This window comes from Pavona decussata, unplaced genomic scaffold (genome assembly GCF_977016875.1).
Source record: "Pavona decussata unplaced genomic scaffold, jaPavDecu1.1 SCAFFOLD_29, whole genome shotgun sequence".
NCBI lineage: Eukaryota > Metazoa > Cnidaria > Anthozoa > Scleractinia > Agariciidae > Pavona > Pavona decussata.
This window is the reverse complement of record NW_028145452.1, coordinates 1518742-1590358: the sequence shown is the minus strand read 5'-3', so window position 1 is coordinate 1590358 and position 71617 is coordinate 1518742. Positions and strand designations below refer to the sequence as shown.

General features: G+C 37.8%; 3 protein-coding genes across 8 annotated transcripts in view; 2 read left to right on the top strand and 1 right to left on the bottom strand.

Moving 5' to 3' along the window:
- Positions 1–10257, top strand: part of LOC146484869 (PHD finger protein 10-like) — a 16802-nt gene extending 6545 nt beyond the window's left edge. Inside the window, exons 7-16 of the mRNA XM_085104339.1 lie at positions 607–716; positions 1358–1496; positions 3131–3217; positions 4042–4150; positions 4662–4774; positions 6322–6397; positions 7602–7690; positions 8163–8227; positions 8918–9027; positions 10010–10257. Coding sequence (XP_084960465.1) covers positions 607–716; positions 1358–1496; positions 3131–3217; positions 4042–4150; positions 4662–4774; positions 6322–6397; positions 7602–7690; positions 8163–8227; positions 8918–9027; positions 10010–10146 — 1035 coding nt within the window. The 3' untranslated portion in view covers positions 10147–10257. The remainder of the gene's footprint in view (positions 1–606; positions 717–1357; positions 1497–3130; positions 3218–4041; positions 4151–4661; positions 4775–6321; positions 6398–7601; positions 7691–8162; positions 8228–8917; positions 9028–10009) is intronic.
- Positions 10258–15588: 5331 nt separating this feature from the next.
- LOC146484868 (uncharacterized) lies at positions 15589–45155 on the bottom strand. Of its 4 annotated transcripts, XM_085104347.1 has the most exons (5): positions 45049–45155; positions 44848–44965; positions 37047–37191; positions 28542–28693; positions 15589–17140 (listed from the first exon to the last, which is right to left on the bottom strand). In XM_085104347.1, the coding sequence occupies exons 3-5, from the start codon at positions 37165–37167 to the stop codon at positions 16733–16735; spliced, it is 681 nt and encodes a 226-aa protein (XP_084960473.1). In that variant the 5' UTR covers positions 37168–37191; positions 44848–44965; positions 45049–45155; the 3' UTR covers positions 15589–16732. The 4 variants fall into 4 exon arrangements, with proteins under 4 accessions (XP_084960473.1, XP_084960474.1, XP_084960475.1 ...); XM_085104348.1 differs by lacking the exon at positions 45049–45155 and having other exon boundaries at positions 44848–44984; XM_085104349.1 differs by lacking the exons at positions 44848–44965; positions 45049–45155 and adding an exon at positions 38875–39046.
- A 7641-nt stretch (positions 45156–52796) lies between these two features.
- Positions 52797–67991, top strand: LOC146484867 (homeobox protein otx5-B-like). 3 transcript variants are annotated; one of them, XM_085104352.1, is made up of 5 exons: positions 52797–53037; positions 55092–55211; positions 61707–61854; positions 63047–63198; positions 65845–67991. In XM_085104352.1, exons 3-5 carry the CDS (start codon positions 61752–61754, stop codon positions 66196–66198), a joined length of 609 nt encoding a protein of 202 aa, XP_084960478.1. In that variant the 5' UTR covers positions 52797–53037; positions 55092–55211; positions 61707–61751; the 3' UTR covers positions 66199–67991. The 3 variants fall into 3 exon arrangements, with proteins under 3 accessions (XP_084960478.1, XP_084960477.1, XP_084960479.1); XM_085104351.1 differs by lacking the exon at positions 52797–53037 and adding an exon at positions 53418–53588; XM_085104353.1 differs by lacking the exons at positions 52797–53037; positions 55092–55211 and having other exon boundaries at positions 61656–61854.
- Positions 67992–71617: the final 3626 nt, after the last annotated feature.

The following is a 71617-nucleotide window of genomic DNA, read 5'->3' as shown; positions in this document are numbered from 1 at the left end:
CAGATCTAGAGATTTGCTTAGTTTATGCTCACATACATAATATTCCCTCCTCTGCAAAGTCAACTTTGCCTGCCATGGGTAATTTTCTCTTTTCATTTGATGTTCTCATAATCAAGCAGAACCCCCCCCCCCCCCCCCCCTTCCCACCCCCTCAGTTGTTTTGGTTGTAATCCAGCACCAACCATTATTTAGAATACAGGAATAATTGGATAGACACACTGAGAACTGATGGTAATATATTTAACCAAGTTTTGGTGTGTAACAAGATAGCAATGTTCTGCACAATACAGTATTTTGGCTCTATTACAGAGTATGAATTAATGCATCGATATTAGGCAAGTGCTGTAAGCTACACATACGTAGTTGCTCTTGTTGTGTGCCTTTAGTAATGGAGACTTTGTGAAGGTGAGAGTTCCTTCTGTACATATACATGTACATTATTGTACAAGATGTCCAGGGTATTTTCAGTGTTCCTGTTTTGACTGTTCAAAGAGGGTTCTTTGTTTCAGTGACATCTGTTCTGTAGTTACCACTGAATAATCATATTACTAGAACAGTCTGTTGTACACTTAATAATTATTTACAATAAATCCTGTATCATTGCAGATAATCCATGTTCCTACAAATAAGACCACAAGGTTAACAAAGCACAGTACTAAGCCAAGTTTGTATCCAGTTGCTCTTCTTCCAGGACAATTCCAGGAATACTACAAATGGTAAATAAATTATTGTACACTGTAACAGGGATATTGTGCTGAAATTGTGGAATAAATTGGTGAAATATATACATAAAAATGTATAAAAAACATGTATACAGACTTAACAATAAATTTAAACTTTTAGTCAAGGAAACCAAAATACAGTGGAACCCCATTAATAGGACCACCTTTGGGCTGTGGAAAATTGGTCGTAATAACAGGGTGGTTGGATTAACGAGGTTGTAACACTAAGGAAATAATTGGAATTTCAATTCGTTGTGGCCAGCCAGTTGTAAAAACGAGGTGGTTGTATTAATGAGGTGGTCTTAAGGCAGGGTTCCACTGTATGTGAAAGGATCCCTTGCAGAATAAGGCAAAGAGGACATCAAGATTTGCACCTCACACACCCGAGTAAAGAATAACTGATATCAATACACCTACATGTACAGGATGTATGCATACAGCTCATGCGTCTCCTCGATTTTCAGTCAACAAATTGGTGGCAGTTTTCTATTGTCTACATGTATACTCTTATAGATGATAAAATTACTTCATAAAAAAATGTTCGAAACTCAAGTGGAACGTTTCAGTGCTAAGTGTCTTTCTCACAGCTTAGCAGAAAGTCTACTTTGATCCTTATTCCTTTGTATTAATTAAAGGTATGCTGCAGAAGAACTGAAGAACTTTCCACTCGGCACAGTGCTGGAGATGCCAAAACCCCCGCTCCCTCCAGCTCCTTACATCCCCCCACAAAAAGAAAATGAAGAATCAGAGGAATCAGATGACATTTCCTTGCCAGTAAGTTTAGTAACTGTTGTTTTTATCCTTTACCTCCAGTTGTACTAACATTGTTGCAGTTTACAAAAACATGATGATAATAATTTGGTAGAATTTTCACTTGAGAAAAGGAAATAAGAAATGTTTAAGCAATTGCAGCACCATTGCCGAGGAGGCACTACTCAGTAGGTTCCATTAGAATGTTCTCATCTACGGATTCAAAAGTTACATGTAGAATCACCTTACGCTGTTAGAGATTTACATGTACAGTGTATGATTGTACATTGTGTATGTGATTTTACATGAGTTATATAGGGTTAAATGTAATTTAACTTAGTTAACGACTTGGAGCAAGTTTGCTCCTTAGTGGCGTAGCGAGGCGTTAGCGTTTATTGGCGTATAGTTTGAGCACGGGTGGCACATTAGCATTTGGGCGTTTGTTGTTACATTACTGTTTGGGCCTGGTTCTGGTCTGCAGGCAGTTGCTTGGCCAGTGGTATTCTCTTGCAGTTTAGGTGTGCTCCTTTGCACGTGCTCGGAAATTTACTCTACTCAGCGTTATTCGTGGCGTGGCTAGTTTATCGCATTTTGTTGGGCTTTTGTTTCCCTCCCTTCCCTCCCAGTAGTGTTACCTTGTTATTGTTTGGGATTGGTGTTGGGGTTGGTTAGGGTTAGGGTTAGTTTGTTGTCTTATGTACTTATTATTTTTCCACTGAGCTTCTAGTCTCAGTGTGACGGGTGCTAGGGTTGGGGCTGGGTTGCGGGCGGGGCTCGTGGCTGGGTTGTGGGTAGGGCAGGCTTATGGGGTGTTCTACCTACCTGGGTTTGGGTTGGCGGTACCAGCCCCTGGCTCTTGGGCACCCAACCTCCATTTGCGACATAGGCGTTAACGTCTGTTTAAAAAACTTGAGCTGAATGCTGTCTGGCATTGTAAAAATTTTTTGTACATGTAGCTAATAGCCAGTGAAACTGAAGGAATAGTCTGTAAAGGTTGGGTCTGCTTTCCTGCAAAGAAAGACTCCAGCAAAAGTTGAGTGTGAAGAAATGGGGATGCAATAAATGGACTGAAAAATGCATGGTTACCCCAATTTTTGTTTCCAATAGACCTTGCTAAGATCTTCTTTTCCTGGACAAATTGCACGGACATAACTTTTGACTTAGTAGGCACCGTCCTTAAGGGGGAAGTATCACGAAAATTTGATGTCATTTCAAAACCCACAAATGTTTATTTGACAACAGAAAAAAATGTAATTGTCTTTTTTTGCTATAGATTATCTCCCCAGTGCAATAAAACTGTCAATTAGTGCCTCTGGCCAGAGACAGAGTAGGCCGGTATGGATTGAAACTTGAAAAATGTTAGGCTAATGTTTTTCGTATTTTTGTTTCCAAAATGTGCTAGAACAGTGTACGAGTTGTTCCTGTCAAGAATTGTGTTGATTTCTCTCCTATCGTTGTTCTAGAATTATTTTGTAGCAAAGTGTAGGTGTTATTTCACCATTTTTAATAAAAGAGGTCAAAAACCCCATGATACTTCCCCTTTAATATATCAGAGTTTCTGGGATCATCCCGAGATGCACAGAACATATGCGCAATAGCAGAAGGAGGCACCATACTTAAATCTGTTAAGAGATAAATTATGATCTGTTGTTTATCAGGAATCCACTGCAGATGAGTCTGGTGCTGAGAGTTCAGAGGAAGAAGTGGAAGAACCACCTGCTAAGAAAACACCTGGCAAATATAAAGTAAGTTCATGCCGAAAATTAATTCCGTCGTTCTACGGTAAGTTTGTATTTTTTTTTCAAAGGTGCTGATCATTGCAGACAAAATTTGAGTATTTTTTTGTTTCAATTTTGTTTTATTTAATTATTGTGTTATTTATTCATGTATAATTATAAGCATGTGCTAATAATCATAGTTGTCAGTTTGACTAACTTTGGTTGGAGTTGCCCCTCCCATCCATCCCCTTTCTGCTTACTCTATTAGCACCTTCGTGTCGTCCCCAACAAGCTTGCTTGTCTGTGGTGACTTTCCCATGACTAAATGCTAATGATAGGGTTCGTATGGGTCATGGAAAACCTAGAAAGTCATGGAATTTGGTAATTTTGTTTTTCAGGCCTGGAAAGTCGTGGAATTTGTGTAATTTTTATTTTTCCAGGCCTGGAAAGTCATAGATCTGTTTAGTAATGGGTCATGGAAAGTCATTGAAAATTATGTTTATGGAGAAAAAATCACTAAGAAAGCATTATTGAGGAAAAAAGGACGAAGATAAACAATTTAAATCGGAAAAGGAACCAAGAAACAGACTTTCACTCAGTAGAAATAAACACTGCACATTTTGACGGTGTAAAATGCGAAAGCTTTGTCATGAAAAACTTGAAAAGGTCATGGTAAAGGTTATGGAAAGTCATGGATTTTCAAAAGCCCAAAAGAGTACGAACCCTGAATGAGTATGCAAGATGGATAATGGACTGCCGTATTTATTTTGTTGTGTTTTTGCCTAAAAAACGCATTTCAGAAATGTAATTATTGAGCCATATTTTCATATTAATCAATTTTCTTTCCTCAGCCTCCAAAACGCCCCAATGCATTGTGTGGAATTTGCCTGAAGGGTTCCGACTCAAACAAGAAGGGATTGCCTGAGGAACTGATCCACTGTTCCCAATGTGAAAATAGTGGTAAGTCTCAGTTCAGTACCATTCGCTCCAAGCTTAATTTTTTTTAGGCTATTTAAATTAGCAACCTCCACCAAACAAACAACAACAACAACAAAAAAAAAACAGATGTAGAGTTTTAGTCATAAATGTAAAAAAATATATATATATTTTTTCCTTGTGGTCAATAAACTCAACCCACATGACACCGAGCCGGGAATCGAACCCGGGCCAAATTGGTGGGAAGCGAGTGCTCTCACCACTGCGCCATTCCTGCTCCTCTACCCCCAGCAGTATGTCACTGTTTCCATTTATACACCTGGGTGAAGAGAGACAATGTGAAGTAAAGTTTCTTGTCTAAGGAGACAATACTGCAATGAAGAGACCAACCAAGCCTCGAACCACTGACCCTCCGATCGACCGAAAGTCTGACGCGCTGCTAACCACTAAACCACCGCACCTTCAATTGTACGTGTAAAAAACTATTGATGTATTTCTACCTATTTTCAGTTATTTTTCATCGTCCTCTCTGTAGGTCATCCTACTTGTCTGGACATGAACATGCAGCTGGTAGCAGTGATCCAGTCTTACCCCTGGCAATGCATGGAATGCAAGACTTGCATCATCTGTAGGGACCCATTTGATGAGGTAACAATGATTGAGCTCTTGTGATCTTGTTTCTGTTTTGATACAAAGTGGGTTCAAATGTACCTTAAAGAATGAGTATACATTAATTTTGTGCGTATTGGATACGAGTCTAACTATTTGTGTAACTTGAAGTGAAGTCCATGAGAAACATGCATTATTGCAAGTACATGTACATGCATTACTGCAAGTAAGGAGGTGACATGGCCTTCTTGTTAGGGTGCCTGACTTGTAATCCGGAGGTCCCGGGTTCAAGTTCCGCTCAGGGACCCGTTTCTCGAAAGTCCCGTAACTTATCGGGCCCGTTAAGTATATTTTTAAATGTTTTTTCGCCGATTACACAGTGATAAGAGACATGGTACCTGGCCAATGTTTTCATAGAATTATAAATTTTAAAATTTAGTATTCAAAGCTAGCAAAAATTGACTTCTGTTAAGAAACATTTATCACTAAAGACACTTTCCGGGCCCGATAAGTTACCAGGACTTTCGAGAAACAGGCCCGATCACTTAGATGAGCCTGCGAGAAAGCTCTCTTTCAGGTCTGCCGCGGAAGATAGCGCGAGCGGCGAGCGAAGCGAACCGCGAGAGGATTGGGGTGGTGCTCTCGCGGCTGACCTAAAAGAGAGCTTGCTCGTAGGCTACACTTAGATTTGTTTCACGGTAGCCCCGTTTTCAAATCCAAGGCCACGCTTTGTAAATAGCCAACTGGTTTGTCTCCCTCCAGCTGGGATTTTTAACAAATGTTATGTTCAGTGTGTGTATTTATTTCACTGATTTATGTTGTCTTCCAATTAGCACTACAGTGTTAAATACTTCAACATTTAAATAAAGTCGTTTATTTGCGTTGTTAACTTGCACCGAGGGAGTGAATGAGGTTGTTTAAACTCTTTGAAAGTGCTTGAAAATGATAGGCTAAATTGGAGCGACCATTTGAACTCGGTCTATTGAACTTTAATGACATCTTGAACGGATTCAAACTATTGAAGAGCACAGAGTAGTTGACCAGGCTACTTGGGAGTTTAATACAAAATGAGAGCGAGAGTGAGTTCTTTTTAGGAATTTTGTTTTTTCTCCGGGCCTTTACGCACCTATAAGCACTGCTGTCCCTTGTCCCACTCGGACCACTACCGTACTTTCATCGATGTATATACCGGGCCAGCTTCTCTCGCTCATTCTTGAGTTGACTCCAAAACAGTCCGTATTTTTTGCGTTGATCGGTCATACTAACGCGCGCGAAAAGTACAGTATCGAGCGAGCGAGAAAATGGAAGAGACACTAGGGAGAGACGCTGGCTCACGCGCGCGGGTCCACGCTTTCGGCGCTGTGCGCCTCGTGCGTGGAGTTCGCGCTTTTGGTAGTTTGCGTCTACCTTCATGAATTTCAAGAGACAAAAGCGACTTAGTCTCGTTTCTGTTAACTGGCTGCCTGGCATTTTTAACTCTTGGGTTCCCCCATTATTTGTGTGTTACATTGTAAATGCTTTTTGTAGACTCTGGGGTAAATAAAGTATGTTGTTGTTAATGAGTCGATTTATGTGTTTGTTGACAGGACAAGATGTTGTTCTGCGATGAGTGTGATCGTGGTTACCATAGCTTCTGCGTTGGACTCAAACAGATTCCTGTTGGTAAGGATGAAATATAAGTTAATAGGCCATTTTCTAGCTGCTGTGAGCCTCATTGCGAAAGCGAGGCTAAGTGCAAAGCTTTTCATATGATAATTAGTTTTGTTCGCACATGAATGAAAACTAATTTGCAGAACAAAAACTTTGCACTTAGCCTCAAAACAACTCAGAAAAGGCCTATTAAAATATAACTTGTTTGCCAAGTGTTCACAAGTGCTAGGCTTTTATTTGTGTGATCACAATTATTTCCTCCAAAGTTAGATCCTTCTTGTATAGCATGGTAAACGGTTTTCATCTTGGTGCCGCTCAGTGGCTTGCATTTGAATGACATACTTTTGAATGTTCAGACTTAAACTCAAGTTTTGAAATGCTCACTTGAGCTAGGACAGTCAAATGGACTGACAATAGAGATGACAAGTTGCCCGTTCCGGAGTCCATAAAGGGACTGGGCCCTAGTTTACAAATATTCAAATTACGTCGTATGTAGAAATGAACCCCCTGGTCAGAAAGATCACATAAAAATTAGTAAGTTTACACAAGTTTGGTTATGTTTCATTCCATAAAAATGTCTTTAATTCTGCGATGGCGTCCCCCAAATCCATACAAAACAATAATTTTTCCGATTTTTGAAAGCCTTCTACATGAACCTCAAACTTGATAAACTGACTAACTTTAATGTGATTTTTCTGGTGATGGAGTCCAATTTCTGATTAAAGGAAAATTGAAAACTCGTCCCCAGTCTCTCTTTGAAATTCGGAATGGGCAATAGTCTCATAGCTCTTACAGTATTACTCTCAGGGATAGCTGGGATAGGGAACCCGTCGAAACTTCAGTGCGCGCGCTTGAGAATCGAGTGTCACGAGGAGACACAACCTGCGGGAGTTGATTTTCCTTCTTGTATTTCTGAAAAAAGTAAGAAAGTACTCATAGTCTACTGGCCAGTGGTTGAATCGCAACAGTTTAAACATTGCGTGGTTTCTGGGGACGAAAATAATGCTATCTCGTCAAACGTTTACTGGAATAGAAACTTGACTGGGCTTGATCAAAGTGCATGAACGCAGGTATTTAGAAGTCATCCCAAGCACTTGAAAGCCTAGACCAAACCGGGGAAATTATAACTCAATACATAATTATAGGAAACTAGCGTCTATTTGATTCGTCTGCATTGGTTCGGGGCTTAATTGTTGCATGTTGTTTTATTCGTCAGGTCGTTGGACATGTGACAAGTGTGGTATGTGTGCATCCTGCTTAAAACGATCACCAGGCGAAGGATCCGCGTCGAGATGGAAACATGAGGTTTGTGCTGCAAGCTGTTCAGTCTTGTGTGTGTACAGTGTTCTCACGGCGGCCATATTCTAGGAGCGAAACAATAGAATGATTTTCCTTTGGGAAATATATTTTTATTTTTATGCAAATATCTTTTATTGTTTCGCTTTTCCAACATGGCCGCTATGAACACACTCTATCCAGCAATAAAAAATGACAATGACATTCAAACCTCACTTTTTCTTGTTTATCTAGCAATGCTGACTCTTGCTAGCTGAATATTTCTGCATCAAGTCAAATTTTAAAGCAAATAAAATTTTATCGGTGATGCTCATGAGATAGGTGTTGACTTCAATAACCCTCCTACCCCAGACAAAGTGGGTCCTCTTCCAACAAGCTTGTTATGACCATTCCCTTAGTATCATAAGGTATGAGGGCTTTATGCAGCCTGGCTGTGTCTGTTTGTTGAGTGTTGATGTGTGTTTTTTCTGCTCTGCCGTAGTACACCAAGCCGCGTGACGGAGTAGAAGCACAGTTCCTACAAACTCTGTGCACTGCGTGTTCAAGGTACGAACACTTTTCTACTTTCTTTACAATAACCACAAAAATGTAACTCGATTAGTTATATTTTATGTTATATTCAGGGATTCCCACCGTACAATCCTGTACAGTGAGAATTGAATTTCTTGGGATCACTCAAATTATCAGTGTAATGTAATAGCTCAAAGTTTACTATCTTTTCTTTGTCCTTAAATTTACTAGTATTTACAATTTAAGTTATATTTCACATCTTATTTTGCTTCCATAATCTTAAATATTTAAGTTACCCTTCTTATTTCAGCTAGTGTTGCAGTTACAGTGCGACGCGCCTAACGGTGACCACCCAACAAACTTTTTTTTACAAGTTAGCCAATCAGGATACGCGAATTTGATTAACGGTCACGCCTCCTTGCAAAGTACAACGGGCAAGTGATGCAACAACGAATTATTGAAAACATGTCGTTTTGTATTTTATGACTAACTTGTAAAAAACAGTTTGTTTGGTGGCCACGGTAAGGCGCGTCGCACTGTAAGTTGAAATCTTGTTTTTAGTATACCGTAATATTTGTAATTTCTTTGTTTCTTCTCCCCCCTCATTGGTTAGTTTACTTCTTGTGGGTGGAAGTAGTTTTGTATTAATTTACTTGCTTTGTAATATAATAAAGCTTTGTTGTTGCTGTTGTTGTTGTAATTTTTGCCGATTTTGCCTTGTCGCAGGTTGTTCAGAGCGGGAAACTTTTGTCCAGTTTGTTTAAAAGTTTATCGCAACGACGAGTCTGACTTGCCAATGGTTTGCTGTGACATGTGCGACCGCTGGATTCACACAGGTTTGTCGGACTTTTGTTTGTTTGTTGTTGTTGCTGTTGTTGTTGTTGTTGTTGTTTTAACCTTCACTCTCCTCTTAACCGCATTTTGCAGGGTAATTAACAGTCCAAGAGAAAAGAAATACATAGTAATTAGGTGTTTGTTAATTACAACGTAGCCTTCTCTTAAGTTTTCGTTCACAGACGCAAAGTTGGAACCACTTTGTATAGCATAATAAACAGCACCACAGGAAAGTACTGCTCAGTAGCTTTCATTTGAATGGTCACACTTTACGACACGATCCATAGACTCAAAAAAGCTACTGAGCAGTACTTTCCTGTGGTGCTGTTTATTATGCTATACAACATGGTTCTAACTTTTGAGTCTGTGGATGAAATCCTAAAGTGTGACCATTCAAATGAAAGCTACTGAGCAGTACTTTCCTGTGTTGCTGTTTATTATGCTGTACAAGATGGTTCGACTTTTTTGAGTCTGAGCATGAAATCATAAAGTGTGACCATTCATATGAAAGCTACTGAGCAGTACTTTCTTGTGATGCTGTTTATTATGCTGTACAAGATGGTTCGAGCTTTTGAAACAAGACGCTGTCACAGACTAAGGAATGTACAACTCAATATCCTTATTTTGAAATGTCGCACCTTGGAATTTCATCCACAGTCTTGAAAGTTAGAAAACACCTTATACAGGAAAATAAGACGATAAATCAGAGGAGATTTCCGCTCACAGATTGGATTTTGAAATAAATGTGATGGTATATTTCAAGCCTGGTGAATGAATGAGAATGATGTATTATTCTAGAAAGTGACACAGGTATACTCGAAAAAAGGAAATCCGAGTGCTCCTATTAGGAGTTGAACCTAAGTATATTAATCAGAAGGTCTTAGGTCCGACTCCTAATAGGAGCACTCGGATTTCCTTTTTCCGAGTATGGCTGTCACTTTCTAGAATAATACATCATTCTCAGGTTGGATTTTGTGTCCCCAGATTGTGATGGCATCAACGAGAGGGAGTATGCACAACTCGCCAAGACGAAAAGCAAGTACAGCTGTGTGTTGTGTCGAGGAGAAAAAGAAGAAAGAATGGATTCCTTTCACAGAAAGAATAGAAACAAGACTAGTTAAACTATTAGTATAGTTACATATTTATTTATAAAACATTTAGCTTCCTTACTTGCTAAGTTCGAAACAAGTTGGTGTCTTTGACGGCGTAATAAACAAATTATTTAGCAGAAAGGTGTGTAACACGTCCCGACTAACTTTGCTTGTCCCGTTATAATTTTTCACGCCTGTGAAAATAAAGTCTGATTCCGGTACCCGTACCCATATTAGAGAACTTTCCGCTGAATAAGCTTTTCCTATATCATTGAAAATTCTCTATATTACGTGTGTACGCAAAAGAAACGCCTTTATATTATTAGAGACGAGCACGACTATGAGTTTGCCAATAGAGGGCGCGCGCGTGAACCAGTGTCATTTTGGCGGGAAAAAGAGACAGCCGTCGTTAGTTTACTACGAGTTTTTGTGAGAACGGCGTGGTGGCGAAAACAAGTCCTCGAAACGTAGGGGGTCTTCGTCATTTTGGAATCACGAAAGGGCTTAGTTATCATCATTCAAAACAAATGCGTCAAGTTCGTCGCTCACAATATATATCTCTTCTTAATACTTCGCCAAAAACAAATCTTGTATTCGAAGTCATATTTCTTACTAGAATCTAAAGGTCTTAAATATGAGCGTGGACGAATCATCAACCTGTCATTGATATTTCTTCGTTGGTTTTGACTTCTGCCCTTGGATATCCAAGGATAACTGACAACTGCCAAAGGTATTGGTTGCTAATCCTTGGATGGTTAATAGAAGAGCACTACAATCCTCGATCATTTCCTTCCGTTTGAATGGTTATGGCACCATCCATCACAGACTCAAAAGTTAGAAACACCTTGTACAGCATAATAAACAGCAACACAGGAAAGTACTGCTTAGTAGCTTTCATTTGATTGGTCACACTTTAGGCTTTCAACCACAGACTCAAAAGTTAGAATCACCTTGTACAGCATAATAAACAGTACCACAGGAAAGTACTGTTCAGTAGCTTTCATTTGAATGGTCACATTTGAGGATTTTATCCACAAACTCAAAAAGTAGAACCACCTAGTTTAATGGTCTAAGCTCCCACGAGTCTCCTGTAGCTCAGTGGTAGAGCATCCGAACTAGTAATCGGAAGGTCATAGGTTCGACTCCTGATAGGAGCACTCGGATTTCCTTTTTCTGAGTAGGCCTGTGTCACTCACTGAACAATGCAACATTCTCATTCTTAGAACCACCTTGTACAGCATAGTAAACAGCACTACGGGAAAGCAATGCTCAGTAACTTTCAATTGAATGGTCATACACTCACAGGAATCAACTCATTTACATGTCTGAAATGGCCATCTTAGGTACTAAAGAATCCCGCGAACCAAGAAACGAATGCGTCGTTCCCTTCGCATCAACTCCGAGTTTTGTTGAAACATCAGTAAAACACTCAAATCAGAGCTCAGTTATCTCGGAAGTCTGGGTGTCTTAAAGAATTTTCCGTTTCCCGTTGAGATAAAGATATTACGATAGACTGAATGACTCCGCAAAAACAATGGCCGGTAAACCAAACACTCAGAGAACAGGAAGGAAGGTTTTGTGGTGAAAACACCCCCACCCAAAATTTGGAGACTGAAATGCGCGTTTTTATCGTCTGGTGCAGTCGGTCCGTTTAAAAGGAGAATCGGTTTCACTACAGTTATCGCGTTTTTGAAGTACAAGACAAACAATGCTTCAAAACGCCCATTTCAAAAGAGGCGGTATTCAGTTACTTGCAATTGATCCATTTGATTTCAACGGACACCCGGAAACAGTTCAGACGTAATATGTACAAGTAAGTGAACAGCACGACAATAGTTTGGTCTTATATTTATGTCGCTTGGCTCGATTTATTTTCTTATCTGCACACGTTTTCCAAAGGTGAAATTTATCCGAGTTTATGTTCCTTTTTCCCGATGAAACATGCCTCATTTCAAAAAGGGCTGAAAATAGTCTGAATAGTACATATGATCTAGGCGAATTGAGGAAATCAGTCGTTATTATCTCCCTCAGATTTTTTTACAGACGATTCAAATGGATCAAAACGACGATGGTAGCGTGTTAGAAGTAAGAAAAGGACAAAAAATGAATCAGGATCTACATGACTTCGTTTTCAGATGAGGTATATGTAATGAAGACGGAGTAAAAGCTAAAAATCAGGCAAGAATCGCCGGTAGATCACAAACAAGGCCCTCATAGAGTTAATTATATTGTAACCTAACTAGCGAGAAACCTAATCGAGAAACTTTTTCCAACTTTCATCGTTAATGATACTGAATTCCCTTAAACAATCGGGTACCTCTTCAAAGCAGGACAAGAATTGAAATAGGTAGAAATATTTTCCATTTTCTTATGACGAACTACGTCTGTTTCTAGTGTCTGAGAGAGGGTGTAGACACCAACTAGACTGAAATGAGGGTGCTAACGGAGGGTGGGTTGGTGGGGGTCTTGATTACTTTTGTGCAAAAATAAAATTATCCGTTGCATATCAAATTTTTATATTTCACGGAGAACAAATGGACGTTTTACACGTCACGAGAAAAAAAAGACATTTATTATTTGGCTATTTTAGAACTAAATCCAAAGTCTGTCTTGTTTTTCGTCTTCAATTTCCGCAACTTTAATTACCGGGGCTTTTAGGTGTGTCTTTGCCATTACCTTATACCAGAGGTCGTGACTGAAGGCTGACTGAAGGCTGGCAGGATTATTAGCGTTGAAAGGAAGGGTTTTTAAAAAACTGCCATAACTACATTTTAATTTTGCCTTAAAATCCAAATTTCTCCAAATAAGCCCTATTTTGCACAGAGACCACCTATCATGTATGAAACTTACTTGATTATTGCATTAACATAATTCTTGAGAGGAATGCTACATAAACAAGATTGAAATAACTTAATACTACTTTTCTTGAAAATACAAGCAAGTCCTACACAAAAAAGAAACCAATGCCAGACTGAATTACTTTGTTTAAAAGACTGAACCAAGTCAAGCGAGGCAGTTAGTCTTTGCTTGAAAACTAAATATGCAACAAGGCTTTTTACATGATAACTAGTACGGCTTTTAGGTGTGTCTTTGCCATTTCCTTATACCAGAGGTCGTGACTGAAGGTGATTGAAGGCTCAGACACCGCAAAAATGATTAATTTTCGTAGACCTACACCTTTCAAAAGCTCTATTTTCACTGGACCCTGATAACCTGCAGCTGCATTGTTTTTTAGGATTAGGAACATTGTTATGTTGTTCGTTCTTTTGTCCTCTCGACCAACCATGTAGGACGTTATCAATGGTACACGTCTTCCCCCTCCCCACCACCCCTTATTTTCGTTACGAAAAACCTACATGTATCAGGGCTTCCGCCGAATAACACTGAGGCAAAGCAAAATCGCGGTTCATAGTGAAGCAAACCCTTTATTTCCCTTCGTGAATAGTTATTGTGGAAATTCACGGGTCATGGGTATTGACCTACAGTCAAGACTGCATGCAGGAGAAAAAAACAAGTTCCATATTTCACGGGAAAAAATAAAGGGCTTCCAATTGATCAAGAAAATATCCTTTATCTGTAAGAAACACAAAATAGAATTCCTTTTTTTTGGCAGTTAGATAATTTTTAAAGCAGGTGAGATCTGAAATATAATAATGGAAATTATAAATTTTAGTCTAAAATCGTGTCAAGGTCGACCCCTGAAGGTGCATACCCTAGGCTGAAATAATATAATGTTAATTATCTGGCCCCAGTTGTTCAAAGAGCGGATAACTTTATCCAGTGGATAAGTCACTATCCAGCGGAGCAATTCTACTCCAACCCAAACTTTTGTCAAGTTTTTCACACAATCCTATTCCAGATATGCTTCTAATCTATTCACAAACTATAGGACTATCGAGAAAATCTTGCACACATTTTATCTGCCGGATAGCGAACTATTCAGTGGATAAAATTATCCAACCTTTGAACAACTGGGGCCAGGAACGCAAAACAGGCGTAATAAAAAATATAACTAGAGCCCTTTCTTTAGAATTCTGACTACAATTCTCTCACTTTATGCTTAGGTTTCATAGCGTCGCAAGCTGCGGACAAAAAAAATATTGACTGAACACATGGAGCTGAGAAGGTTAACCTTAGGGCAAAATGGCCGGTCTTGTAACGCTAGTAAGTACCAATTATTGTTCCCTCGACTCGAGGCTTTGGGAAGACCAGTAATTGTTCTCCTAGATTAAATAAAATAATAACTTAAGCACGCTTAGATAAGATTTTTGAAATGTAACTCGTTTAAAAAGTACTCAAGAGAAAGAATGATATATTTTTTTAAATTTTGTGTCACAAGTCGCACAGTGAGATTGTGTGACGCTTTTAGCGTGACAATCCAACGACATACGGGCATGCGCATCCCCAGAACTCCACGTGCACGCGGAAATGTTGGAAACTCTCAACACATTTCATTTTGCCAAGGTTTGTAGTTACGGGATTGTTGAAGTGACATCCTTCGCTGTCCTGAAAGTCTGCTAATCACTGCACAGAAACACAGGAAGAAACGCTTATTCATTGAGTTACAAACGGCCTGAAGAGCAGTTCGGAATCCTAACAAACTGGTTACCGTAAGATGGCGGTTAAGGACATCAAAGCAAGGTTTACATCGATTCGATCTACTGTCTTGTTTTCCAAGGGATAGGTAAGTTTTAAGTTTTCCTTTACGGAATTTGATTTTGAGATTAGTTTTAAATCAAATAAGCTTCTAAGCTCACAATCTCGATATTCACTGCTCTCGCTGCGAAATCGAGAATGGCTGAATGAAAGAATAAATTTAACGATTTGTTTGTTCTGTGAATTAATGTTTCCCGCAAAAGAACCGCGGATATATATATTTCAATTTAATACGCGGAAAAAAGAATTCAGCGAAAAATATGAACGTGCGGGGCGTCTGAGACGCTTTTGCGATACACGGCTGTAGATAGTGTAATCTTCTATTTTTGGTCAGTTTTAAAACTCGTTTTCGGTTAAGTATCCTAACCTTGGAATTTGAATTCGCCCACGAACACCTCCATACTTTCCCCCCACCCCCCCCCCCCCCCGATTAGTAAAGCTGAGGTTGTAAACAAAATTGTCCACGATTGGAGTATGATGGTCTCTTTTAGAGTATTCAACGGGAAAATATAAAAGGAACTATTTGTTATTCAACTGATTTGGTACCTCTTAGGGGGTGACAATGAATTTGAACACCACCAACGAAACAAGATTCTTGTGTTCTAGGACCATCCCTATAATTTTTACACAAGAACCCCCCTCTCCCCTCCCCAGGCCTAAGTTCAACTGTAACAAGAAGAGGAGAGCCCATTGCGCTTGCAGTTGATTGTTTGTAATGGCGTTTACTTGTTAAAACACCGATAATCATTGTTTTAGTAAGTGTATGTTCCAGTTAAAGCTAGTTAATAACCATTGACACATCGCATATCAAAGAAATATCGCAATAAATTATTTTATTTGGAATGATCTGTAATTATTTATTAAAATGCAACTAGCGTCATAAGTGCAATGAAGGAATTCCTCACATGCATGTGTTAAAATGAACGGGCAAAAATGTGTCTAAAATAATAAAAAAAGAGTTGGGAGATGAAACAGCACTGCAGTCATCTTGTTATTGTTGTTTTACGCAATCATGTCAGTACCAACACCGAAAAAACTCTTTTCACGCATTTTTCTGCACTTAGCAGTTGTTGTTGCTAGGGGTTTCCTTTTTTTGTTTATTGGTTGGTTTGGTTTATTTTGACTTAAGCAAGAACTTCAGGAACACAATTAAAACCAGTGGTACTTTGTTTCCGCAGGCTTGGCACATTTTCCCGCGCTTGGCAACATTTGCCTGAATTTGTGCACTTCGCGCAATTTTCATGTTTTCCCGCGCTTGGTAGCGGTTCAATATTTTCCTGCGCTTTGCACCAGTTGCATGTTTTTGCTTTTTTGCGCTTATTGTGATTGGTCAGATGTCAATTGTTTGGTTTTGGTGTCCTCATCAAAAGTGAGATGTTTTCCAATTACGATAGAGTGCTTTCATATCTCTATTCAATGACTTCCAGTTTCTTAGCAGTAAAACTCTAAAATAATGAACTCTAAACGTGCGATAATTTTTGTTTTGGACGGTGAGGGTTGTTCAATGTAGGAAGAAGTTACCCCAGGATTACTAAATGTGAATTCCTGCTAATTATCTTGGCCTAACGTTATGGCTTCGGCTGCGTTTATGTCTGAACCTCAATGAGCAGTTAAAACGATTTTGAACAAGAAAATAACCTGGGTTTACGTTTAATCCTGGGTTAACTTTAATCCTCCAATCGAGCAACCGTGCCCTGATCTAGAACCCAGTAAGGCGATGATTCTTATGCTTATTATTACATAATTTGTCGTATGTACAATATTTTATCTAAGTAAAAACTCTTTGCGCTTGTCAGCGAAGAAACATTATGTCTAAGGGCTTGGCTGAATCGACTCAGACGTCGGCTTCGTGATATTCGAGCGTCTTCGGCAATCTTCGCCAGATACTCGGTGTTTTTCTGTCATCATGATCGAGCGCTTCGGCAAAATATACATCGCTTGTCCTTAAACAGGTCATTCATTACATATGTGTCGGAGGATACGTCTGCTCGCCAGGTCTGTTCATATGCATGTAAGGCGATGACATGTAGGAACATTCCGCGTTTTGTCTATAGTACGGTGGGGGTGCGGGCGCAGGGGGAGGGTGTGGGGGAGGCATAAATACCGGACCTGAATTGTTTGTCAGCACGGGAGGGGTGGAAAAGTTTTGACTGTGCGTCAGAGGAGTCGAGGAGGAACCGTTCCACATGTTATTCATGTTTGCACTGCAGCTGGGCAGCTGGTACGGAGAAGGGCTGGATTTCTTCGGTTCGCTGAGTTTTGATGGTGAAGGAACCGTTCCTGGCGGGGATCTCTTCTCGAGTTTTCGTTTGTTTTCCGCTGCTTTGTCCAGCTGTCGACATTTGGCTCTTCGATTTTTGAACCAAACCTAAAACAAAACATAACCAAAAGAATGTCACTACCGTTGCTTTCAATTCAGTCACACCTCCCCCTCCCAGACAACCCGGCAATACAAGTGACAAAGATAACGGGGTTGGTTTCTAAGGAAACTGTGGTGCTGTGTCGGTTGGGGGAGGGGGGGAGGGGAGGAAAAACGAATGTTTGGTTTTATCAACAGAGTTCATGAAGTAATTTGGCCGCCCTTAAGAGATTCAAGTGCTGACGTTTCGAGCGCTAGCCCTTCGTCAGAGCGAAGGTAGCCGCTTGCTAACAGATAGCTAAAGATAGAAGCTTGTTAAGGGAAAGAGTCCTCTCTAGAAATATAGAAACTTTCTTGAGTAATTGCACGATTTGTACCGCAACCTCAGCTTTGTAAAAGAGACTAAATAAAATGCAATTCTGTCATTGGCTTATAGCTAATCACAGAGGACAAATATGTCTCAGTAAAGTGAGAAAGTAAAAAAAAGTAATTAAAAATTAAATCCAAAATCGAAACTGCACGAGGTGCAAAAGCAAAAGATTTTTGCTGTTGTTGTTGACAATTTTCACGTTTCGGGGTTCAAGCTTCTCATTGTTCTACAGTAAAAACCTGCATGTAAGAACCTAGAAAATTAAGAACCTCCTGGCAGAAATTTGCTACTTTAATACCCCAAAATATAAGAACCTGTTTAGCCAAAAAAATTCCAAGAGGTTCTTATATGCGGGGTTAAACTATTTTATTTATAATATTTTACCAAAAAGGTTGTCTTTAGAGATCAAAAAATTGCACAGTGAAACTAAAAATGCACAATGTATGTTAAATGTGAACTGTTATAAAACAATTCGGCTACAATTAAAAAAATGTATCATTTGTACGTAACCTTGGTCTTGGTTTAAGTGTTCCATGCCTGTATCATCTTGCAGCTCATTTTTATATAAACCAGTACAGAAGACACAAAGCCATTTCTTGTTGCAAGTTTAGATCTGGCATTTTCTGATATTTGAAATATCAAGATGACAAGTTGGTTCCCCTTTCTTTAGACTTGTTACCAGTTTCTCCAAGTAGTTTGAATTTCCTGTCAGTCTATAGTCCACTGTAATCTCAATCTCAAGCTGGTTTTATTTTTTTGAAACTGGTTTGTTCTTGATTATAAGCATTTATTCTATAAAATACTGTAACAGTTTATAATGAAGAACAAACCATATATTATACTACAGTATTTTCTACTCCGTAAAAATTAAGAACCTAATTAAGAACCTACTTAGCCTAAAATGCCAGTAAGTACCCCAAAATATAAGAACCTGTTTTGCCAAACTCTAAAATAGTAGGTTCTTACACGCGGGTTTTTACTGTATCAAATATTAGGCGTTGCGTCTACGTTTTTAAGAATGTTAAAACTTGGATGAACTTTAATTGCGTCTTCACTTTTTATTTTGCCATCCCTAACATTTCTATTCAATCTATATTTTTTAAATCAGTTTAGTTTGTCTATTGGTGTTCCCTCTTCTGCTTCTTTTATTTTTGTTTGTAAGTGCTATGAATGATCTTGCACACATCGGTCGGATGCTCAAACCGCAGCGCTACAGGGAACTGGTGACGACCTAAGCCATTTACCGGGTTGACATGTGACATGCGTCCTTTAAACTTCATATATGTATAACCGATGTTCGATACATGAACTGAAAAGCATGCGATTGCGTTTAAATTAAATGTTTCACCGCATTTCTCTGTAAATTGTCTTCGCGTAACTCAGCAACACCATTCCTTGGTGTCCTAACGTTATTGACTTCATAATTTCTTTAAATTAAATATTACAGAAACTATTTGACATCGCAACTTTTATGGAAACTCGGCCGGTCTTTCGCGCCGCCATGTTGGTTCCCAGACATCAGGTTCTACCGTGAGAAGGTCTATCTTTGGACCCCAGCTGTCATCTTTTTTTATCCCTTATACCCTAATCGCATTTACTCTGGAATATGTCTTCGTTCCTTGGTGGATAATCCTCAGAAACAGTCTCCTTTGTAGAGCCCGGTGATATGGGAATTATCCAACGTCACAGTCGGGATTACAACACTATTGAAACATTATTTTTGTCTGGTATTGAGCAATGGATGATTCCTTTGCCGTGGTTATCGCTTTCATGTCGTTCTTTACGCGGGATAGATAACAGGTGTTTAAAATTATTCCTATTTCAAGTAATTTATGGCTGATTTTGTTCCAAACGCTTTTAAGAATACAATACCTCTACATCGGAAGATAAGGGGTAGATTGATTTTTTTATTTAACCCGTCGAAATAAACAACGCGGTTCTTGTGATCGTGTTTATCTATAGTCTAAACTACTTTGCACTACATAGCAAAGAGTAGGTTTCATTTGGATGGTGACATTTTAGAATTTCATCTATGGTCTCAAAGTTGATAAAACACCTTCCAGTGACAAAATCGACAAAACCACACGGAAGAGCTTTCATTTGAGTACTGGCGACTTTTAGATTTAATCCATCTTTAGAGTGAAAATCGCTCCACAATTCAAATTGAGTATTCCGGCCAACCACTTAGCGTCATACAATAAACTACACCACAGGAAACTAACTAACCGCAAAAACATTTCATTTGAATGCATGGCCTTCATTTTGGTTTTATATTTACAGACACAAAGTAAGGAATTGCCTTCTGTACTCATTCACACAGTTCAAGTCGATTCTTCTTTAGAATACCCTTTTGCAATACATAATAAAGTAGCTACAAAAAAACTAATCGGAACCTTGTGGTCGAATCTTCATAATTTAGAATTCCTTTCTGGGCCTTGAGGTTAGTACTATTCTACTATGGAATTGTCACCAAATGTAAACACTGTGTTTTTAAACAGACTGAGTACTTATCACTTTTTTTTTTAAATGTAACAAAAACAGAACCGTATGATTCACATTAGTATGTCTAGAAGTGGTGCAACATATTCTTCATCCTCAGAGAACACTGAAAAATCACTGAGCGTCTCAATTTCTCCTAAGCGGCTTCACTATTCAAAATGCTGCCTTTTCTCTTCTTGTACCTTTTAATCTAGCTGCGGTATATGAGGAGCGCTTGCGTATGTTGTCTTTTCATGTTTTAGCTCGTGATTTTGTTGTGAAGTTTGCAATAATTACCCCAGTCTGAAAAAAGATAACGGATCTTCTAGCTAGGCTATAGTTCTCGAGGCAAAACAAACAACGGGACAAGTGTATTCGGAGTAAAAGATAATATAGCCAAATTGCTCTCATGTAAATGCAGACTGCTGTTTCTTTTTGTCCTAGGTATCCAGTATTTTGAGTCTTGAGTTCTTCTCGGTTTTTAATTTTAATTTTTACTGTCTCGTTAAAACTTTTGTTGTTGTCAGACAATCACTTTCTTGTGAGATGGAATCTAACTGAGGCATTGTTGAAAACGTTTTCCTTAATCAAGGGAACATCGGTAGGTGTATGGTAAGTGAATGGAACCTGAGTGTGGCCATGGTTTAGACTGTATGTATATTATGAGTCTCTTGGATATATGAAAACCCGACGCGGTATGACCATAAAGAAGGCCGGCAGTATAACTAAATTAGTAAATGGGAATTTCAGTGGCACATCTACATTCGTCTACTGTTTCCAGGTCGAATTGGAATCTGAAATGTTGGGTTTTGTACAGGGAGGAAAACCGGAGTACCCGGAGAAAAACCCTCGGAGCAGGGACGAGAACCAACAACAAACTCAACCCACAAATGGCGTCAACTCCGTTAATCGAATCCGGGAAACATTGGTGTGAGGCGAGTGCTCTCACTACTGCGCCATCCCTGCTGACCAAAAATGTATAGCGGTCGAAACGTCGCGATTCACAGCAAAGCGACTAAATCATGAGACAAACGATTAACACTGCTACCATTCGAAAGTTTTGAGTTTGAAACTGAAAGCTCGGTCCGAGCATACTAGAGAGTCAATCCCTGTGCTGCCCTTAGGTATCATATGCTGTTCTCGGTAATTCCAACGCACTGTCATTACGTACAGTCTGTGCTTAAAAATCCCAATATATTGTCATTCGAAAGGAATTGTACCAAGCAATATTTTAATTCCTGCAGTGCTGTACTAATAAAGATGTTTCTGTCTTTTAAGCGCGTGGATGGAACCCCAAAATCAGTGAGATCATTGAAATGAAAACCATTAAACCGAGTTGTAACCTGTTCCATCGTTGTGTTTTTCTCTGTACAATTCTCCACTGTCTGGGTACCCGGAACAGGCTAACCGGATTCTTTCATTTAGTGCAGTCAGTTTATTTCATGAGATTTTCCAGAACGTAATTTGCTATTGTTTTGCTATTTTTTAACAAGATCCAGTGCCTTTGGAAATGAGATGTTTGAGAAAAATAGTCGCCTGCAAAAACGTTTGCCCAGAGAGATTTCTGCGACTTAGAGCAATATAACACCCGCTGAAATCGAGAAATAACATACTTATCTCATGATCAGGCCTGTAAAGACAAATGTCCTTTTAAATCTACAATGAACATGCGTAAATTCCAAACGCTACAAGTAGTAAAATTTTAGTCATGACACCGTGAAATATTTCGCAATTTTTATTCTTTTTACTGGCACCATGATTCAGACAAAGGAGTAATTCTAACTGATAAATGTGTGGATGAAAGCCAACAGTGTGAGTATTCGAATGAAAGCTGCCAAGCGGTACGTTTCTGTGGTGCGTTTCCTTTTTTTTTTTTTACCCTCATTCTTGTACGGATAAAATTTGAATTTGTTATTATCCACATCAAGTTAAACAGACATTCGTGTCTTCTGATTTCCGTGACAAGGAAGGCGAGACAGCTATTATCGGTAACAGTCTTTGCTGAAACTAATCCAAACTGTAAGATAACTTTTGATAAAGTCAGAAGTTCCTGTTTCTTTTTAAGCTAATTTAATTGGGGCGTAGATCGTGTTTCATTTGTAGCGATACAAAGCACGATAAAATTTTAAAAAAATTCTCTTCATATTTCGACAATGTTTTCTTCTACTTTGAATAGTTTCTTGGAATAACTTGTTGTTGGCCATTTGGGGAACATCTTAAATTTCCTGTATTATGCTTCCATGTTTGTTGGTCGGTGTACCATTTGGTTTTGTTGAGAGTGGAAGAGCGTCCCTTCTCAAATCTAACTTAACTTGAAAAAAAAAAAAAAAAAAAAAAAAAAAAAACAGGTTGATAGTGTCAACTTCTTTTTCACTACAAACGCCAGAAAATGTGGTATATTGGTATTTATTTTAAGCACAGTAGCTAAAAATACCTGAAAAGATCATGGCCCTGCAAATGAGTCGGCATGTTTCAGGTGTGATTGATATTGCCTCGTGTTTTCTGTGGAATTTTTCCTCCCTTTGTCAATGGGTGTGGTAACAGGAACTCGTAACCACGTTTATCACCCTTCTAACTTCTCCAGAATATTCGGCGTTTGAAACGGTAATGAATGCAGAATGATTAAAGAAATTCTAGTTTACAAAACATTGAAAAACAAAATTACCACTGGAGAGTACTGCTCTATTCTTGGATCTCAAGCGCACTGGCACACACGGACTCAAAACTTAGGCTTTTTTTTTTTTGCATGAATCTCCGAAAGACAATAAGAAAGAACTCATCCTTCCCTGGAATACCAGCGTAAGACTTTGGCAAATTAACAGAATTTTATTTCGAAGGAAAAAATGTGCTAGAATTCTTGGTTTTAAGGTAGTTCGAACGTGTGCTTACTTACGTAATTTGCCTGACAATAATCACCTAATCAAGATGGATTGCCTTTTTTTATATAACATTTGACAAGCTTGTATATTAATTAAGTTCTAATTTTCTATAAGTCGACACTGATTAGCTCTAAACTACCGACAAAAGCTAAACGTTTGTACGTTACGAGGATTTGAAATTTGTATTATCTCTTTGAGGATTGAAAAAACTTTCAAATAATGGTTTCTGTCCACAAAACAGTGGTGGACATACTTGATCTTTACTATACTGGTCGTTAGAGGCATAACGATATTTTACGTGTGCTCGCATTCCAGCGGTCTGGCGGTCAAAGATTCAGGTTTGGTTTTAACCTTTACGCTGCCAGAGTGAAATTGCCAAAGTACAAAGGGTACATACATCCGAAGATTTCTACGTGAAAAAAATTCACAACAAAACCACAAAAGTAAAGTATGATAAATAAGGAAAGAAGAAAGTATGAAAAAATGATCATTCTGCTACAATTAACAAATGCATTAAAAATCAGAACTAGAAATACAGCATTATAAACAAAAGAGGAACTTTCTCTCTCGAAAAAAGGGAAAATTTTTAAGTTTAAGTCCTCTCAGCCAACATAGATGAAAATGCATGATTGTTTCTGGCGAGAAGACGCCTGCCATGTCAATGTTCCTAATTCTATCCTTCGAAATAGTGGGATAAAGGAGAACGAAAAGGAGAAAGGAGTGTACAATTAGAACAACGAGCGACAGCTCGGTAGCTTTCATTTAAATAGTCACACTTTTTAGAATTTCATCCACAGACTTAAAAGTTAGCGCCGCCTTGTACAGCATAATAAACAGCATCACAGGAAAGCACTGCTCAGTAGCTTTCATTTGAATGGTCACACTTTAGGATTTTATCCACAGACTCAAAAGTTAGAATTACCTTGTACAGCATAATAGACAGCATCACAGGAAAGCACTGCTCAGTAGCTTTCATTTGAATGGTCACACTTAAGGATTTTATCCACAGACTTAAAAGTTAGAATTACCTTGCACAGCATAATAAACAGCATCACAACCTTGTACAGCATAATAAACAGCATCACAGGAAAGCACTGCTCAGTAGCTTTCATTTGAATGGTCACACTTAAGGATTTTATCCACAGACTTAAAAGTTAGAATTACCTTGTACAGCATAATAGACAGCATCACAGGAAAGTGCTGCTCAGTAGCTTTCATTTGAATGGTCACACTTTAGGATTTTATCCACAGACTCAAAAGTTAGAATCACCTTGTACAGCATAATAAACAGACCACAGGAAAGTACTGCTCAGTAGCTTTCATTTGAATGGTCACACTTTAGGATTTCATCGACAGGCTCAAAAGTTCAAATCACCTTGTCCAGCATCATAAACAACACCACAGGAAAAACTAACCCAAAGCTGTCATTAAAATGCTCAAAACTTTAGGATTTCATCCACGGACTCAAAGGTAGAAACCATATTGTGCAGGAAGAACTCGTGCTCGATATAGCTTTCATTTGAATGTCGTGTTTCTCTTCAATCTTCATTCACCAGTTGAAAAGTTAAAATCACCTTCTTTCCGCACAATAAACAACACCCGAGAGAAATACCGTAACGGTAGTACTCGTAGTGCTTATCATTTTTCGTTTGAACGTCCCTACTCTTACACATTTATATTTCACAAACTCAAAACTACGTCAGAACTGTCTTATACCTATAATAAAAGGTGGGCCACTAGGATTTTGTCATGCAATCATCGAATTTGTTTAACATGTAGTTTAGGCTTTTTTATTTAAAGATACATGTAATTGTGTCTGTGGTATCGACAAGCATAAAGTGTTGTGTACTCAACGAAGGCAAACTGATCATGAGCCAATATGAAGAAGGGAAAAAATTAATTATCTTTGGTGAAATAATGATGGCGACAAACTAGAGAAATCAATGGATGAAAACTAAAGGCGTTTTGTAAGGCAAATGTTTGGGCTGTAATATTTAAATAGTTTTGTTTAGAATTTGTTGCAGCTAGTGAGAAGAGTGAAGGTAATTTGGGGGTAATTTAGATGGAGCCGAAGAAAGAAATGGTTTTATTTGTAAAAGATGCTGAATTCGTCAAACGTCATACAGCTGTAGAGAAAAAAATAATATATTGCTTTTGCATGAATGAGGGCAGTTTGCGGGTAAAGCCAATATTTTAGCTAATATCAAAGGGATGAAAAGCGATTATGAAAAGGAGATAAAATTGAGAAGAAACTGTTTTGATTTATAAATCTAAATCTAGATTAAGTATTTATGAAGTACAGAGTTTATCCCGGTTCTCTTAATCTGCCCAGCAAAACCACCTGAATTATTATAACTAAAGGGGATTTGTTTGCTCGCGGCCAAACATTACCAAATTCGAGCAAAAACTTGAGCGTCAACATAAATCACTAATTAACTAAATGGAAATGTAAATTACGATTTGACTTTACGCTGCATACATAACAAAAATTGGTTTCTTTTCCAAGAATCTAGAAGCAATTGTGAATTTGCAGTCTATTTTAATGTCGACTATTCTTAACAATCCCTTCCTCTTTGTAAGGGTTTTCCTTATTTCATTAAATTGTTTGCCAAGGAAATGTTGGTGAATTATGTGATATAGTTTCGTGACATTTTCCCAATATAATGTGAATGCAAGACAAAAAACGAGAAATAACAACTACTAGAAGTTTCTACCAACGATTTTATAGCTGACACTTCATTCCCTGACTGAAGCTAGACTGAATTATCTGTAACAACTTGAAAACCAATGAGAATCACAGGAACGTGCTACCGAAGCTTGAAGTAAGAACTACCATTTACAATGGCTTTCATGTAACTGGTCACACACAATTTGTGATTTCATCAGTCCGACATCCTAATTAATTAGCCACAAGTTTCAAGTTTATTAAAAAATGTTTAACATAAAATTCAAAGACAACACTAACCCGCAAGTAGCTAGAGCTAAGTAGGCGGGTAGTGAGAAGACTAATTTTCAAGAATTAATTACAGTTTACAGAAATCTATATACAATTTGTCAGTGAGCCATACAAACATTGAAAAAAAAAAGAAAAGAAAAGAAGTGAACATATGAAGAAAAAAAATATGAATTGCTATACGCTAAATAGGTTGATTTAATTACGACCATGTTGTAACTTTCAGTTTTGAAAACTAATAGATAAGAGTAGGAATGCCAACATAATCATCCTCTTTTATGGCCTAGAGAGCACCCAACGGTTCATTTCGGTTAAAATTTGTTCGTATGGCCTTAATCGCCTCAGAAATTTGGATTTAGTTTGAAAGCAAATCTATAGTTTTCTTCTGCAAAATGCCCGCTCAAACTTTCGTAACACTGGAAAACTAATTCCTTTCGTAAATATCTCTATAAAAATGCGAAGTAAGATCAGCTAGCATTTTCGTAAAGCCAACAACAAGTTGTAAATTCGGTAAATAACATTCCATTTCCTAAAACTTGTAACTTAAATTTTCAGCTTAAACATCCCAACAGATCAAACTTTATTAGCTTATACAAATATGTCTTTAAAAGGCCACAAAACGACCTGGCCACACAGGAGACATTCATTATATTGAAGTGTTTTGCTTAAATTTTCACGTTTGGTGCCCCCGACTCTAACACGGAAAAAGCTTAAGCCGATTCAAGAATTTGGTGAACATTCCATCCCCATATTTATCAAAATGTCACGACTTTGTAGGTTACAGAAAGCTTTTTTAATCACCTTGGCTCTTAACATTTGTGACGTCACATAATAAGCCAGACATGGATGCCTGAAAAAGCTGCTCGGCCAAGTGTTACAACTATTCGTAGCAAAAACCATCCAAACTGTTCCTTTTTTTATTGTTGTTATTATTATTATTTTTATTTTATTTTATTTTATTTTTTTGAGAAACAAGGGATAAACAAAAAGGGCACAAACGATCATAGAGCATTTGCCAAGTTAAAATGGGCAGGGCTTTGCCCGTTTCGTCTAAGAGTTTTTCACGCGGTTCAAAAAAAACTCAGTTTTACCAACATCTTTGTATTCTGTGGAGCTCAATTGAACTAGGTTATTTTGGTTGACGTTTTTACTTATTTCTTTTGATCAGTTGAGTTTATCAATTTCTTCAAACGTTTGCGTGACTATGATCGTATCTGGCGCTTTGTCTTGAGTGGATAAGGAAAAAAAATTAAGGGAAAAAACACGCAATGACTGAAGCGACACATGCATCTGCATCAGAAGATGTCATGGCTAATCTATTTTTATACCTACTCTCTCTAACACTCCAGCAAATTCGAGCAAAAAGGAGCAATGAAAACCTATCGAGTAAAACAATTGTTGGCGTATTATACAAATTTCTAAAAATTAGTTGTTGATATATGATGAAATTTTTCTTTAGCGACCGCTTGGCTTGCGCGAACAGAGGGACTCGGACGAGTAATACGATCTCATATTTGTCATAATCATACTCTAGAATGCTACTTTCTGTAATAAAACAGCACACAAATGAATAACATTTCTGTTGTTATTGTTGTTGTTTTCTGTTTCTACCAAGAAAGTGATTTTAAAAGGGAATGATTTAAAATTGTTCCACGGCCGTTATAGTAATGTCCAGATTAATTCTTGTTTCTCCTCACATCATAACACCATTTACAGTCCACGAGAATGAAGGAAATCGTCACTAAAGATAAAACGCCTTGATATTTCAACAGATTCTCTCAACTTGTAATATAAGAAGTACATAGAGAAGTGTGTGGAGAATATGTACCTTGATACTGGGGCTTGAAGAGCTAATCCCAATGTAAGTTAGTGTGAGTGAAATGTCAGCCCTCTTAAGCACAAGCGCAGAACAGTGTTAAAACATGGCGGGTAATTCAGGCAAGCTTTTACTGAAATCCCTTTACTAAAAGACTGGAATAAATGAGAGAGAGAGAGACCAGAAATGCACCGAATATTGCTACTTTTAAGCAAAACGTGTTTGCCAGGTTTTTTAATTAACCCTATCGGTAAGAATTTTTGTAGTTTTAGCTTCTTTGCTTTGATCATTTTTTATCAATTTAAAGTTTTTAACCCCATCGATGATATCTTTGTAGTTTCAGCTTCTAGTTTGAATTGCTGTTTTTATCAGTTTGTAATTTTGTCTTATATATTGCATTTTTTAACCTTTTGTATATTTTTAAATATAGAGATTAAAATCTTTATAGGACCTTTCTGAAAACCACGTTACGTGATGGAAGCTTCCTAATAAAAGATTATTCTTCTTCTTCTAATTACTGTTTATAAAACTGGTCATAACAAGTGTGTTCGAAGAGGACCCACTTTGTCTGGGGTAGGGGGGTTATCGAAGACACCACCTATCCCATGAATATTACCAACAAAATTTTATTGGCTTTTAAATTTGAGATGACAGAGAAGTATTCAGCTAGCAAGAGTCAGCATGGCTAGATAAATTAGAAAAGTGAGGTTTGAATCTCATTGCTTACTGCTGGATAGAGGGGTTGCTATGCAACAAAGACACCACCATCTATGTTGTGGTTTGGTGGGTCCTGTTCGAGTATAGTAGTTTTGACCACTTCCCTTACTTTTTTGTTTTGTTTTGTTTTTGTTTTTGTTTTTGTTTTCTGTTTTTTCAAAACAAAATAACTAAAAATAACAAAAATGTCTATTTACCTGGACTCTACTTTCTGGGAGGTTTATTTTCATGGCCACTTCCTCTCTCATAAATATATCAGGATATTTTGTTTTGGTGAAGAGCTCCTCTAAAATTTCCAGTTGCGCTTTAGTAAACGTTGTTCGTTCCCGGCGCTGTTTTCTTGGATGAGCTGTGTTCAGAGTAAAAGAAACACGACATTAACCAATTACATTTAAGCTTAACTGTCGAGTGATCAACTCTAATTTCTCCCCACGATGCCATTACATTATCCTTGGTTGAAGTCGACGACAAGCAATTGCAAAAAGAGTTGAAACACTCTCTGGCATTGGGTACTTTTTTGACACTCACCATTCTATTACTTGTCCCCCTTCTCCCCCCCCCCCCCCCCTCTCCCCCCACCCACCTTATCGATATTGAATGAAATTGGCAATGACATTCAACCAAGCAAGCGTCAACACTGAAATGGGGAGGGGAGGAGGGGGGGCTTGAAGTGTATTACATTGTTCATCAGTGGCCTTTTAGAGTGCGTTATTTGCAGGAAATAGGAAAAATGCTGAGAGTATCTCAACCTTTTTGCAAATAACTGCTTGTAACAATAAAGTTATTTACGTTTAGTTCCTAATCTTAAACGCCAAAATCCTGAATTCAAGACTTTGGCGTTCCAAAGTCTTGAATTCAGGATTGTGGCCTTCCAAAATCTTGCCAGAATTCAAGATTTTGGCTTTACTCTAACTCCATGCCGTAACTCTTTAAATGAAACTCTAACGAGGAATAGCCGTCCCCTTCTTGATTGACCTGTGGTTAAGTTGTTTTTTGTCGAGTTTTTCGACATTTTACTTGAGATAAATTAGAAAATGATCAGACCCAAGATAGTACTTTTGACATAGCAGATTTCATTTGAATGGTCAGATTCTTCCACAGACGATTTGAATGGTCACACTTTAGGGTTTCACCCACAGGAACGAAAGTTAGAACCATCTTGTAGAGCGTAATAAACAGCACCACAGGAAAGTACTGCTCAGTAGCTTTCATTTGAATGGTCACACTTTAGGGTTTCACCCACAGGAACGAAAGTTAGAACCATCTTGTAGAGCGTAATAAACAGCACCACAGGAAAGTACTGCTCAGTAGCTTTCATTTGAATGGTCACACTTTAGGGTTTCACCCACAGGAACGAAAGTTAGAACCATCTTGTAGAGCGTAATAAACAGCACCACAGGAAAGTACTGCTCAGTAGCTTTCATTTGAATGGTCACACTTCAGGATATTATTCACAGAATGGAAAATTAGAACCACTCTCTGCAGTACAACAAACAGCACCACAGGAAAGTACTACTCAGTAACTTTCATTTGAATGGATGTCACATGACTCAAGGTTCACTCTAAGAAAGAAAAAGGAGTCATCGAGCGTTAGGCAAGTGATTCCTTCTTACACCAGGGGCGGTCACTTTGTGATTCCTGGTCGCTAATTTTCATTTTATATCAGCCTGGTAAGTTCTACTTGGACAGCACTACCAGATCATGAGTTAACTTTAATAGAGCTCAGTGAACCTATAGACAGTGTAGGGTGTTTCGCTATATATTGGAAAAATTGCTGTTACTAAGCTAATATTTTCCAAGGCAGCCCTTTCACGTATTCATAGTACAAAGTTTTCAAAGAGGTTCTAAACTATTAAACAGTCGAGCAAATTTCAGTTTGGACACTATTTTGCCGACCATTAAGGTGTAGTAAATAAGGCGCGTTCTGGTTGGTTGAAAGATGTTGTTTTTAGAAACACAGCAAATTTCCCACAGTTATTTTCTAAAGAAAATATGAAACGTTTTGACATGCTTCAATGAAATTAAAAGAAACACGCATACAGTTACGTTTGGCAGAACTTGCAACACCTCATATGGTGAAACGCTCGTTTTTTCCCCACTTTTCTGCTGCCAAACTCGTGTCTTTGCTACCGTGCACACGGACAAAACGTTATCTGTTTATTACCTACAATGAAAATCTGCGATGACATATCAGAAATTAGAACAATTTAAAAAAAAAACAGCCCTTGGTATGTTTCTTCATGGTGGCGAAATGCCCCGCCGTAAAATGGCCTGCGGCTAGTCGCCCGCCTTTTTCTTAGGACAACAGCAACTTTATTTAATATTTCAATTTCATCAATGCAGAAAATGACCACTGGTTCGGCAGCTTAGGTCGGAGGTTTCACGATAACGACATAAGCGCGTATATTCAACCAATTTGAAACGAAATAACCATGAAACAAAACAGAATTCAAATTTCTTCAACGAAAATTGTTTTTGGAGTTTAATATTTGAGTTGACAAACTGTGTGGCTGATTAACTTACTTCAGTTTCTACTAAAACTTTTAAGTTTACTTAAAAGCACAGAAGAATGCGGTAATGTTTTCAAGTCAGTTGCCTGCAAAAACCTATGAAAACATAAAGCTTTAAGAGATTGCGTGTTTTTCCAGCCATCGAAGAACATTCCTCAAATTTGATCAGCAAAAGCTATAGCCAGACGTCTAGAGTTCAACAACTAAAATATTGCAGAAATCTTCATTTTTTGTCGGATATTGGTAAATATCGCATTACCATGAAAACACTGCTTTTCATGCCATCTTTGCCACATATTATCAAATGATTAATTTTACCATGGAATGTGATATATGGTGATGAGCGTGTCTGTATTATCCCGTGATAGCGTGAACTGAAAGCATGTTGTGTCAGACGGAAATGCTGTGGATAATACCCCACCAAACACAATATTACCTGTTTGTCTCGAGATTTTAGAACAGGGCAAGAAAACAGAGGAGCAGTTTTTCAAAGTCATTTTCGCAAACAGTTTATTATATATGTCATGAAATTATGGTAGCCTTAACAGTGCAACATTCTCATTTCCCTCTCAGTGAACTTGTTTCTTTTCATTACTCCAAATCAAGAAATCATGATTACACAAAACGAAACGTCGTTGTTTTGCTATCCTATACACCTTTTCAAGAGCTCCAGTTCACAAATGAAAAAAAGTAAGATTATGGTGCAGTAAAGTATTGTTGCAAAACGAGCATTAAGAGCTTTACAACAGAAATATGTTGTCTTATAAAACTTTCATTTTACAGCCACCTGAAACCATTTCATATTCCAATCTTAAAATACTTTCTTTCTTTTTTAACTATATGTGTAATTTCTCCAAGTTGGTCTCTGGTTCCTAATATCCGCAACCGAATTCACCTCACAACTCCCGGAAGATGCAACAAGACTCAGTGTAAAACATTTTGTAAAGTAACGAATTATAAACAGTGACATCAGAAAGTCCTGCTCGGCATTTGAAAGGTCAAATCCAGACTCAAAATTTGAAACCCTGCACAGCACTGTCTTCATCTACTGCGGTTTACAACCTTCCCAACTGGGAGTACGACATTGTCGCGTCAGATCAGTGAAGTCGATAAGTACTGCGTCTCGTGAAAAAAGCATCAGTTGTACAGACTGCACGCTACGTGTGAAAACAAAACATGTTTTCCTAACCCAGAAAAGAGGAAATGAAATCATTCCAATGAATGGTAGACTGAGTCTTTCCAAGGGGCTTCATAAACTATTAATCAAATTTGCTGCACGAAATGAGCGCAGCAAACTCCTTCACTGAAGATAAAATTTCAAGAAAGGATCTTTACAATGGGATGGACACAGTTTAATGACTGAATGAATTGCTCTGAGTTTGAGCGATAGATATCGAAAAATTCAGCAACTTTTGTTGTTTATTTTGGTTAGAACAAATCTATTATTATTATTATGTTTTTTTTAGTAACGAGAGAGGGGGATCCCAAATGAGTAGCGATTAAAATTAATAACAAACATTAGGTATGAATTGATACGAAGGCAAACACGTGCACCAGTTTTAACCTGTTTCTATTGAATAGTCATCTCCTGTAAAGTGCATACTTCTTAAAGGGTGGTGAAATTCACATACACTTATTGTGTCATATTGTATTTGTTATGATATGTATCAATGATCTTATCAAGCAGAACTTGCCCCTTTAACCACAGAATGTAGTAAAATTCTCAAACAATTTGCTAAGATTTCCAGCGAGCAACAATTGAAAAGCAAAAGCGTTCATAATTTTCAACACAACAGCACTCCATTCATTTCTTTTTTACTCTTTAAAATTTCACTGATACACAGATTCCATTTGTAAGATTTAAGGTTTAGAACAAATATGACGCTTCGAATACTTGTAATATTAAAACATTCATCGCTTTCACCTCGTTACCAATTCGAGATGCTTTGTAAAGAAGGAACTGAGTAAAATGAACAGTGAACCAACAGTAATAAACCAACTGTAGTGCATTTTGTCCCGCTTGGGGACTCCTTGACCGAACCAAAATAAGACATTTTTCGATACCCGTTTATAGACCTGGCCTCTAAAATTCATACCCATTTTCAGACCTGGTTTCTAGAATCCATACTCGTTACTGTAAAATCCATGCCCGTTTTCAGACTTTCAGACTAAAATGGTTACCCTATTTCAGACCAAAACAGCTCAAAAACCATTCTTTGGCGCCATACATACCGGTCTACATAGCTTATAATATATATAGGGTAGTACCCCCCGGGAGGGGGCCGCACATACTGGTCTACATAGCTTATATATAGGATAGTACCCCTCCCCCGGGAGGGGGCCGCACATACTGGTCTACATAGCTTATATATAGGGGAGTACCCCCCGGGAGGGGGGCATGTTGTTTTCGTGATGGGTAACCAATATCACCAGGCCCCTTAATTGGCCTCACCCTGACTGCTGCGCATTCCTTCCGCAAAAAAAAAAACACCAATGCAAAATATCTGGCCCCAGTTGTTCAAAGGCCGGATAACTTTATCCGCTGGATAAGGCACTATTCAGGGTCTAGAATATACTTCATGTTAAACGTTGTCCAAGGTTTTCGTACACCACCAAACTTAACTGTGGTTGGAATGTGCATATTCGCTTGTGCAAGTGAAAATACTGAAATATTTGCACAGATTGAAACTGTCGGATAGTGCCTTATCCACAGGATAAAGTTATCCGGCCTTTGAACAACTGGAGCCTGGATGGCTTCTTACGTTTTCCGGTGAAATTGCCAGCAGATTCTTATGACTTAGTTCTGAGGCATAACACCTTTCACATCTTCAGAAACAATTGCGTGTTTTATACCGGACAGCGTAAGAATGATGCATGCTGTACTTTGTCAGCTGTTCCATATGAATTTTACTTTCTCACTTCCAAGAGCATCCCAGCACCAAGGAAAACAAATTATTAATTCCATTTAGTAAATATTGTGAAGCAATTTACACCACATCATAAAAGAATTGAGGAATAGCTTTTGTTTGAATCGTTCGTATCACTGCTTTGAATAACATCGACCACGCCACACGAGCCAGTGTTTAAGAACCATGCAACGTTTGAAAGGATTGACCCCAAATGTGTTATTACATATAGCTTAGCTGTTTCAGGCCAACGTGTAGGAATATTATTCCAATGAAAATAAAGTTTCTTTGAGCTTTCTTCAAGATGTTAACAAAAGGCTAGATTTTTTTTTCTACTTGCCTAATCAACAGACTTCAGATAAAAATTGTTAGTTGCTGCTAAGTAACTTACTAACAACAAAGACAACTGTCAATGGTGAAAAGTTAATTTCTAGTTAGAACTTAATTTTAACACACGAAGCACACAGTTGTAAACTATGTATTACACAATTAGGAACATGATTTCCAATCATGGTTGTTTGGCATAGTTAAAAAGTATTGCACTAGAGAAGCTGTCACTTATTTAAGCAATCGAAATTTGCGTTTCAATCCTAGCATCATGGACTTAAGTAATGCTATTGTCAATGAAGCTCGATGTTTTCCTTCTCTTTTAGCTACAGCCTCTCCAGAACCTAGCAATGATAGTCGATAACAAGCACGTGTTCACCACAAATGCTTCAAACACGTTGAATACATGTATAATCATTTAGATACTGACATTAAATCCCCTTCCACAGTCTTCACAGAAAATTTAGAATCGCTCTATCAACACCATAATAGTATTTAGCTACTGTGCAAATGGAAATGGCCACGTATTGTTGTGGTTTTTATCCACTGATTCGAATACGTCACAGGAAAGTACACCCAGCGCAGAAGTTTAATTTGAATGATCACACTTCAGGTTTTCATCCACAGTCACAGACTCAAGATTGAGGTCACAACAGCCTTGTCAGACTTTAGGCTTTAGACTTTAGACTTAGACTTTAGAGCTGCATCTCAGTTTGAAAGCGAACTAAACAGCCTTCAAAATCTTATACTTGTTACAGCGTCCATTTTTAATGGAGTTACAAGACTGCAAACAGATACAGCTAAAACATCAAAACATAACAAAGTACCCATGGCTAGCTTTCATGAGAAAATCGAATCCCAAACATAGAGCGTCTGTGAAACAATTTTAAGTTAAAGCTATTTTAAGTAAACTTTACATTCATCCAATTTGTACTGTCGCCTGGTGTTAAGTTACTGTTTAACAAAAGAAGAAGCCGGAATCTCCCACAACGCTCAACCGTTACATAAGGATCTGCAATTCAATTTATAAATATCAACAACAAAAAGCTACTTGGCCCCTTCCAGCTTTGCTCTTTTCTAGAAAGTCTCATCAAGAATCAATCTTAAAGTTAAACCTTAGCGTTAAACCTCGAGTCATCAGTATTGTGTACGGTTTTTTTCGTATGTGGTGCTCCAAACTATATTCTCTGTAGTCGAAATCGTAAAGTATAAGTATTTGAAAGAAAGCTACTAAGCAATAAGTTGCTGCGGTGTTGTTAATTCTGTACAAATTGGTTATTAAAATCTTAAACTGCGAGTATTTAAATGAAAACTATTCGGCAGTCGGTCCTTTGCTATGATGTGATAGTCTAACTTTATAATCTGTTCATGAAATCCTACCATGAAAGCTTCTGAACATTTCTTTCATAATTTTGGTGCTGCGGTCGATTTTAATATTAAGTAAAAATAATAGTGGGATTTTCGTTGAATTGTGATCAGAGGGGCTAAAAGCAACAGAACAGCATAAGACGGTAACCATTTGAGTGGTCCAAGGACACTTTTATGTGGAATCACACATTAACAGTAACTCATAAATTATATATTGAGCTATCTAAATGGCACCGACCAAACTGTATCAGCTTTCTTGACAGTGAATGAACCTAAGTCGACATGAAATGTATTGAGGTAAAATATCGTTTGCTTAATTTCAACCCAAGTGTTGTGGATGCAAAGTCCTGATTTATCAATTCACTAACAATGTATCTCTTTCACTCATGGAAAAATCCCAACTCAACACGTAAAACTAACTTGCAAGCTTAATTCGAGCTACGGTCATAATACCTCATGAAACTGCTACTCAATGGCTTATTTGTAATGCTCTTGCTTTGTCATTTTAACCGCAAACTCGAAAGTCAAATTCAAATTAGAAAGCTTAAGTATTAAAGGTTGCCTCTTGGCGAAAATGGGTTGCGTTATCACTAGATTTGCCGGATTGTACCACAAAAATCTTCAAAGGACATACTCCTCAATTTGCTACATTTGGATTCTGAAGAAGCCGGTAAAGCTCGTGAGACCGGCGATGAGAAATGGCAAGAACAGAACAAGAAAGAGCCTGTAAGCAAAGTCACAGGACCACAAACAACAGCAGCCAACCGCAAATTAACCTAAAAGTACACAAACGCTATTTATATTCCACAGGTTCTGGTTTGGTACTTCGCCAACTGAAGCAGTGTTTCGCAAAAGTAAGACAAGAGCCACGGATTAAGTAAAAACTGAGATTTCTTGGACACATGAAAGAGCGTAATATTTATTTCCTACTGATTCAATTCTGTCAACTGTTAAGTTCAATGACATTTTCACAAAACGCAGTAAAATAGATGATGATGATATATTAAGCTTTTAATGAGCTCTGCTGAGTTGTGTAACAAACAAATTGTGCCTGCGAATTAGCAAAAAACGGTGATTTAGGATTTCCAGCGCCATTACCTTGAATAGACTGTATAAACCTAACGTTTTCCAGTGACATGATGTATGTTCTCGATGACGCCGGACCCGTAATCTATTCATCGCGACTGTCACAATAAAATGACGCCGCAAACCGCACGCAAACACCAAAGCTAAACTTTCAAATTTATATTTGTATATTAATGTTAAGTCTTCGATCAAAAGAGGGTTTTAAAAGCTGAAATGTTTCAAAGGAAATATTAAAGCATGTCAGTACTTCACTGGCAAGCTGGATCTCGTGACCTTCATACTTTGAAACTTGAAATCCACAAGCTAATGAACTAAACTTTCCAATAAATCTTCAACATTTTGAATTAGTTTGTTTGGAAATATGACACGCAGAATCTCAACAGATTTCGTTGGCATGTCATAGCAAGAGCAGCAGTGGTTGATTGCAACCCAAGCAACAACCATGATCGCTGTGAAATAACAGAACTACTAATACTGCTTTAATGTTTATTCGGTGGCAACTTACCGCACGATGGAGGTGCCATTTGACTGAAGAAATCAATGTTTGGTGCAGGATGGCTCAATCCGTGGCTGTTCATTTGATAAGGAGGCACATGTCCTCCGACATGACCAAAATAGCCCGCCATTTTGTCGCAGTCAACAAGACTCCGCTGAGGAGAGATAGAGACAGACAGCGCTTGTGATTATAAAATTACTGCCATTCATCTTCTGGTCTATAACACTGTACCACCAACTGAGACAAGCTGTCAGTGTCCAGTGTACAAAGGAATGCATTCAATGACGTGTTCCCTGTTTCTATTCAAGGTATATATAGCCGTAAATTACGGCGAGTCAAATAATCAACACGCCCATGTGATACGGTGCTCCGATAGTATCAAAATAAATTTAACCCCGATTAGGTTTTTGTAAGTGTTCATCCAAGTATGAACGAATCGCTTTAATGTGATTTTTATTGTGCTCGCTTGGACAATAGTTTAAATTGTAAATGTGAGTTTTATTGGAAGGTTATTGTTTAATCTATGTGTGTGGTATAAGTTGTATTTCTATCTGTTCTAAATCCGTGACGACGTTTATGAGCTATGAGTTAACAGACATGTTTCTTATCACGTCAAACGAGTGACATTGATTTATAAACTAAAGGAAATATCTGGTTTTTACTAACTCTGCAGTCATAACGTTTAAGTGGTGTCAAAAGTCGTCGCATCCTGCTGATCGTAGATATGGTTAGCAAATATGGCTGTCAAGTCTTTTCGTTCTGTAGTGTTACTTTGTTTTTCTTCCACAAAAGTAACCACCAAATGCAAGATTCATACCATTATTGGCTTTAATACAGCAACATCAATGAAATCGTGGTCGAAATACACTGGAACACGCCAATGTAATGTATACGACAGTAGTCGTGTTTTCAATCAACTAATTGAGGGGGCGGGTTCCATTTCATTTAGGGCAATAAGAAAATTATGATTGTCATCGAGCGTGGCTGTCATAATTTATTGGGCGTAAAACACTCCATATTCCTTTTGAATGGCATTTTTGTGTTCTAAACATACGTGGAAAAAATTTGTTTTTGTCGAATGAATTAGACTATGGACCTTATTACTTATGACTGGAGGGATCCTTATGTAAATAAAATGTCTTCTTGTTGGGAGACTGCGTTTTTCCACAGTGGTAAGAGGAAACCACAAAATCGATTTCTGAGTTTTAAGACTGATTTAGTGTACGGCTGAAATGCACGGAGAGCTTTAAACTTAATGTTACGTACCATATTGACATGAAAACGTTCTCTTCGGTAGGCTAAATTTCGGGAGCATTTTTAATTGAAACATTTACACATGACTGACCCGACAGTTGTAGCCAAAAAGACTCCATGAGCGAAGCCGGCGAAGTGTGAATAAGCAACCCAGTGTCGGTCCTGTCGTATTTCAACTGCGATGATTTTACTTGATTTGATGCAGAACTAACAAATATTAGCAAGTCTACCAAGCTTTAAATTTCACCTTGCTGCGATTAATTAATGCCCAGTATATGTTCCGGTTTATCGTGCGCACTCATACTGAAACCCTTTGTTGTGAGGAAGTTAATTAAGTTCATTGTGATAAAACTTCTGTCGTGGGACTTTTTTAGAGCCAGTTCATTGGGACTGAAAAGGTTTAAAGTTAATTCCAAATACCTTCTGACTCCTTAGATGAAATGGAACTAAAAACATTTTGCCATCTTTCCTCAGTTCATCTGTAACTGCTGTGACATCTCCGAACTCCCAACACACATTCGCCCAGGAGACAATCTAGCTTCCTTAATAACAATAATCTCGATGTACAAGTTTTGCTTCTTACCTAATGTCAACTGGCAGATGAAAGGAGAAAATTGACGTAGGTGTTACCCAAATATGACTGCTTCACTCCGTTAAAGATCAACCTCAGACGAGTTCTGTCTCCAATTGTTCTCAGTTTCCTAATGAAACTGATATTAACCACGTCTCCTCTTCTTTTCAAAGTTGTGTCTTGAAATTGCTCCAAAGCACGCAAACTACTTCCTACTACGCAATTATGGTCTCGTCGGTATTTTCTTCTGTTTAATTTTTAAGGTGTAATATTGCGCCTTTAACAAAACCCATCACATGAAGAGAAGCAATAAAAGGCAAAGAAATTCCTTCCTGCACGACACATTTCGTAAAAGTACCCAGAGTCACAGTTTTATAACACGCATCGAAAAGTGTCTATTCAGCAGTCACTACGCGGCCAAGACTCTCTAAAAACGGCTGCTGAGAGTCAATTTCAAAGAGGAATGGCATAAGGGCGGTGTCTTAAACACTAACAACATAGTTTCATTTCGAACTAATATCGGCATTCCTAGCCAAGTTTACGACAACAGCTGATGTAAGCAAAATATCGATGAGGTGCCTGCATGGCTACAACATTACTACGACATCGACATTATTTTGTTTCTTCAAGAAAATTTGAATTTAGCACAATTCTTGTGATAGGTCTTGTTTCGTGACAAATTCCCAAATACAATTTCTCGTACCGGTTCAACTGAAAGGTAGAATAAACCGGCGTATTTGAAATTGGTTCAATTGCCTTTCTTTCACATCGAAAATGCATACGCTTTCGGTATTTGTTTTTGTTTTTCTTTTGGTCCCGTGTAGGTCCTCACATGAAACCTTTTAAGAATTAAAACTAATGTACTGAAAATATTAAAATCCCGCTTTGAGGGAAAAAAGTTCAAATACCTTTTTGTTATGTTTAAAAGAACAATTTTAGAATTGAGTTAAAATTTATAGTATGAATAACTCCAAGAAAAAAATGAATTAAAAGATCTGGACTGAATTAACGTGTCTAAATAATCATTGTCTCTCTGGCTAAAAGAGCATCATAATAATTGCATCTGTGCGAAATTTTAATGCTTCAACTCTGACATTTTGAGAAAAAAACTGATTCATTTCATCACTTGCTCTTTGATATTTGGTTTAAAACATTGATGAGTGACACGATACGTACGGTTTAACTACATTAAAAACCTGAAAGGTGTCCTTGAAAGATTTCATCGCTTTCAACCCGCAAGAAGCCTTGATTCATAGAATGTAGTTTTTATTCGTCAATGTGTGAACCGGACCCCTAAAGAGCGACTATTCCAATGAAAATTGTGGATGGGTCTATTGTACTGATAATGTTTAGATCTTCTTTGTTATCATGTTGTACAAGGTGCATCCATGTTGTAAGTCTGTGGAAGAAAAATGTTCTGATGCTTGATCTTTGTAGTGAGCTTATGAGTGGCATTCTTTTTGCTGTGCTTTCAGTAATGCAGCCAGTTCAAGGTGGTTCAAAATTTTACATTCTGTAGATCAACTAATAAATACTAAACTAAAACACACTGAACTTAAGGTGGCGATCAGTTTAAATTCTTGCTTCTTGCTCTAAGACTTTTTAAATGTAAAAAGTAAAATAAGCGAATGTGTTTTTACGATTGCATATTTTTAAAGAGTTCGCGACATGTTTACGCACAAACATCTCTCTTTCTAGAGGTCACCAGAACTTGTTCATCAAGACAAAATTAGCTTTTTTATGTTGCTGGTTTTAGAAAGTCTATATCTTACTTCAGAAAGTGGTGTGAGCTGATTTTCAGACAGCCACAGAACCCTAAACAAAGCATCTTTCTGATGTGCTGTAACTGCATGCAGACGTATATGTAAAAGCCTAACAGACAAAAGACAGTCACTTTATTAAACACGCAACCGTAATGACTCTGGATCCTCAGAGACTAAAAAAAAAGAAACAACCAGATAGACTCAGCGCTTAATTAAGTTTGCAAAAACATAAAAACCACACAATGCTTCGGTTACAGACTTCGGTTTCTTTAACCACCTATCCTATAAACAATTCGAGTTCCCAAAATAGTCCATCTCAATCAGGAAAATAAAAAGCATCGCCAAGCCAAAAAATCCTCGGGGTCTCCTAAATTGTTGGCACACAACAACCCTGTACTGCGCAGACGTTCATTCCACATTTAGGACCAACGGACAATTTTGTCAGCAAGAACCTTTTTTAGCAATCAACAAAGTGGAATTTAAAGGTAACTGGTGAACAAAGTGGTTCTGAATAACATTATCCCTGGGCGTTTCCGCAAACACCTTCACTCCTGCATCACAAAATTCTCAAAACTACTTCAAATTAATCCGTTTTATAATGTGGTTTCTGAAACTAAGTTAGTCTATTACTGCTTCCTGCAAACAAATTTACAAAGATTCACCCGCATACCGGAAAATGCTGGTGCCTTGCTGACTAGTACTACTTCTAGTACAACTGGTTTGTAAAGCACTTGCACGTAAGGCTTAATCCTCTGGCACCAAGGAACACGCCAAGTTGGCGGAAATAAACAAAAAATGTGAAAAAAATGTCATGTTGCAAATATTACGAAGCGATAAACTCCACAAGAAAGTAACGCTTTACTAAATGTTCAATAACACTTGAGGAATACATCCACATATCAAATATGAGATTCACAATACAATACACGACTCAAGTTATGCTTCTGTTTCGGGAAATCCAGGCTTAGTGTTTAGGGTTATTCCATTGTATTTTCACCAAATACTTCGCAAAGCACCAAACGGTGGCCTTTTGCATCGCGTAAGACAATGAGTTCAAATGCACTAAATTTCATACTAGTCCGACTTAAGATAATTAAACCTTTCCCTTCACATAGCTAAAATGCGAACCTTGAGACATGGTCGGTATGAGTACTGTGTGTGAACTGAAACTCTACATTACGAGACCTCTGAAAATTATTTCCCTGTGGTAAATCTTTTTTTTTTTCCTTTCCTTTCCTTTCTGAGCGCAAATTTTTAACGCATTTGTCCAATTTACACAATGAAAAGGTAAGAAGTCAGTTAATAATTCTAATCTTGCGACCTAGCAGCCCAAGAATGTCGTTGGATAAGAATATTCCTGCAATGGATGTTCTACTTCACTATTTGTTTTGTTCAGTCCCTTCTACTTTGAGAAAAGGACAAAACAGAAAATTCTAACGAAAATAAGGATGGTTCAAACGACATAGTTTTGGCCTTATAATTTATAAAAAAAAATTGGATGTTTATAAGTCTTCAGTCTTCGCCGGCCAGCTGTATCATTCCAAATAGCGACGCTCTTATGCATCTGAGTTCCTTTACTCCAAAATGGTTTCCCTCAAGGGTGACTATAGATCTGTTTAAAATAGTTAACTGTAAAAGACTTGTCTACGACGGTTGGATCTAGCAGAATTCGCTCTGTTCCTCTTCAATAAAAGAGTAAGATGTAGAGATTTTCAGTTTTGATTATCCACCATATTGAAAATTAGGCTTTCATTGAAGTCACTCAGCTATATACAAACGGTAAAAATATCATCGATATGTTCAATGTTATCAGTACATCACAGGACAAAATGTAAAGTCAAGCTTAAAGTTTTACAAAATTGCTGAAAATCAAGGAAAGGATAGCTTCTGAGTCACATGATCTGGAGCTAATTCACAATTGTCTGAACTTCTAATTCCATATTTCCCAGTTCTCTAACATGCCTGTCTGTTTTGCCGTGACGAAACTTCATCCAACGGATTTCCTTTAGCCGGATTTCCCATTAAAATTTACCACAAGCGTGATACAAAAATAGTAACTTCACAACCACAGCCACTGTGTTCAACGATGTCTGCAAAGAGTCAGCTACTGACTGAGAAACGTTAGACTTCACTGGCAGAACTAGAACTCCCGACAGATTCTACACTGAAAAAATTAGTTCGAGGAAAATATCTATAACAAGACTCACCGATCTCTTCTAATGGGAAAAAATTCCCTCCAGAGTTATAGAATGCAACTCAATCTAAAGTTCGTGTCAACTTCAAAAATGTCTCTGAAAATACTCTTCTGTTTTCTTCAGTTGACATTGTGCAGCATCGATGAGGGTAGGCATGTTCGTGTCCTATAGTGCACCTCCACGGAGGATTCACAGATAATTCATCTTCTCAGTAAGACGTTCCGTGATTGTCATTAGGTGAATCAAAAGACGGGAAAAAGAAACAACAACCTCTAATAGTTATAAACTCTCGAAATTTGCTTGCGTTTTTTCGACACAGACAAAGCTGAGATTTTCTAGTGGTTATGTCTCAAGTTCAACATCGACATTTCCCATCTGTTCCTCTGGGAACGCTCCACCTTACAGCGCAATGGGTTCAATGGCTGAGGTAAACATGTTTCACGAACGTAACTTTTTAGCCTATTAAAGTGTACAAGGAACTAAAATGTGTATGTTTGTTCGGTAAAGTTACACCCCGGCGAAATGACAAGACAAATAATAATATAGCATCATTGGATTTAGACGTTGATGCTTTGGCTAATTATGTGAGCCTCTCAAGACACTTGCTGCTTCACTGCCGATAAAGACAAATACACACATTACGTGAATACCACAGGAAAAAATTTACTGAATGGACGACGGAAAAAGTGGTTTTGGACTCATGCCCGCGTGTTGTTTTAGGTAAAACAGGCATGGGTTCAACCGCCTTGTCCTGGTGTACCACAGATGGGAAACAACATCCTCCCCAAGGGCGACAAACCATCGTGACTACACAGAACGCGTCACAATAACAAATTCGCGTTCTGAAACCGGACGAGGTTTAGCCATTTTTTATCCTCACTGGTTCCTTAAACGTTTATCGATAGTTGTTGCTGAGAGGTTTCCTCAAAGTGGTTTCCGTGAATGAATTTCTTTCTTCTGAGAGGCCAGCAGCGTGATATATCCGTTTCCTGTCCTCATGGCTAAGTACATTCAAAGAATACAACTATCCAGTAGTTAGCCGACGGGAGAGAAAAAAATATTTGCACAATCTTCTCTGTTTTCTCTACGTTTCTTTTCACGAATTTGTTTGACTTTGAGTATTGCTCAGAAAAATCGGGCTTTCATCCGATTAAAAGCTGTGTTAATCGAGAGCCGATTTGACATATACTGCCGTATGAATGCGTCTCGATGGGACGTTTTGTTGTTGCAACGTTGGTAGATTTGAGCACGAGCTGTTGTTGTGAATCGTTGCGATTTAAAACCGGTGTCTATCCCATTAACGGTTTCAATGCCTTAAAGTGTTGGATTTTGTTTTCCACGGTGTTGCCATGAATTAAGAGCAGTGAAGCCTAACTAAATATTGAATCAATAGGGCGAGCGGTGTTTGACAACTGACCCACGACTCATTCGTTCAAGGAGCGTTTTCTTGCCGGAGTGTTAAATTGACTTCGCACTGTTGGATGGTTAGTTTTCAGTGCTGAATACAATTATTTTGCTGGTCAAACACTAGCTGTACTAAAATTGAAGCCTTCTAAATACTGGATTTAGATCTGACATTTACTATCAATTAATTGAATAGCAGTTAAGTCTCTGCAAATAATCAATTTATCCACACGGTCAGTTGGTGCTACCGATTTGACACTTCATTTGCGCGATGCAAACGGCTCAACATCGTACTTACATTGCTACATTTCTGCCCGTTTTTCTGCACTAAGTCCAATATCAATGTATACATGCTCTTGTGCAGTAATTAAAAAGCTCCTTGTGAATGATATTAGAAGCAATATACGCTATCTCAACGATACCGTTTAAGCGACTGAACGAGAGCTTTTAGCCAAGCTAAACAACACTTTGAAAACATTGCTTAAGATGACGTCGAACAAATTTATCATTTTTCATTGACTTCCAGGTTGAAACACGCGATGGACTTGTTTTCTTGCCAAATGTTTTAATTTCCATTTACCTGAAGAAGCGTATAGGAAACCATTCGAACGAATAATACCAACCTTTCTCCAGCAGTAGTCGGACTTTCTTCTCAAGGAACTCAGCTCTTCCGCGGAACAAATCTGCCTAGGTATTTCTCACACACTCAGCAAAATTAACTGCATGAAACAACACCGCGGGCTGAAAAAAAATTTGAATAATAGAGCTCGGCGTAAAAAAATTAATTCCAAGTTAGGGACGTTGTGATTGAAATGCAAACTCACTGTCAGTTTACGGCGGTCAGCGAATCCAGTATGATGACTTAACCGGTTGCGTGCACAAAGTGTCAATTGACTGACAACTCGAAGAGGAGTTCAAACACGCTTTTACCTTATATGTAAAGTAGTCACAGTAGGTCATTTGGCCGTGCCTCGCGCGCGAGGAGCGAGTATTGCTTTTCGGCTCACGCCTCCGAGATACTGGAAGCTTTGTGGACCGTCATTAGTCCAAACAATGGGAAACTTCAAATGCAATTGTTCGAGGTGCGAGTCACAGAATTGGGCAGCTGCTTTCTGAGAATGTGACGGTTAATTGAGTTAATTTCGATGCGGCGTAGTTCATTTTGAATATATGGGTCACTGGAGAATATTCATTGCTCGGTCTTTGTTCCTAAATGTCGGCTTGGTCTTATTTCGGCCGTCTGCGAAGCGACAAGAAAAGAACAAATTAGATGGCTGATTAGTTTATTGCATAATTTGCATCAGAAAGCGTTCGCTTCATCTTGAAGGACTCTAATATCACTAGCATCCGTTTTCCGGTTAATACGGTGTTTTTGGTGACGTGTTTTGACTGTTCATTGCGGTATGATCGATTAAAACACTTTGAAAGTTTTTAAAACCAAACGCATGAAACGTGCGAATTGTGTCTCATCGGCCTTTCACCAAAACGTGTCCTACCATTCTTGCGTTGGGCTCGTTTCACTCCCGTCTCGAGCGCAGAACGAACCGTTTAAAATCTTACTGGCATAATGTAAATTTCTCTCCGTTTCCAACAAAGCGAACCGCCGAGTTGGGAGCTAGGATATTAACAATTATTACTGAAACAATATCCCCGCAATCTAAACACTGTACACGGTTGTTGAGTACTTAGAGGCGTAATTTACCGATCGACTTTATTTTTCCATGCTACTAATTAAATTAAAACTTTAATAAAATTGTTTCTATTGACACCAAGAAGATATAATTGCCGAATTGATTACCGCAATAAAAGTGAAATTATGGCGGCAAATGAGTACCCGGAACAATAAAAAGCTCGCCGAAGGTATCTGAATGTTTTGCCATCTGTAGTAGTTTGGATGATTATGAGTTTTGCTCGGAAATTGAACTTTTTTTCTCTTTCTCTCAGAAATATTAACTCCTCACTTAAATTGCCTTCCTTCATTTAACAGAGAGATCAAACTGAATTATTTTTAATCCTTTTGAACGAGTTTCAAGCTTAAATGAAACCTGCTCTTCGCAAGAGTAATGCTTTAACTAAACATTTTCAAAGAAAAACAGACATTTCCCGGCTATCGCATCGCACGCAGAGCGCTAATTTTAAACAATTTAGCTCTCGCCGTGTTGATTTGCGGCTCTTTGAAGCGTCACCGTCAATGTTACTCTTGTTTAAACCGATCACTGTTTTCGCACGGGAGATAAAAACGGATCACTTAATTACTTTAACCCATTTTTAAACGTTTTTGGTCGAGTACAAGCCAAATGCCCAAGTCCCGTCGTTATTTTTAAAAATATTTCCAGTTTTCGCGTGCGCAGCATTAATTTTTAATTCTTTTTTCGTCATCTTTCAACTTCTATATGAATTTAAGTTTTTAAATATTCATCAGTTAGCGACGCAGGTTACTAGCCTTCCACAGACCATTGTAACCCGTTTTTGTAACTCGTTGACTAGCTCAGTGGATGAAAAAAATTTAGCATTGCTTTTTTCTCGGCTAAACGGCGTGGATTTGATTCATTTCACTTATACTTACTGTTTAACCTGTGTAAACTCTGCTAAGTACGTGAGCAATATATTTCTTTGCATGAAATTTTTCCAACACCAAACAAACGATTGCTCTTGGAGTTTTGCTTACTTGTGAAAGCCGTTTTTGTAGACTACAAAAATTCAGAATGGCCATCAGATTGTAATCTACGACGTGAGGTTCATATTTGCTGCCATGTTCTGTTCAAAGCCATGATGAAGGTGTGTTTTCCCATGGATATTAAATGACTGCTAGTGCAAACGACAAACTAAAGTAAGTTTGTAATCGCACCATAGAATCCGCTAGGCTGTTTATCTTCAGAGCATTGCCATTTATTTAACAATTCACGGCGTATTTGTCTTAAAAAGATCAAATATTATATCTCGTTTCAAAAACAACCTAACGGTAAAGTTTGTTGGAATGTTGAACCCAACGTTTGCACAACTGGAGCTCAAATGTTTACTTAAAAGCAACAACCCGTCATACTTCAAAATGTAAAGTAATCCTTCAAAACAAGAATTGATAAACTAAGCGCTTTATATCGTCTTAGACCTCATCACAAAATAAACATTCCCCGCTGGTTTCATGGTTTTCAGAGGCCATGAACTGTTTTCATCTTTTTTTTGTTTTTCTTGTTTTGGCTTTAACGAAACTACTGCGTTTTCCACCATGCCTGGGCGCAGACGCAACTGCTAAAGAATGAAACTATGCGTCGTTTTCTTTGGCGTGTGGAAGAAAGTCATTGTTGGTACAGGTGTATTTTATTTGAAGCTTATGTGCTCGATAATAAGATTATACACCTTCGAGCCGACAATTAGAAAGTGCAGTTTAGGTTGGAACACGCGAATGAAAAAGCTGTATATTCTGTCCACAAAGCAGTCACGCCAGTGAACAGAAAATTAATTAAAAAGTTTCACTCCACTCGCTAGACTAAATCAGAAGAAAGAGAGTCTTCGGCGTCTTGTATGAATTCAAGTGAAACGTTCAAGCTACAAAGAAATGAACAAGGAGTTAGGTATTGAAAGAGAAAATTTTTCATAATTAAGGTTAAAGTACCCATGCAGGGCATTTGACGGGGCATGTTTTAACCCAGGGTATAATTAAGATCAATCGGACAACTAAGCGCTCTGGTTCCTCTGTATATGGCAGCTTTATCGTGTGAACAGCCGGCAAAGATTTTAAGTTTCCTCTGCCGAATTGTTGTTTATGTTTTGAACTGGTTGGTCTGCAGGTGAATTGAAGTCAGAGTAAAAAATGATAAATATAAAGTGGCTGATTGTTGAAGCATACGATTCGAGATCGTAAAGATACATAAAGCTGAAGTGCAAAGTTTATAAACTATTAAGGCGAGGAATAAGAAGGAACTTTATACTGATGGAGTCGTTTTCTTATGCTACCCGTGGATAGCTTCATTTTTGTGTAAACTAAGAAGATAAAACGAAAAAGATAAATAAAGTTCCCCTCTGTTGAATACTATTCAAACCAATTTTAATTCTATCTTGATTTTATGGCGGTTTTATCAAGCAACTCTAAGCGCCCACTACCGCCTCTCAAACGCTGGTTTGCTGATGAAAAATTCATTATGTCGAAATGCGGCAAGCTTTTCCAAATTGGCCAAAGCATCTAAGGAATCGGTCTAATTTTCATTTCAAAGAACTGTTCAAAGTTCCGACAGAATTCTCGTGTCCACTTATTTTTTCCCGGCTAATTGTCGGTAGGCTTTGAAAACGGCCATCTTTCTTTTTTCCTCCCTTAGCAAACTAGCCCAACCTTTTGATTAAACTCAGTGTTATTATCGACAAACATTTTCCGAACCCAGTTATAGATTCCCTTGTTGTGTGCCGTTTATTTGTTCGGCACTGGGCGCAGTCACTTTGGCTGCCTGCTAAGTCTTCAAAATAAAAAAAGGAAACGTTAAACAAACACGATATACGACTTTCACAGAGAAATTAAAGAATAAGTGGTGCAACTGAATAGAAGCGCGGTAAAATCGCTTGAAGTTAAACAACTAAACTCCTGTCTCCCGCTTTATGATGCAAATTTCGTTCAACGTTTTCGAGAAAAGATTCACAATCAAAGAACATCGAATTGTTTATAAAGACGATCTTTAACTCAACATTGAATATTAGGCATTATTTTCCAACTTAATTGTTTTAAAAACCTATAATTCGTTGATTCAGTAGCAAGTCGATATTGTGCTTAGTTTTAGAAATCCATCACGTTTTGTTCAATTTATTCTTGTACAACAGTCTTCAAACAAATGAACTCAAAACAAACGTTTCAGAGCCTTTGACTTCTAAATTGTTTGTGAAATAAACATCTTAAGATCTTTAAACACGTTCGCCAGTCAATATACTGTCAGTGTTTACAAGTATGTTACGTTTGGTTGGGAATATCTCAAGTATTTACTATCTTTTCAATGAAATATCGGAAAGTTTATTACTCAACATTTCAGAAAAAGAGCTTTCTCCTTTTGAGTTGATGTTTTGTCTTCCATGGATTTTTCATTAAACATTTCCTTCTCTTTTGGCGTATGTAGCTCTACAAAAGTTATTTCTTAATCAAATAACCTTAACTTTTAACTTCAAAATCTATCTCGCTTTTGTCACCGGGAAGCTTTTCTCTTTAAACTTTCAAAATCGATATCGCTTTTGTAAGAGAGAATTTTCTCGAAGATTGATGTCATTTTCCGGCGTTTGGTAAATTCCGTTCTTTATGGTACAGAGCCTTAACAAACAAAGCCTTATAACATTTTACACATTTGTTTTTCCTCGGCTTGATAAATTACCTCAAACAAAAGATTATTTAAGATGATAAGTTATTTGCGTCGTATTTTCTGACAAAGGTTGTGAAGCCTGAAATAATTAACCAGTTCGTTTTTAATATTTCCACTACTTTATGACCAAAGAGATTTCCTAGAAGCTTCATGCAGCCTCCAGGGTTGATATATGACAAAAATTTCACAGCTTTCTGATAAGGAAGTCTTAAGAAAAACTCTTTGCATAAATTTACAAAACGAGCAGTTGATGCAGTTGTTTGGTAATGAATTGTAGTCAAAACTACATGTACATATTTATCAGACGACTCGATTAGGTCTTGCTTGAACTGACGCAGCGGCAGAAGAAATTAGACAAGAAAGGTATTCCTTCTTACATCTTATTGCTCGTTTTAGTTTGTTTAAGTTACGTCTTGTTTTAGCTGTATTTATTCGGGATGGGTCGCCTTCCATGACACGTTATAATTTCAAGTTTGTATAAGCCCGCGGGGTTTTAAGTGTCCTAGTGATAAGACCATGATTTTAACTGAAAACGGGGATTCAGTTGCAATTTTGTTAGCTAGCAGATTAAATTCACTTAGTTAAAACGTAGCACTATGAAAATCTGAATAAAGTGAAGTCGAAAAGGAGAGAGTAGTACCGGTCAACTGGGTAAACTTACATGTACTGTCTGGAACTGAATTCAAGGTATACGGCTCACTTACAATTGCGCTTAGCCTCTATTCATCTTGAACACCTTTTTAGGAAGTCGGGAGCAAAAGCAGTGAATAATGTAGGATATAACATTAAGCGCAAGTTCTAAAATGCTTCACAATCGAAACAATACGATTGAGTCCCTGTCCGGTATTACCAACACGTGCGTTATTGAAAAGCGATTGAAACGGTTGACATGAACCTGTTCGCCAGTGATCTCGTGGATGTCCGTCTTTCTTTTGAGGATGTCAAGTTATCGACACAGAGTGCATTGAAACTAAAGGTGTTCCTGTGGATTATTCCTTCACAATATGCCATGTTGTTGTAGAAAAAACATTAAACAGTTCTCCAAAGTAATGGCTAGTTTCTGAGGAAAGAAACCTGAGTTTTAAACGACACGTTCGGTCAGGTGCTTGGAAAAACTAAACCGCAGTCTACTTGTCACGTAACACTAAACTCTTCGGTCAATTAGTTTTGCGGGCATTCAGCTTTTGTACCACTGAACTGGAGAAGGGTTGTGTATGAATAATTTGAGCGAAAGTGCGTTCAGTGTAATCTGACAAAACTTTTCCCTTGTGAGATTAAACAAGGAACTTCATCAAGATGCAAACTTGAATTGCTCTCTGCACGTGTCACTTAGCCAGACCGTTCTTCGCTCAGAAAAAAGCACCACTTGACGTTTTTCTTAGCATGTTTCTTCGCTTTTTGCTCTCTTAATAAATACAGGCTGGTTTTACAAATATATTACGGTTCCTATGCGTATGTGTTTTGAAGCGAGTCTTAAAGCGTGTTGACATTGAGCTCGGTTCGAGTAAAGCGCTACTCCAGCTCTATCTATCTGAGGGACAATTCTAAAGTGCGTGCATGACACTACTATGAAATCCTTTACAATTTAAACTGACTTAGATCCACGTGTCTGTTATAGCAACAGATAGAAGACTGAACTGCTCGACCTTCTAATGCTATTTCGTTACCTGAATGCAATCAGGCTCTCAGCGAATCGGTCAAGAACCAACGTACAATACAAACTTTGACAGAGTGCTTGAAGGTTTCAAAATGCTTCCGGTGTAACTTACGTACATTCGCGTCCCTTGCTTAAAATACACTGATTGTTATTTATGGCGTATTATTCTGAGGCAAACTTTTTTTACTCTTCACTTTATTTTATATCTTTAAAGTAAAAGGGATCAGCTTGTTTGATTTATAAAGTATGGAATTGTCTGAACGCTTTTAAACATCGTTTATAATACGGTTCAATTTTCGAAAGAGGCTATAAGCCCGAATTAATGCATATGCTTCCTCTCAATCGATAACAAAAAAAAATGGTTTACAAGTGAAGTCGGGAAAATGCGACAGAACGTTGCAGTAACGCAATTTATGTATCGTTTTTTCACATCTTGCGTTAATGTACCCGAGGATTTTTTAGTTGCCAAGAGGGAACGTACAAAAGGTTACATTTTTATATATGCACTGTACAAAACTAGATGGCTGAACGTTTTTAAATTTGAAAGAATTTGGCAGCTATAGAATTTAGGGATGTGCCGAAAACAAAAAGAGGACAAAGAATTTTATCTGGTACTAAATTTCCAAGAGGATTTTGTTATTTTTTGTACCCGAAAGGTATTTATGCGCACGAACTAAGAAAACACTCACTGTTTGCACATTCAGTTCTCGATAAATGACAAATCAAACTACAAGAAGATTCGGCAAGGTTTACAGTTAAATAACTTCCCTGGACTGAGCTAATCTAGTTTGCCGAGCCCTGTAGGGCTCTAAAAAGCTTTTTGAGAGGCACAATGATTGCACAGCTCGTCAGACTTGTAATAGAAAGCTGTTTAAGCGCTTCTGTAAGACAGAGTAATCCTTTGAGGTACTTAAGAGTATACTACAACTGATGGACTTGAAAAATCACGAGACATTTCATTTCAGTTTTAGAAATTGCAGCAACTTGGGGCGTGTCTCAATTTAATCACAGTGAAAGAAAAAATTTTCAAGAATTTAATCGACAAGACCACTCCCAGGGCTGGTTTGGCTGGGAAGATGAAATTTACACAAAGAAGCCGAAGCATTGTCAGCGATTCTCGTGGCTCTGGAAGGGACTGAAGACAGCGTCGTTTACAAGTAGAGAGATTTCTATCGTGATTCGATTGTCCTTTGATATGCTTGTTCCAGTCCACTTGGACTGGCTTGTGTTTCTTGCGATTTTAAGCCTTGTCAGATTTTGGAAGTATCATGCGAGCATATAGTTTAGATCAGTGCCATACCAGCCAGTAACTCTACTCTCAGCAATGCCTTAATCTATGGCCTTTTAAGCCGGAACTATCTGAACACGCTCTCGGATCGTGAAACACGTTTATGTCACGTTTTTTAACCAAACCAGTGTCCTTTCAAACGCGTTTGGTTTGGATATAATCCAAAAAATGCAAAAAGAAGGAAGACGAGTAAACTGCTGTTAAATTTTGCTCTGGATTTATTTGGATCTGTGCATGAAAACTCTCCAGAAATAACCTTGCGTGTCCTGTATAAAGTAGGTCTATTGACAAGCATGTTGATGTGGTATTCGTCTTATTGACCTTGAGACGAATATTGTGGGGTAAAAATCACGTATCACGAGAGGAACGCAAACATTCAGGAGCCTTAAACATTGTTGACATTCGAAACAAGTAGTAGGTGTGCATTTTAAGTTTTATTCAACGCCTAGAGTTAAAAGTTTCCTGTGTTCATTCTGTGCCTCAGAGTGACGATCAACAGAGAACTTCCCGGGATTTGAGTGTTAAGTTTAAATAGGTAAGTTGGCTAAAATTTAATGTAGAAGTCACGGCACAGTCTGGAGTGGCCAAAACGTATGGTGGTTTTTATTAAACTCTGTATGCTGTTTAAACGTGTTAAATACTGCAAGAGAAGTTCCTTTAGTGATTGGCGAATTGCACATGGAGCAACTAATAAGGACTTAACTAATTTTTATGCCTTCCGAAAAGCGGTCACACTGTTTGGCCCCCAGAAAATGTCACTGCAATTATCACAGGCAAGGATTTAAGACGCTGATCCGTTTATGAAAATTTACCGCGTTGACAGGAGTGTGCCAAAATTAGCGAGGGTTAATTGATATGTATAGTAGTTTCCATTTCGGTCAATCGTTGATCTATGTCTGATTGCAATTTATACGAATCGGCCTGCTTTCCTTTCCGGTAATAGGCGCTTTGCTTTGCTCTTTACACACCGGCCTGTAAGGGAGACATTTTGAAAAGATCTTTCTCTAGTCGAGCACCCATAATATCTATTCTAGTTAGTAGCCTGAGCAGCCGTTTCATGAGAAAAAACCTGCGATCGCTTGAAAGGTATGGACAAATTTTTGTTTTTATCAAAATAATCATGTTTATAAAAACAAAATTGATTGGATTCGCAAACGATATGAATTGGTCTGACTTTGTGTTAGTAATGTACTCGATAGCCCGATAATTAACGCGCGCCCTCCGTGTTCAGTCAGCTTATAATTGTTGCTTTTACATTAAAAGTAGCGTTGACTTGTCTGGCCTTTGGACGCCGTATTAAGAACAAACGAGCAAACGAAAAAGGAACTAATAAAATTCGGATTTGATTTAATTTCCGGAAAGCTCTCAGAAGTAAAATTCGCAGGGACAGAGTACTTTAATCCGTCCGATTTTCGGTCCTGATTTGATGGTTCTGTCACTTTTTATTGCAACCAAATTCATAACAGCGCAATTTTGAAAAGGTGGGTTCCGTAAAGCCAATAAATACTACAAATGAATTGTGTTTGTCTTTTCAAAAGAAAAGGAATCGACGAAAGCAGAGTGCATGAGTGAACACGATAAATGGTTTACAAAGTAAAAATATCGACATTTATTCACCTTGGAAGAACGAATGAAAAAGCTTCAATTATCAACTTTAAACAAAAAATTCAAAACCCAAAAATCAAATGCGCGGAAGCCCATGTTTAACCATAATAGAGTTGCAAATATAAATATTGAAATTTGCTATTGATTGTAAACTTATGACCTGTGGCAGAACAAACGTTTTAGTTAATGTTCGTTTTCAACCACTGAAATCGATCTTGTTAATTACAACTAATTACTTCTTTTCCACTGATAGTCGGAATCTTGAAAGGGCGATTGAAAAGTTAAATTGTATGCTTTTGTTTTGAATGACCATCAGCCTGGCTTGAAATTTTCTTTTAAGAAAGGTAAAATATTCGGTTTCGCTATTCAATGGAACTCTGTTGTCTCAGTTGAACGTTTTTCAGTACTGTCTCAATATCACTAGCTTTCCTTCAAAGATTGAGTTCCTTTGAAACGTGTTCCGCATAGCGTTCTGGAAGTTCCTTTTGCATGCAAATACAACTCTATATATGAGATAATTGGCAAAATATTCGCTTCTTAAATTATTACACTGCTAAAGTGGTGCAAATTAGAATTGATGAGATCCTTCACAAAAAGTTGTTGAAATAAACACTCTCGACAATTTGGAATTATTGAAAGCGAATTTAATAACAGTTGCCTTTTGAGAGGTTTAGAACATTGCCGCAAAATTCAGTGCGGCAGCATCTGGAATCCTACCCCGCCTCCTCTGATTAAAATAACAAAACTCCATCTTCCCGTGCCGTTCCAAGTTTAATATACCGGGGTAAAAACAATTATAGGAGGCGAAGAGCAATGGACGCTACAATCTTTTAGTAAGGGAGGTAAGAGGAACCAACATTGCTCCAGATCTCTAGCCGTGAATCTCTAACGATTTTAATGTTATATTAACCTCTTTTCAGCGGGGAGCCAACGTGAATTTTACATTGACTCATCGATTTTCGATCCTGTTTCGTTTCTTTCCAGAGCAAGCATTTCTGTCTTGATCTACGAGACTGCTAGCTGACAACAAACCTTGTTTTTACGCGAATTTCAGAGAACTTCTTGGAGGCAAAGACATTGAATTATTTGGTGGATTCGCAATAGGTGAGTAATGATAGTTTGTCAGTCGCCAGTGGTCATATTTCCCTTTCACGTCGAATATTTTTGAGTTGAGTTTTGTCAGTTTCACAATGATATCGGCTACACCAGACCAGCTCTCATTGTAACGCATTCTTAACTATCTTTCATTATTGCATTAGACTGGGATGGAATAAGCCGCTAAATCCAGTGGAAGCCTTTAGAACATCAACATTGAACACGAAAGCGCTTCGTAGGCTGTCACTGAAATTAATCAGAGCATTCTCTATCACTCATTTGACTCAAAGCAAACCCTGGTTAGGCGGCATTTGTTGATACTCCTCACTCGAAAAACATCGTAGTTTCAATGTGCTGCTTTTAGAGACAGAATTATGTTAACCCGAGATTCCTCCGCGACTCAGAGGTGTGGGTTCTCTTGAGACGCTATTGAGTCAGTAATGACACGGCCATTGATAAACGGAATTGAAGCGCAATCACTTCCTCACCTTGAACGCGCTAATCACTTTTCTATCGAGATTTATCACTGAGCGTCTTTTTCAGTTAAATCGCATCTTACCTGTTCGCTTATCAGCTTGTGGGAGGGACAACTTTCCTCGCCTAAACGAGCACGGAATTCTGGACAAATTAACGAAAGTTTAGGTCACGACGTTTCCTTCAATAAAGCAACATGCTGTGTTAAACGCCGCCCAGAAGCTATCGAAGAAAAAGCAAAACAATAACTCTTTATTTGTCGTGATTTGCCTTTTTTGAATCGATTGCAAAATCACAGAGTACAGCCAGCGATAAGGCGACCTTCCAGATATAAGCTGTCGTGTTCTGGGCTGAGCTTTTCCTTAAGGCCCTTTAATAATAGGATAGAGTAAAAATAATCCTTCTACGTGAAAGGACGATCGCCAAACGCTTTCAAAAACCAATTACTCCGATAATAAGAATCCATGAAATCCCTCAAAGGGCTTGTACCCACCTTTCTGCACGCCAGAGTGATTACTGACATGTCAAAATACTTTTTCTATTTCAACCTAGAAATATTTCTCAAATTCAAACCGCAGAGGGTCTATTGTTTCCTGTAGAGTCTATTTTCCCACACAGATGGGTCGATCATCGTGATCGCGGTTTTTCGCAGACATGCCTTGGTGATTAGTAGAGACGACTGAGGAAGGTGACCTACAGCAGACCTGCATCACAGAACTATTTCACAAGAATTGTCACTGAGAAGAGCCATCATTTTTTACCTTCGATGACTCAGTTTCTCCCGAGATATATATTTACGTTCGTCTTGTGTGCTTTTACAGTTTTCTGTTTGACTGTGAACACGTTCTCGTGTTGACGTATGATTTCATAGGTGTTTACCTTCGCATCATCTCGGTTTTGAGATAAACAGTGTTAAGATCAAGATAATTTCAAAGCACATTTATCCTACTAAAGGAGCACGATTGTAACAAAAATAAGGGCTAAGGAGAACACCATCGACCTTGAAAGTTTCATTTGAATAACGCAAAGGGCTTCATAAAGCCGATTTATTAGTTTGACCCGGCCCTTCCCTAACGAGGCAAAAAGGAAACGACAGTGAGTGTTGTTTATACAAGGCTATTTAAAATCACGAACATGAACTGTATGCATTATATATACGTAATCTTAGAAATACCTCTTTTAAAGCGACATTTCTAGGTCGTTTGAACAACCACTAAATGTGTGATCTTAGAAATACTTTCAGTAGCAAAGAAAATAATTGCTCAAGTGATGGAATCGTTCCATAACTGAACAGTAGACACGGCGGGAGGGTAGGTTATCTTGATTAATGTTTGATTTGCACGCGGGGGTCGTGTGTAGTTCCAAAAAAAGTTTCCCACAGACCAGGAGAGGAAGCTTAGACAATCAATGAAAACTGTGTTTTCTTTTAGTCTGTCACCAATTGAGTTGAGCTTCACCGAGAAATTTCTCTTATTTTTCTTTCTGTTTTGCGTATAAACTTGAATAAAAAAAATACCATAAGTAGGAATTAATCCGGAAACTCTAGGGAGAAGGACCAAGCATCCCGAATCCATCGATATGCTTGAAAAGCCTTCAAGTGCATAGTAGAAGTGCACTTTCTATAACTGCAAAGAGCTTGACAATTGTTCAACACTCTTTTATTTAACGTTACCTGAAATGACATTAAGCCAAGCAAGACGTTTAGTGTCCTGTTTTATTCGTTGGCAATTCTAAAAATATAAAGAAAAGGCTTCACCTCGGAACAAACTCCATCAATTGCACCCCTGATTTTAATTTTCTGAAAAAAATATTGTATTGCTCTTAAGAGCACAGAATTATCGATCTTACCATTCACTGTTTAATGAAAAAAACTGAAGTACAAAATTAATGCTTGAAAAGCCGGATTTAAAAAGTACATAATTGTTGTTTCTGCAGCAAAGTACGAGTGGCTCTTTCCTGTTTAAATTAAGCGCAAAACTGATGTGTTTCATATTCCGGTTAAACCATTCATTTTTTCTATTTTTCCTAAAATAATATAAGGTGTTTTCACGGCATTTTAACAGAGTTAGAGAAACGTGATCAAAACGAGCAAAACTCTGAATGCGTTCTAAAGATGGCTTTGGCAAAGGATCGTTCTCTTTAATTGGTTAACAAAAGATTACTGAATCAAGAAAGGGTGATTCGAAAGGCGACTGGTTTATTGTAAGCTTTGTCAAAGGAAACAAGAAACCATGAGGTTTAAAGCCAAGAAGTTACGGTAAACTGACTTGCAAAAGTCACGAGCCAAAGAACGTTATAAATTCCTACACCACAGTGTGTTGAACGAAGATAGGAGAAACCGACAAAGTGTCAGTAAGTGTTCACTAACATTTGAAAATATGAAGTATCTTACTAAGAATAAATGAGCTGGATAAAGAAAACGAGTTTAATAATTTTACAGCCAAAAAAAAAATCGAGAATTCGGTTTTCCCTTAGGTGTCATTTAGTTTAGGGAACAGACCTCCAAAGTATGTTTTTAACCGACTTTCTAACTTTTCCGTAGTACTTTTTATTATGCTTAGTAAGATTCTTCTAACTTTTGAGTCTGTGGATAAAATCCTAAAGTGTGAACATTCAAATGAAAGCTACTGGGCAGTACTTGGATTTAGTGTTGATGGTTTCTTAATATCTTGCAAACTGAAATTTCGTATATTTTGACTTGCCTCAATATTGACTGCCTTTAGAAAAGAAAGGGTTCAACTCAGTTTGTTTACCAAGGGTGGCATATTACAATCCTCCCGCTTTGCCAATAGCTTATAAGCAAAGCCAAACCTAACAGTCTTAAAATTAATTCGGTAATTAGTGAACCTTTGGTTCTAATTGAAAATCTTTTGAATTCGGGATCGAAATGATTCCGTCCTCCTGGCGTGACGTAATAAAAGTTGACTTATCTCTGATTTCTTTTGGTGGTCATTGTTTTCTGACACAAATGCTACCACGTACGAAGAACAAATGGAGTACTGTTTCGTCAGTGCATTTGTCTTTCAAAATTAAGCTTTTAGCAAGGCCGCCTTGTTCTTAATGTGTCATTTCACGCAATACATTCGTAAAACAATTTGACTTAAGCCTTCAGTAAACTCAACTCTGTCATTGGATTAGTGGATACGAATCCATGGGACATCCGTCCTATTCTTTAGAAAATTAAATTAAAGGAGGCTATTCGTTGAACTTAACGTCCATAAAGAATCTCGATATGTGTCTCAAGTCAAGAAACCCAGTGCTTAATAACTGGCGAACGAGTCTGGACAAAAGAAATAGTGCTTAAAAATGTCCTCTTCGGTGTGCGAGAACCAAAATGGGTTATTTCCTATTCCAAGCTCTTACTTCTCCAAATATGTTCTCAACTCTTTCTTTAACAAACAAACGCAAGCCTTTGAACTGGTAAGTATAGTAGTGAACGTTTTAAGGTAGCTCTCAGGGTTTAATTGATGTAGGACTCAATCATCCCAAAACAAGGCGATCGATTGCGATCTTTCGGTGTGTTGCCGGTTCTGCGGTTTCCCTTCGTAATTAACGATAAAAGTAAGATGCTCTGGCTTAGCGATAACAAGGTCTGTTTTATTACTTTCTCGGGTCAGAGCGCGGATTCATATCCAAGGCTAACATCCTCATTTCATTTCAGCAAGGAGTTCTGCGGATTAATTAATCTTGTAAACTAGCTCTGTCCTCACACGTGTTCAGTTCTAGCGGGGGTTTTGGAACTGTGCGTTACGCTTCCATTCTTTTAAGTTCACTTAACAAATGACGTGTTCTCTGTGAAGATCTGCCATTACCAGCACTCGTATGTTGACAGAATTAAGAGAAAGGTGTTTTATTTTATAAGCCAGGATTCCAAGATAAGATTTATATTTCTCCACTCAATTTCGCGGTTTCTTGTGTCACCTTCTGTGATCAAGTTTTCGTAGATTTGATATTTTTGGCCTAAAGCTTTTGCTAAGCCATTGACTACATCAGATCACGGGCTTACAATTGGCAACTTTTATCTCAGTACTTCTTTGTTATCACTCTAGCTTTCCCTCAAATAAGAAACTGGGTTTCCTTAATGTTGAAAATTCAGTTTAAAATTTGCATTTCAAAATGATTGGTTATATTTACTGCAAATTTTAACAGTTTATCAGTATTCACTTGTGTAACAAAAGTTGATCTCCTCAATTCGAGTCAGCCCAATACTTTGCGATTGGAGATAAAAAAAAAACAATGATGACTTTTATAGTCAGTCGTTACTTCATTGAATAATTTTTAAGTCATAGGTTGAAATCCTAAAATTCAGATCTTTCCTGTGTTGAGTCTTTTTCTCAGTATCTCACAGAACAACATTGTCCGCCTTTTCTCTAGATTTTTACTTGGTAACGATTAGAATGGAATGGGTTTTACCCTATTTCAGCCTCCATCTTGAAATTATGATAATTCTCCTTAATGACCATGCAACAATACACGTCCTTTGTAGTAAATTCTGAAGATATTCTCAAAATCCCCGGTTGGTGATTTCCGCCTTCTCTCTAACAATGTACTGAATTGTACTTCTCTCTAACAATGTACTGAATTGTACCAAGACATTCAGTACATTTTGGTCATCATTGTTAATTTTTGAATAACAAAAGGACATTAATTCAAAACTAGGATATCAATTATTTTGAGAAAGAACTGACTACACTTTCAGCGGAAATCCTCAAGAATCCCTCAGTCTTTACCAAAAATCCCTCGCTCCTTAACACCTCAATACCTTTGAAAACGTTTCACAAATTTTTAACCCTGGAGGCCATCTTTCTTTCCCTCCGTTCGTAGAGTTGAGAACCTTTAGATGGGCTTCCAAAAATGCAAGGTTTTATCAATGTTGTAGTTGCTTTAAAAGAGATGTGCCTCAAAATTGTTGCTTGGCAATGACAGGATTTGTCAACAGCCCGTTGACTAGACTTTAGAAGAGTATCATAATTTTTTAATTGCTGCCTTATAAAATTATATAAAAAAGTATAAAACGCGTTTGGGTATGGCGTGAAATAGCAGGTTTCTTTAGGTTGGTCCCCACAGGTCTTTGACAGTTGATTGTTCACTGAGGGGTTATTGCGGTTTGGTGTTTTTTTGTTGTTTACTTCGTTTTCCTTTCAAAAAAACAATGACTTCCTTAGGGAAAAAGCACGTTCACTTATGAATACAAACTTGCCCCTTCTGGTGCAGTTAATTAAATGACAAAAAAGGAAAAATTCCTTTTATGGTTACTTTTTCTTATCTCCCTGCATCATAACTAACAGAACTTCACTCCTTAAACGAATCACTGATTTTACAAAGAAAGTATTTCATCAAGTGAACTTCCGCCCATTTCAAAAAATGAGTGAACGTTTTAGTCAGTTTCTTAGTAAACCGGATTCCTTCGTAAGATAATCGGAATCCTTTAAAAGGATTTCGATCTTTGTTAATGGAAAGGAAATGTTATAGATAATTTTTGTTGGGGTGTTTCCGTTAGTTAGGAGAATTCAAATGAAACTATCCTCGCGGGGAAACAAACATGGTTTCAATTCTTATGACATCACATGAACATCGCGACAAGTTTAAACAAAACCTAATATTTGATTTTCTACACCACGCGGCTTCCTTTTGGGTCACCATTGCAGTCATTTTGACCTCCCACATTGTTCTAAATTAGAAAAAGAGTAATAACGATTCAACTTTAGATTTATTTACGGCAAATAAAAGCGTGTTGGACAACGCATGTTCATGTCAAATACTGGACCATCTAATCCTGCATAGCTCTCATGAGATCTCATGACCTAGGCGAGTATAATCCGGCTGGGTGTAGCAGCATCGCACGCTTGTTTTTATTACGTTGAATTTCAGGAAGAGTCCTTTATCAAGCGGATTTGCTGTCCCGTCTTTTGTGTTAATAACTTGACAGCTACAATCTGCAGGGGGGCCTTAAGGGGCAAGCCAGTAAAGAAGGTCGCGAGACTAAGCCGCAAAGTGCTCATTTCATAGTGTTTTCATTTGCCTTCATAGCACGCGGCACACAACTCGCTCTCTACCATTCACCAAGAATCCAAAATGGCGGGCTTTCTGAATCATTATCCACCGTACCCGGTAAACGGACTGAACATGCCTCCAAGAACCGCCGATATGTTCTCCCCAATGGTTGCTCCGCCTTACGGTAAGTCATCAGTTTTTATTTTTAGATGCTAATGGCGGACAATGCACATTTGAGTCGGCACTCTATTAACAAACTTATGCAATGACAAGTAAAGAGTGGTCACGGTAACCAGAAGAATAGAAAAAGGAAGTTTGTTTGTCCACTGTGAAACCTCGTTAAATGCTCTTCGAGAGTTATTGTTCTTGATTTTATAGTTCTGCCTGTAGTTAAAAGGGACCTCCCAGATTTGGGGCTTTAGAATTTGTGAAAGGTATTTAGATGAGTGATTTTCGACAAAGCCTATTTGAGAATTTCCACTGGGACCTATGAAATACCTTGTAAACATAGCGGTTTCGCTCAACTAATTATCACTATGCCATTTTGGTTAGCATATGTTTCGAATCTATCCCCTTAACCATTTGGAATCTTTCAATATAGATTGCCACGAATTGTTCAGATTCAAGATGGAAGTCCTTTGTTGTCCATGTAGGATTTGCGGGCGACAAAACTCTTAAGTTAGGCCGATTTTCGAAATATAGATTTTTTGAAAAACGAATCTCGTTTAATCAAAGAGAAATATACTTCCCGTAGAAAACATTCAAACTTATTTGCGGCTAAGAAAGCCGTTCTTTAAAGACCGCATAAAGATAACCTAATCGCTAGTGGCTTTGATAAAATTGATTTTAAAGTGGTCTTTGTAGTTCAACCGGGAAGACTACAAAATTGTGTTCAAACCTTCTTTAAAACTGTTTAATTCTGAGAGAGCTCAACTTAGAAAACTTTTAAGGGTCATTTTAGTTCTTTATTGGCCATACTAATTTGAAAAAAATCAGTATGTCCGTGTTATTTAAAGAAACGTTTGTTCAAATATTTGTGTGTTTAATTTGGCGTACTAACTGCATTCCTTTGATGTAATTACTTTTTTAAATTGAGGGAGACGTATTGTTTGCTATTAAACAACTAACCACCAAACTGAATATTGTTTGTTCAGTTTTCCATGACAAGATCTTTTTGTAGCTTTATAATGATGATCAAATTTATGAGAACAACGTTATCAGGAGAAAGTGCGTGCAACCATTTCACAGTTCCTTTAACTTAACTGTAATTGGTTTATTTAATGTAGACTTAATTGCGTTCAGTAGCAGGATGAAATTGCTTTATACTCATGAATTGGATACATTCTTTTGGTTAAACAAAGCATTATATTTTCTAGGCTATCCACGAAAACAGAGGAGAGAGCGTACCACGTTTACCAAAGCACAACTCGAAATCTTGGAAGAGCTCTTCTCGAAGACCAAGTATCCTGACATATTTATGAGAGAAGAAGTTGCCATGAAAATTAATTTGCCCGAATCCAGAGTACAGGTAATTTAAATATTATTTTGTTTTATGTTTTTTTCTGTGGCGAGAGAGAGTTCCTATTTAGAGACGTCCAATGTAGCTCTGTCGCCAGTTTATGGACGAAACAAACTTATACTAGCGTGCTGTGTGGTGTGATATCGTCTAGTCAGGAACATGCTACAGTTATAATATTAGCACGTCGGAATAATTTAAGATAAGCTACCACCGAATTCGTAAAGTTGTCGTATTTTCTACTCAGTTTTAGTTTAATGATAGAAGATAGAGATCAAAGTTTGTCGTCTTGTGGGCGCAATGATGATGTACAGGTTGGAGGGTGACTGAGGTGTGTCTGGCGCGCCGGTAAACACGTACACTCCTAAATAATTACACGAAATTTCTACGTCACAAGTCCAAAACTATTTCCTCTTATAATGCCTTTCTTTCTGTTAGCCATCCTTCCTGGCAAAGCAGTAGCAATGACTAGAAACATCCTTGTGATAAATGGTTTCACTTTGTCTTCGCCCTCCTCATACCTTGTTACTCTTTAAGAGCCAAACAATCTCTTAAACAAGTTTGAAATAATGTCTACTGAAGAATTTGAAAAAAGAAGAACAATACATTGAAGTATTTTAAAGTACTTTTTGTTAAAATGTCTATGCTTTAGAATGTTACCCGTAAGCTTGGAAGAGAGGAGTGTTTTGAAGAGCATAATGAACAACAGCACAAAAATGCACTCATGAACGGTTTCCATTGTGCATGTAGACAACCTTTAAGATTTCATCTCCAGCCAGATGACGAAAGCAAACCACCAGGCTTAAAAGAAGAAGAGAGCGAAAATTCCAAATAATTTTTTTTACGAATTCCACTCTAAAAAAATAACGACGCACAAAGTAGTGGTCAAACCAACTGAGTTTCATGGCCTTTGATGAAGGACAAACGAAGAACTCTTTCCTTGGATGTAGTGTTCTGTTTTGCTTCTTTAACTGAATTGTAAGCTGCGATAATAACTCTGTTTTAAACACGGCAAACTTTTTCCTGTTACATCAGGATTACACAGAGACATAGTTTCACGTTGTCTGGTGGTTTCCAAAGTGGACTTAGCGACAATTGACAATTCCTGTCTCGTTGCGGAACTAGAATCAACAATAGACGTTTCTTTTGAAAGAGACGCCGCATTTTGTATACGTGATTTTTTACTTAGAAAAGGAGCGAAAAACTCTAACTTCACCGCAAACGGAATTGGCAACTTAACACGAACATTTTTTCCCACCATATATCACGTTTAATTGAGCGTTGTGTCTCAGTCCATGCCGGTTAAATAAGAAATAGTAAAATCCCAAACTTTGCCTAAGGATGTCTTCCCTGTGTAGCTGTTTGTTTCCAGCGTTTGCCAAGTGGAAATTATCTCAAGACAACTTGTGTATTATTCCTCTGGAATTCCCATGAAGTCGCTGCGTTTGTTAAAATTAAAGAGGAGAGTAGATGTGAAAAAGAGAGTTCAAATCGTCTCGTTGAGGGACTGCAGATTGGTCGGAAAAAGGACAAACCCAACAAAAAATGATGCTTTGAACACTCAAAGTATCTGATCCAAAAATCACCTTATTTATAATAGGACAGAGAGATTGAATTAAAAAACGGCTTATATCAATAGTCTGTTTCGTATTTGATCCAAGAGAAAGAGTTTTTAAATAAATTTTGTAAACGAAAAAAGGATTTAGCAACAGAGTGTTTGTCGAAGGGTGATTCTACAAAACCAAACCAGGGAAGAAAACATACTACTTTGATGTCTCCGCAAAGTTTATTTCGTAAGTTTGAAGACAAAAAGAATGATCGTGGAGTTGGAAACTGAAAACCGCCTTAGTTTTGGCTCCAAACTTTCAATTTTAGATGAGAAAACATTCTTTTTAAGTTGATCTCAGTTCTGCATCAGGTGCAATTTTTAATTAAATTAAAATATTTCAACTTCCGAGCATTTAGCTGAGCCGTGTGAGGGGGTCTGGTTTGTGTACGTACACAAAGTTGTAGTGACAGAGATTTCACGCCCTCAAACAATTCATCTATTCTCACGTAATTACTTCAAGGTTAAAGTTTTCTATTTGAGCCTTTCAAAGTATTGAAAAAAGCTCCAATATTCGTATAGTATCACATGTGTTTGATTTAGTCTAAGAAAAATGTGCCTTTGTATCTTACACGGATGTTTTTAATGATTGCGTGTATAGCCATGGTTGAGAAGGTGTCTGGAGGTTTCTCTTGACCTCAGTTTTGCGTGCTTCAGTACCCTCGCATGCCGCAGTCATATAGTGTATTTAAAGAAAATTGAAACGTTCCAGAGAAAACTACTTATCACCCGTTTCCAAAAGTCACGCTCACCCAAACTGTCAAAACATCGCCCAGTAATAAAGCGAAAACCACAAACACACTACTTCTAGCCTGTTCAGTTTATTTTATTGACTAGTTGGGGTAACTTTTATACTTAAAGCTTCTAATCGAGATTTTATTATTGTTTTTCCCGTCTTATCTTTTCCAAGACGCTATTGCTACTCAGTACATATTAAATGCCATCAGATACAAAATAAACATCGCTAGAGACAACAATGCGCATTCCTCTTGTTTGCAGGCGCCGTTTCAATATTCAAACGAATTTTTCTTTGTTTATTTTAATTTCAACAGGTGTGGTTTAAGAACCGACGCGCCAAAGTAAGGCAACAAAGCAAGGGAGAACCCAAACCCAAACCCAAGCCTAAAACACCAACCAGCACCAAAGAGAGCTCCCAAGCAGTACCTTCTCCATGCAGATATGCAAGTTGTAGCGGAAATATCTGGAGCCCTGCCCATGAATCCGTTCGGCCCATGCCTACGTACCCATCGCACGCAGCCGTGATAAACAACTCAATGGCAATGACCAGCGCCAACCCTTCATTCATGCCTCCACCCCCTCCCCCACCCTATTATTGCTCAAGTCCAAACGGTGGGTCGTACATGCCCTTGGAGCATGCGCATATGCATCCCATGGCACCTAGATAAAAAGTGGGTTGGCTTAGATTATGTAGTAGAAAGCAAAAGTCTTTATAAGAAATGTAGGGAAACTGTGTTAATATCTGGTTTTTGCGCTGGTAAAACCAATTAGCTGGGTTAAATAGCTTATTCTGCATGTAAAGTACTTTGACGATAATCCATATTTTATCAGGTAACTTGAAAATAAATAACTGTCTAAGTTGGAAATTACCAATGAATGTATCACTTCCTGCGAAACGCATTTAGGGATCAGTGGCCTAGACTTATTCCTAGAATCCGCTAAGAGGTGCACGACCACGAAACATAACCTGTTTTTATTGTGCATTAGGAGTTAAAACCTTTTAGGGTTTTATGAAAAAAGATCGTTATGTGAGGTAGGATTCAATTTCGCATGGCTCGCCCGCATTTTTTGAACCACAAAAACGCAGCTTTCTCGGTCTTGCTGCACGAATACTGAAAATGTTCAGGCTACCCCTTTACCGCTTAATTTAGTTTCAGAACATCCATTGAACTTGAAAAGCTTTAAAACGAGAATAGTACAACAAGAAAATACCGCTAGTTTTCATATGAATAGTAACAGTTAAAGCTGCCATCTGGCATAGAGTCAAAGTTTAGGAGCAAAACCTCGTGTAATGCAGTAAGGAGCATTGCGTGTAGGTACAGCTCAATAGCTTTTTTTTTTAATGGTCACACTTAAGGGTTTCTTTAATGGTTCAAACATTACTGCATACTGAATCTTATATAACACAACAAATATCACCACAGAAAAATGCCGTTTCATAACTCTGTTATGTTTGGTATAGTTAAGCCTTCAAACCACATTCACAGTCAAAACGCTTGTTAACAGAACGTATTGCTTGCTATATTGCATACTAAGGTAGTAACTAGAAGAAAGTTAATAGTTGCTATCAATACTTGAAGCGTTTAAATCCTGTGTCTAGGTGGGCTAGCGTGGAAACAAGCTTTTATTAGAAGTTATTGTTTCTCAAGTGTTCGGTATTCGTTTTCATTCGACTTGAATAGACTCGTCACAGAATTCTTTTAAGCTGGACTCTTCGACGCTGCCGTTTTCCGGATTTGAGCCAAGTATTATTACAGTCTTATGATTTTCCTAAAACAGGTTTTTTTCAAAAAAAGACTGATTGTTTCCTCTTAACCCCTAAAAAAAATCAAAGTATGAGCGAATGAAAATGCCTACTTAAGTTTCACTTTAAAAATATACAGCAGGGAAGTGTTATTCAATGCCCTAGATGTCCCTGGTTTCGTTAGTGGCTGCGGTGTGTACTTAAACTTCACAAACTACACATTACATGATTTACTCAACGTTGGTTTTAAGGTTTCACTTAGTGGAGAAACAGGTCAATCGCAGTAAGCAATATAACATAAAAAGGCTTTGCTTCTTGTTCAACCTTGTTAATCCCAAGCTTGACACATTGATTTTTGTCACAATCACGTTATTTGCACGATTTTACGGTGAACACAGATCGTGACGCATGAAGAGCTGTAGATGCAGCTTGTAGATGTTACTAAGAACCCTGTAGTGATATCGTAAGTCGCCGGTAAAGCATGATAGTTCTGAGTCAGTTGGTGAAGCACGAAGTTCTTGAGGAAGACATTGTTGATAAATTTCAGCTTTGATCTAACTAAGAAGGTATCAAACTTACAAGGAAGAAACTAAAAGGTTCACTAGTGTCAGTAATTACAAGATAAATAAAGAGGCTGCAGAGAATAAAAGTCTATTAGGGGTCATCAAGTGAATCCTCCTTAGTCTTTTACTTTCATAGCAGTACTTTTGCCTTCGATATGTTAAAGTATTTTTGTACTCTTTTCATGAATTTTGGCTGGCTTAAAGCTTGTTGGTTAATTTGAAAGGGGGAGTTGTACAGCATCAGTACTTTGGCACTCAAGAACACTTGGTTTTCTCTCGACTTGAACCTGTTGATAAGGAAAGGAAGGACGACATTTTAGAATGTCATCTAAGAGCTGGTCAATAATTCATACCGCACCACAGAAAAAAAAACAGCCAGTAGCTTTGGTATGAATGATCGCAGGATATTTCAGCTTTAATTGATTCAAACCTTTGGTTTGACTCTGGAAACGTATACCTTATCAATTTCAAATCTTTCTCATCGGTAATGTACATATACGTCATTTTAGATTAATGGAGGTTCATTTAATATATCGCAACATTTTTCTTCATATCATTTAGCTTCTTCATTTGACGTTAAGCAGTCAGCCTAGAATATGGAGACGAAATAATATAAGTTCCTATAAATAATAGCATATGTATCTATAATAATATACCAGTTATTCCAATTAATTATTGAATATTAAATATGATTCGAGCTAAGATAAAATGTAAATACTATGTTCTATTGAGATTTAGTTCTAGTGTTGATAAAATTAAGTGATCGCATATTTTAATGTTGATGATATATTTTTGTTAAGAAAGTCGACCAATTTGATCCTTTCAATCTTAATATCAATTTGCAAATTCTCTCTACAAATCTATACTCTTTCATCTTGCAATTGATTTTGTATTATACAGTCTGATCTTATTCCAAAATGGCTTTCATAGCATTATAGCATTAGTTGTTTAGTCTGTTGTCCCAAGAAATTGATAATACAGTATGAAAAACATCACAAAATACGCCACTTTGGAAAGTTTGAAGTCTTTGGTGGGTTGTGAACCGTATGAGGAGAAAACAACTTGGAGGCCACTAACTTCCACTGGTACTCTTGCAACGGCGCTTTGACAAGCAGATATTTTAAGAGAAGCCTTTACTGTGAAAATTACCATTTTCGATGACGTTCGCACTTCTTCTGATTTCTTCTGATCCGCTACTTTGCCAGTAAATATTGAAATTATCGCTTGAGACTGACGCTGTCAGAAAACTGCGTTCCTTGCATATTGCGTGTTATCAAGCCATTGTACAATTAATAATAATAATACTAAGGATTTCTATAGCGCCATATCCGTAGGCTCATAGCGCTTTACAATTGAATAGACATAGCTCTAACTTGTCAAAACGCCATTTCACAATTCACAGGAGCAGTATGGAAGTTGGACACTCCAGATAATGTTCTCCTGATCGTAGAAACAAAAAATAGATATTCGTGTGGGAGAAGTGATTTCGGCCCCTTTCGTTTTGACGTTCTAATTAGTCACCCTGTCGTCCCATCAAATCCTATTAAATCCCAATTAAATGTGGCCCTAAATTCCACACACTGACTAATTATGATGATGTCTTTATAAATCGTCCTTCTGACATAAAAATTAATGGAAGCCATTATTAATAAGATCTACTTTATAATAATAAAACAAATATCTGATCAATTACGATTGAAAGGGTTAGAATGAAGGAAGTTTAGCTTTTTTTTATTTTAAATCTCTTTAAGATATCAAATAATTGTGTAAAGCTATGGATGAAAAACAAAAAGAAATATGTAAAACAAAATACCTTGAAAAGTCTGATTGTCTCGTTATGCTTTATAGACCTCATTACACATCACACATCTCTATTGTTCTTTTCTCTTTAGTGCCAACAAACTTTCGTTTATAACTAGGCTAGTTGCCGCCAGCGATCGGTACCATTAACAAAAGCATAGAGCTTATTCGGAGAAACCATTCTACACAAAATACTACGTTTGCTTCGATCACAGCGATGGACGGTTATTTTTGCAGCGACTGGGCGGTCATCGGTGATTTTATTGACTAAAACCAGTTTTCGAACAGCGAAGTCTTAAGCTGGCGTAACTCGGTCTACTCCGCTCAGGGCGTAACGTTAAAATACTATTAACGCTCCTCGAATGTCCCATCCCTATACTAGATACACTCTTTCGTTTTTATTATAATTTTTAAATGGGAAGTTGAGGCCAAGTGTGTGAAGAACAAACCCAGGATGATATTTCGTAAGCAAATCTCTCTATCTTAATGAACGTTCTCAGGATTTAATCGCCCAATAATAAGGTTCAAGTCCGACTCATCCTCAGCCAAAAATTGCATGTGCGTACATATGTATGTGCTACTGTGCGGCGCTGCACTGGAAAAAATGGCAATGTTCACTCCCTTGGCAGTGATAAGAGCGGCCCTTTATCACTTAGTCTCCGATCACCTGCGTGTTCAGATTTTCCAGCAGTCTTTTATGCCCCTTTTTGCGTCTCAAGCAGAGTACCAAAACATCCAAATAACTTATTGACGATCATTCCACTAAAAGAGTCGTATACGTAGGTCCATAGCCAAGTAGGCTATTTAACTATTATTCCACGACCATGCGTTAGATATGACGTGATGTATAACGCCAAGTTGGTTATAATCACTCCCGTATCCAACAAGCGGGAGTGGAATGATTGTTTTATTAAAAACAACCAAGAAATATGACTAGATCTTGCTGATTTCATCTTGTAATAAGAACCATAAGAAGATCATAAGGCTGCTATTTCTCCGACATGGTATAATGGTTAAATATCGGCATGGCCGTTAGGTCAACCAAAACTCTGGAATTGGATTATCCAATGATCCAATTTTTAATAAAAATAATTATTACACTAGATTGGGTGAAATACTAGTTCCATGATAGATAATTCCCTTATCACGAGGAAAAGAACAGAGAAGAACGTTTTCTGCTCTGAAGGGAAGCATTTTTCTCATAATTTAGTTCGACTTCTCAACTACTACTGATATGACATGATAGTGGTAAAGAACCAATAAGAGCTCGCACTTCCTCAAACATCCTGGACTTGTTTGTTGTCAGTACCGCTGTTGTTTGCTTTTTACTTTGCTGTTTTTGTTGTTGTGTTTTCTTTTCTCTTCTTCTTTCAAATCGGCTTTTGAACTCTGCAGATATATAATGCGTATGTCTACCTAGAAAATTACATAAAAGCACCACCAGCAAAGTATTGTAAAAAGACACCTCATTTAGATCTTTTTTTTTAACGATTTAATTATCAGTCATTGAATGTTTAACAGTTAGCGGTTTAATCAAATGTTTGGTTACCTTATCCGACTGGACTCGAATCTCTTTAAGGTGGCCAAATTACCTTAAAAACTGTTGATAAAAACAAATATTAATTCGTATAAACTCGCCCCACCGACCTAAAACCACGCTGGTTTCTATAGGAACGAGCCCCCTTATCAGCACTGAGTTAAATCAATTTTTAACGGTTTAGGAGCGTAGGCAGTATTGGAGTTTTTATCAACTTTGCTATGTCACTGGGTGAAAACTGACTAGACGAGATCATCTCTCCCTTCAGGTCTACCTAAGTTGCTATTGTCATTCAGAACGAATAGCTCATCCTATTGTTGTTATAGGATAAAATATGTGTTTGTTTTTGCAATAAAGAAATTTTGATTTCAGGTAAAAACAATTTTAATTAGTTTGGCTATGCCGAGTCTGATCAAGGACCATCAAGCGGAGCATGAAACCTA

What these genes read in the sequence shown, in the direction of transcription:
- LOC146484868 (XM_085104347.1), bottom strand. Translation starts at nt 37,167, where the DNA reads ATGGCGGGCTATTTTGGTCATGTCGGAGGACATGTGCCTCCTTATCAA. An exon ending in AATGGCACCTCCATCGTGCG is followed by an intron (nt 28,694 to 37,046) that starts GTAAGTTGCCAC and finishes CTCTGAACACAG; the next exon opens with CTCATCCAAGAAAACAGCGC. An exon ending in TCCCAGAAAGTAGAGTCCAG is followed by an intron (nt 17,141 to 28,541) that starts GTAAATAGACAT and finishes GTTTTGTTTTAG; the next exon opens with GTTTGGTTCAAAAATCGAAG.
- LOC146484867 (XM_085104352.1), top strand. Translation starts at nt 61,752, where the DNA reads ATGGCGGGCTTTCTGAATCATTATCCACCGTACCCGGTAAACGGACTG. An exon ending in AATGGTTGCTCCGCCTTACG is followed by an intron (nt 61,855 to 63,046) that starts GTAAGTCATCAG and finishes TATATTTTCTAG; the next exon opens with GCTATCCACGAAAACAGAGG. An exon ending in TGCCCGAATCCAGAGTACAG is followed by an intron (nt 63,199 to 65,844) that starts GTAATTTAAATA and finishes TAATTTCAACAG; the next exon opens with GTGTGGTTTAAGAACCGACG.